Source organism: Triticum aestivum, chromosome 1A, assembly GCF_018294505.1.
Source record: "Triticum aestivum cultivar Chinese Spring chromosome 1A, IWGSC CS RefSeq v2.1, whole genome shotgun sequence".
Lineage (NCBI taxonomy): Eukaryota > Viridiplantae > Streptophyta > Magnoliopsida > Poales > Poaceae > Triticum > Triticum aestivum.
Window position 1 is genome coordinate 475,854,911 of NC_057794.1, and position 71,652 is coordinate 475,926,562.

A 71,652-nucleotide genomic window follows, 5' to 3' on the forward strand; every position below is an offset into this window, starting at 1 on the left:
CTCTCACCTTTCAGGTTGCAAGTGCATCACTTGTCACAATCTGAGAGTTTTTTTCTTTTTCATAAATTCATTTATTTTAAAATACTTTATCTCTTAAACCGTGCTTCCAAATCTTGAACCCTTTTCATCTTTGGATTTATCACGTCTAAATCTTCAAAAACTAGATCTAAAGTTGATAGGTTTTGGAAAACTTATTTTTATGAAAAAAACATGACAAAAAAACCCGAGCTGGAAGCACGTCTTTTTCTCACTTGTTTTTTTTCCTTTTCAGAAGAGGCACAAATGTGCCTCTCGCAAAAGTAAATATGTGCCTTCATGAGAAACAAATTTGTGTCTCACAAGAAAGCAAAAAAATATAGTATTTTTCCTTTTCTAAGAGTCACAATTGTGCTTCCCACGGAAGCAAATCTACGCCTTCACGAGAAGTAAACCTATGCTTCTCGCGGAATAAAAAAATGCCATTTTTTATTTCCAAGAGGCATAGTCGTGCCTCTCGCGGAAGCACACGTATGTCTCCACGAGAAGTAAATCTGTGACTCTTGCGAAGGCAAAAAAGAAATGATTTTTTTCTAGAGGCACAATTGTTCCTTTCGTGAAAGCAAATCTGTGTCTCCACAAGAAGTAAATGTGTGTCTATCACGAAAAAAAACATGTTCCTTTTCTTTTTCTATCCTTCATGGATGAAAAAAATGCATTTTCTCGCATAATTTTTCCCTGATTTTTTTTGTGAAAAACCTTGGGAAAACCGGGCAAAAAGCCAAAAATAAATCATCTAAAACTAGAAAACATGTGCAGGAAAATTAAAAAATGAATCCCAAGGAAGCACGGCAGTGGCAGTGGCTGTGGCACGCTCTCAGCCTACCAAAAGTGACCCTTGATAGGTTCCTGTAAGAGGTACCCCTCATTCAGTTGCTCTTTATGTTAATGCTACGATCTAAAAAAACCTTTCTAAACTATTTAGTTGCTCTCAGCCTATCAGAAGTTGTTCACGAGGCTAGAGAACACAACTTTTAAGATCATGATTTTGCAAAGGCTCTGGCCTCTCTTGTCGTCGGACGTCATATTTGGTTATCCATCATTCCTATTATTCTTTCTTTTTGTACTAAACAATATTGATTCTTGAATACAACAATGTGGAAACCTATAAACAAACTATGTTATCGCTATGTGTTAAAAAAAGTGGATGTGCTAATTCTTATCTAGGTGAGAATTAACGAAGTCAATGTATTACGGCAAGTCAGGAGTCACATAGCCATCGAGTCATTTTCCTAATAGTAACACAATCATGAAGTTAGCTATACAACTACTTTTTCTAGATTTCACTACAATCGAACGTTCGAGATGGCAAAATATGTTCTCGCGGGAATGTTCATTTTCTTTTGCAAGCATGGTAAATCCTTCTCATGTTTAGGTCTCCTTTGATTCGTAAGATAGAAAAGTCATAGGAAATGAGATGACATTTATATCAAATTCCATGAATATGAATAGGAAAAGAGATGTCCTTTGCTCACATCATATGATTTTTTCCATGGAAAATGCTTGGCGAGCATTCGCCGGCTCATCTGTACGACGCGTGTCCTAACCGAGTGGTCCTTTTTTTTTCTTTCCGTCAACGTGGCCACTACTCGCTGCTCACTGTCCACTACGATGAGTTTCTGCAGCAAGGTCTCTGTTGCAAAAACTGCAACAAGACCTCTATTGCAGAAAAATTAAATTTGCAATGAGATATCTGTTGCAAAAAAAACTAAATTGCAACAAGGCCTCTATTGCAAAAAAAGCTATAACAAGGCCTCTGTTGTGAAAAAATATCTTCCAAAAATTTCTGCAACATGATCCGCATTGCAAAAATTTCCCACAACACGACATGTGTTGCAATGATAAAAGATGACGCTTGGTCGCTCAATTCATCAAATCCGACGGCTGACACGTAGCAGCACCATTTTTCCATTAAGTCTAGACTAATATTTGTTTTCCTACGAAATATCAAGGATATGAAGAATCCTTCATAGGAATATAATTTTATTCCTACAATCCAAAGGACTGTAAAGAAAATTTCCCTATAGAATTCCTACAAAATTTCTCCAAATCGAAGGAGGCCTTCGTTTTTTTACAGAATTTGCTCTGCTCGCTAAAGGAAAGAAGGAATTGCCCTGCTTGCTAAAGAAAATTGTCATCCCTACTACAACATAAGTTTCCATGCTTTAAAAAATAATCTAATGTTAGGTTTTTAGCATTTTTGTTTTTCTTACATCACCAACACAAGCACGTTGGTAATAAGAGAAATCGGACAACCAAAATCACTACATGGTTGCAAGGATGGACTTATGAAAATCTTCTCTTTATGTTTCTCCGTTCAAGTTTTTTTTAGAAACTAGACACTTGTCCGAATTTAACGAACTGGAGCCTTTACGGTTTACAAGGTTTAAGAAAATAAAATGAAGGTCCATGGTACAAACCCACAAGGGGCTGAGGGCTCAACCGCCCAAACACACGCGATACAAACCCAAGCGGCCCCTTGTTGCCCCTTGTCTCATTAGCCAAAAACACACCAAACACACACTATAGACGGAGGGCGGTGGTACTCACTTGCCATGCCCGTCGTTCCATTTTGAGATTCTAAAAAGGAAATATCACCACTAAAACATCCACTCAAAAGAGACGAATATAACCCTTACAAGAGCGGACCAAGTTAGTGAAAATGACCTCTAAAGACACCGATGATTTATCTCAAATGGATAAATGTGTTGTTCGTTGCTTTTCCAGAGCCATCAAATTGCGGTAATGGCGTCCGGCCACTACAAGTGGGTAAAACTCTCATATTCAATAGTATTTGCTTTACATCATTATGTTTCATTGTTGTCTAAAATGAACAAAAACAGACTCTGTGAGGGTTACCCTCTCTGTTTTTGGCATATATTTTTTTCAACCAAACATCTTTGGCTTTTTAGGGCTTAATTTTTGCTTTCTCGCTAGGCAGAGGTTCGGCCATGGCTGCTTGCAGCTCCAGCCGTGGATGGGCGCAGCAGCATGATCGCTGACACGTAGCCTCAGCCGGCAGGCGTTGCATCTCGCCGCCTTATGGTTACAGCAAACACGTGACTCCGCCCGTCATCGCCAATGCACCGCTTCATTGGTTATATATAGCAAAACAATCTACCTTCTTGCTATAAGTAATGTAAACTAAGGGGATCCAAATTTGGAAAATGCTTGACTCCTACTTCCTTCGTCCCATAATATAAGGCCGTTTTTGACACTGCATTCTCACGTGAACTTTTGGAAATCAGCCATCTACATTTTCAGAAGTACAAAGATAAATCCACGGAAATGAACCCAAGCTCTACCAAAAGGATACCATTTTTTTTTCCAAACTTATAGCCTGCAGTGACAAACACGGAGGGCTGTTCTACTATGCTAGCTGCAGTAACACTCTAGAAGGTTTGTAGTGCTATATCGCAAGGCGATCAGTAACTAGCAACAAATTAAAGCCGGAACTCTAGTGCACGGATCGACCGGAGCTTCTTCTGTCCGGCTGTGACATTGCCACGGTCTGCTCGACGGCGTGCCCTAGTGGCCCGCCGGCGCTGACAGGGGCGACCCCGCTGCCGGGAGGTGCGCCCTCGGGGGACACTGGTAGCACTTGGCGAAGAGGCCGAAGGTGTCGATCTGCTTGACGAAGTTGGACACGCTGGCCCAGCCGCCGAGCCCGAACCCGACCACCAGCACCCACGCCACCACGAACGCGTTCACCGCGAACATCCCGCTCCAGCTCGGCAGGAACGCCGGCGGCTTCTCCGCCGCATTCTGTTAAGAAACACCACGTCAAACAAGAGCATGTAATACCGACCGACACGGCGCGCGCTAACGGACGTGGACAAAGACAAGCAAGCTTACCGATCTGGCGTGGGCGGAGCGGTAGGTGAGCATGTGGGCGACGGCGGGGATGACGTAGACGGTGAAGCTGACGAGGAGCGCGCCGACGGCGGAGTTAATGGGCCCGAAGAAGGGGAAGATGATGGCGAGGAACCAGATGGGGAGGACGAGGGGGAGCCGCGCGAGCGCGCGCCGGAGGACGCTGCCGGTGTGGTGCATGCCGATGGCCTTCTCCCAGACGAAGTAGAGCGGGGTGCACGCGAAGCCGAAGGTGATGAACTGGTGGATGAGCATGAGGATCACCGCCGCGTCGCGCCACCCGGACTTGGGGAGCAGCGAGAAGGCGTTGGAGTGCGTGAGCAGCGCGTCGCCGAACGCCCAGTACATGGTCGACGCCGACGGCAGCGTCAGCGTGAACACGTACAGCGTCGCCACCAGGTAGATGTACTTGAACTTGCGCGGCTTCCACATCGCGTGCATGATCTCCCTGCATGCATGCGCACAGCCAAGTCAGTTTCTATCTATGTACAAAAATATTGGGCTGTTCCAACTTCCAAGTACTATAAGCAACTTCTCTAAAAAAAAAGTAGTATAAGCAACTAGAGTGCATGAACAATTTCGTGGAAGCAACATATTGCCTGATCGATCAGTTAATTATTACCAAAAAATGATCATCTTATCATAACGGCAGGCAGTTACATAGAGAATAGAATCTTTTCAAGAGAAAAAAACAGATGCATAATGCGAATATAAACCCTTTGGAATTAGCGTACTACGTACACCTATATGCTTTAGGGTTGATGGAATGAAAAGCAGTGCTTCTCCTAGTCAGGAGGACATTTAGGAGGATGGGGACGTGAGGACTCTCGCCCAACTTTCAACTCTCACCCACTTTTCAAGGCTATTAAATCAAGGCCAAATGAATCCTTGAATAGCTTCTATAGCAAGGAATGGCAAATGAGAAGGGCCATTGTCATTTGTCAGGCACTCAAACTGAAGGATTTTGGATGGAATACCCAAAGTAGGCCATTATCTCCAGTTCTCCACTAACCAAAGGTTGCTAGTTGCTACTAATAGACTGGGAATTATAGAGAAGCGATGGCCCGCACGAGCACGGATTTCGTTTACTTGATCTTGATGTGAACTCCGCACTAGCAAAATGGAAGCCGGTCAACATCATCTAATCGCTAGACTGGAAAGAGCATTTCTATCACCGAAAAAGAAAACGCAGCCGAATTTCTTAAGACAAAGGCCTCTCCAGTTAACAACCGGGGGTTTGAACACCGCACATACCGGAGCCGATTATTCCTCGATCGCGTTGGCTATAATCATTAGTCACGGCACGAGGATCATCATGGGTCGAGCAATCATATATTAAGTGTGGGGATCAGCTAGGGAATGAAGGATGGGGGAATAAAGGCTTGCTCATGAGGAGTATTGAAATTCATAGTTAGTGCCTAGCAGAGGGCACTGAGTAGGACTGTAAATGAAGTGTTTGATCACCTAGCTAGGAGCTGGCTTTAGTGCCTACCGACGGTAAGAAGCTACGACAGCTGGTTTTCCACGAACCATGAACCATTTTAAACTCATCAAGATTTGTACCAATTGTGAAGCAAGTTGGCCTTGGAGGTGGGGGACCAATGAAGGATGCAATGGAGACAATCAGCACTAGAGATTTTCAGTTTTCAACTCTATCCACGACCTCCCTAGCGCAGCACTATGCAAAAGCTGCACCAGGTGAAAGTGCAGACGATAGATATTGGTGTCTGTGGTGCACTAATTCAGTAACCGTAGCCCGCTAGATTGTTTGTACTTCCTCCGTAAAGAAATATAAGAGTGTTTAGATCACTACTTCTTTACAGAGGAGTGGTACTTAGTACTTACACGGTGACGGCGTGGCCGCCGAAGGTGTAGAGGATGTTGGTGGCGCCGGTGAAGTAGAGCATGAGGCTGTTGGGGCCCGAGTGCTTGGCGCCGGGGACCTGCGACCGACAGAAAGACATCGATCGTCGGTGTCGTCGTTGGTTAGCGTAGTGTCAACCCGTGTGCCGATCACCAACAAGGGATGCTGGCTTGTAGTGATGTCGGGACAAATGAGTGAGCGTGCGTGCGTACCTGGCCGTGCACGGCGGCGGCGATGGTGAGGTACCAGGCGGTGTAGGTGGTCATGCCGAGGCCGAGGAAGGACCAGATCCGGTAGTTGTGGAAGGAGGGGATGAAGACGGTGGTGGCGCAGCACGCCCCGAAGATGTACGTCCACGTCCGCTTGTCCAGCCGGTCGTTGATGTAGTAGATATTACTGCCATAGCCCCCATAGGTCGTTTCTTCCACGAGTCAGTTCATCTCCAAGACTCCAACAGATAAACACTTGATATATATATATATATGTGTGTGTGTGTGTGTGTGTGTGTGTGTGTGTGTGTGTGTGTGTGACAAAATGTAAAGGAAAGGGATGAAGAACCTTGCGCAGGCGATGAGCTGGATGACGGAGCCGAAGAGCAGGAAGGTGCAGTTGAAGGCCAGCCCGGCCGCCTTCCAGTACGGGCCCAGCAGCCCGCCCAGAACCTCGAACCACTGTAGTACTCAGAAAGGGAGAAAACCAATCAATTCAATTGAGAATTTACTAGCACTGTGTAGTACAGGAGTACATTCGAGTTTGATGTGAAGATGGATACGGATGGGTGCATGCATGCGTGCATAATGCATTCATGCTTACTCCCAGTGCGGTTTTGCTTCAGCGACAAGGAACTGGTCAAGTCCACACAGCAGCGCATGCAAAGCGCCTTTCCGTCCCCAACTCCGGAGCATCACGATCGCGAGGGGACGGATGGAGGGATCCAGTTCCGGTGCAGATCGACTAGAGACTACTGGAAACGTATGCAGGAAAGCCGGAGAAGAAAATGGAAACTGAAAAACTGACTGGGGCGGAGTGGAGTGGAGTGATGGATGGACGGGCCGACGGACCTGGATGACGTGGTTCTTGAAGCTGACGCCCTCCCTCTCCTTGCGGGCGCGGTACTCGACGTAGAGCACGCTGATGAGGTAGGCGGTCCAGCTGCCCATGAGGCCGTAGAACACCTGCAGCACCAGCCCGGAGGCCATCCCCAGCTGCGAGAAGGAGTAGGGCAGCGTCAGCAGCACCTGCGCCACCTGCACCCACGCGGATCCGATCCGGCGACGATGAGGTCTCGTTTCGTTGCGAAGCGAAGCGACGGGGAAGAAGATGGATGCGACGGACGGACGTACCTGGTTGGAGGCGCAGCTGAACCAGGCGTCCCACACGGACCCGCCGTGCCAGAGCATGTCCTTCACGGTGAACCCGCCGTCGCCGTGCCCGCGCTCCGACTCCTCGCCGCCGTCCATCACGCGCGCCCCCTCCTTGCCGCCGCCGTGGCCGCCGTCCGCCATGGCCACGATGGACTCTTCCGCCTGATCCCCCGGCACCATCCTCCCGCTTGTCTCTCTCTCTCTCTCTCTCTCTCTACGCCCACGACAGGAAGGAAACCAAGAACCCGATGTAACAATGGCTGCAGGGAACAGAGGAACACACGCATCAGTGGCTATATATGCACGCCAGTAAATTAACAGCCAGCACCAACCTGTCGCCGGAGAGGGGGAGTAAAGCTGCAAGGCGCCGGCGGAATTTACTGCGCTGCTATCTGGCAGGCCGCCCGCAGCCGAGACTGCAAAGTTGGCGGCAGAGTGGGTGCGGTTACTTGGCCGCGGCTTTCTCGGGATCCCGCAGCTCCGCCTCTCGACCGGCCGGGTCTTCCTTCCCCCTCGCGGCGTCCTCTTCTCCCGGCCTCCGCGGCTCCGCCTCACTTCTCTCGCTAGGTGTCGAGTGAGGAGGGTGGGGGGGTAACCACACGCCACCCACATTTATAACGACCGCTCTAGCATACGACTAATTTCTAGCAATACAATATTCATGTTAAAAAGATTCTAAAGCAGAATATAAACAACGACTATCATGAGTATACTAACATTAGACAGTACAAGTATATTTACATCGAATAGGGTACAGGTAATGTGTGGAATTTTATAGAACTTGACTATGGTAATAATGCTTTTGGCAGGCTTTCGCATCAAATGTATTCCATCTTGGACGATTTATTCGATTAGCGTGGTACTAAAAGAAATCTACAAAATATAAACAACAACGATCACACGGTGGAAAACTAAAATTGTAGAGGAATCAATAGGTAATAGTAAATAAATACAATAAATAGGATATACACCATATTATGGAACCGAATTAATGGTTTTGCCTTGATTCATGTTTTTTATATGTTGGCACATTTTATTATTCTGCTATGGTGTGTCAATTCCTATCTTTCATACGCTTATATCCATCTATATCTCTGCCATTTTATACATTGGTAACTTCTTGGTAAAATCTTTATATAATATGTTGAAGGTTATACGGGTAGATTGTCCTTATAATAAGCTTTGGTTTATTAAAGTTCCGTTGACATTTAAGGTCTTTCTTTGGATTATGTTTGGGCATAGTATACTCACAAAAGATAGCTTGTTTGCTAGAGGATGGTTTGGTAGTGATAAGTGCAGATTTTGTAATGAGAAAGAAACATTAGATCATGTATTTTTCCATTGCTCTTTGCCTAGTTATGCTTGAGGTATGTGGTCAAGTGTGCTCTCGGGATAGATATGAATGTAGGATATGTACATGACTTTTGTGGTTGGATTTTTGGTGTTCCTAGAAAAGCTAGTGGGGAATATAGCAGTAGGAGTTGTTGCGATGTTGTGAGCTTTGTGGAAATCTAGAAATAAACCATGTTTCGAGAATATTTATCCCTATGATCCTTCAAGCAATTACGGAATCTGACTATTGGTTAGAATTCTGAAAATTATTATAGTAACGAAAATAATGAGGGGTGCAAGTCAGAGGGGCAAGGCTTCTGCTGCAAGTGGCAGCTGAGATCTCCAACAAGCACAGAGGTTGGGCTCCAATGGTCCTTCCCATTGCTGGTTAAGTATGATTGGACTTGTTCTGCAGGATGAAAACTTAGAATCTAATCTTTGGTGTTTTGATTGAGCGTTGCTCCCTTTCTGAAGGTGTTGTTGTGGAAGACCTTCTTTGTCCTTGTGATGTCTAGAGATGGTTGGTGTACATATGGTCGCTTCTGTAGTTTGTTGATCACTATTTTGATCACTTTGGGTTTTTTTTTGCTTAGGCATACTTTTGGTCTTCTCTGACTTTGCTATTTGACAGTGTGTTTATTTGTGTGTGCGTTTTGGTGTTGGTTGTATGTATCCTAGCTATGTAGAGGTTGGATGTGTGCTCATGGTATTTTTATCCATTTGATGCTTTATTTAGAATCAATAAATACACCCTTTGTCAGAAGAAAACTTCGAACGATTTGCTTTATAACATGGCACTAAAAGAAATCTAGAGAAAAATATAAACAAAAATGATCACACGGAAAAATTATAGAGAAATCAATAGATAATAGTAGTAAATACCACAATGAATAGAATATACACCATATAATGGAACCAAATTAATGGTTGTCGTGTTTCATGATTTTCATATATTGCCACATTAAGTTACCCTCTTTGATGTGTCAATCTCTATCTCTTTCAAGCGCTTATCGATTGATATGCCATTGGTCTTTTTTATTAATATTTGTTCGAATTTAAGGTGTATGATTTTTTTAATGATTTTGACAAATCGTATGTACACAATTTCATCCCAATGCAAAACAAGATTGGTATTGATCGTACTTGTTGTCGGGATAACTAATAATACCATGGTATCATACTTAGCCTGGCAAAGCACACTTTACGTTGATTATCGATGCTAGATCTAGTAAACATAAGTCAAAGCTCTTAATCATGGTAAACAAAGGTAAAATAACAAATCAAAGAGGTGGAGGAAGGCAAAGAGGCTGCAGTGGAGAATCAAGCCCAAGAAAGGAAGCATACCAAGGTGGATGAATGAGAAGTGTGTGTAGGGATTGTGTTGGCATGGCGGCTGTTGTTGTTACAATTTTAGCCAAGTTCTCACAAATTAACGGGACACTTTTTGCTCTCTTCTTAATTAATTAATGAAAATGGCAATCTTTTTTACTTTTAAAAAACAAATACACTGCCCCTAATTAACATGATCATTTTTCTTGAATATGGCTGAGGTTCTGCCTAAATTCCACTCAGGCTCCGCGCAGCTTTTGGCCGGAATCGGTTCCTATGGACGTAGCAGCGGTAGATAGGAAGTAGGAACACTTTCTGTGGCCTCCTGAGGGAAAGCGACCTGCATCATCATCATGTAATGGCTATGTGTTCTCCATGCCCGTAGCTTGCACGATGGCAGGCATAGGCATCTATCCTATCCCTGGACCGCGAATAATATCCCATATAAAAAGCTAGTAAAAGGTAATGGGCCGGTTAAAGGCTGATCTAAACCTCAAATTGTGTCTAAGAAAACACAGTAATCACTTGTAGTATGAACCAACGTTGTACACAAAAGTAAGATTAAGTGCATATATATGTGTAGCCCACAGAATCGCTCACGAGATTATTCAGTGGAAACTGTCTGCAAGGAAACTCAAAGTGTTTGCAGGAGGGGCATGGCGCCCACGGTTAATCAAGTTTGGTCCCGTCGCTGCACATCGGCAGGGCCTCCGGAAGAGATTGGATTAACCAGGACTTGGGTGCTCGATCGGCAGTGCCGTCAGGTCAAATCGAAGGATCTGTAATGATTAGGCGCCAGATTTGGCTGCCAAACCTGAAGAAAGTGACGAGCGGCCTTCGCTCTTTCGGGAGGCGAGTCTCATCAAAACCACTTGCTTAAGACGATCGATTTGTAGTAGTTTGTGTTGCTGCCAGGGGATGCTTTAATCTGTGGTGGATGGGCCATTTGGGTTTGCACATTGATCTTCACTGTGCTAGTACTCCCACCGGTCCTTTTTACTCTGCACATTGGATTTGCCGAAAGCCAAACTTTGCTAAGTTTGACCAAATTTATATCAGAAATTATTAGCATTTATAATATCTAATAAATATAATATGAAAATATATTCCAAGATGAATCTAAAGATATTGGTGTTGTTATATGAATGTCTATATTTTTTTATTATAAGTTTTAGAGTGGTTGGGCTTTTTTAGAACCATTCGTTGATGTCGATCTAACGGCAGACAAATACGAAGTACTGGGTAGTACTCCGATGAAAGTACGCGAAAGTACTAAAACGAGTGGGGCCGGTACTCGTGACAAGGTGGGGACGCGTTTTAATCTAGGGGCAGTTTAGTCCTAGAAAAATTTGCACGCGCCGCCCCTCTCGTCGAATGCATAACCGCCGCCATGGTGCTACACATTCCACAATTACTCATCGGCGGCCATCTCCTTCCTCTCCTCCAAGTCCACCGCAGTCATCTCCTCCTTCTTGCCGCTGCAACTTCGCTCCACTCAGGCAACCCCCCCCCCACCCACCCCACCCCCTCTTCCACGACAGATCGAGCTGATGGCCGGCGGCGAGAACACCGACTTCGTGCAGATCGCCGGCGGCGACCAGGTCAAGTTGGCCAGGTTGAGGGAGATCCGTTCTTGGTTTGACAACACAAGGCAGATGAGCTGGACGGCAATGGCCACTCTCCAGAATTTGACGAAGAAGGAGAGGGCAAAACTTTGGCCCCCGCCCGCACAACCGATTCACAAGATCGAGATCCTCCTTTGGGAGATGGAGCAAGCCAATTCGTCCAGCGAGTGGACTTTTTACTCTGTACATTGAATTTGCCGAAAGTCAAACTTTGCTAAATTTGACCAAATTTATATCAGAAATTATTAGCATCTATAATATCAAATAAATATAATATGAAAATATATTCCAAGATGAATTTAAAGATATTGGTGTTGTTTTATGTGAATGTCTATATTTTTCTTTTTTATATAATCTTAGTTAAAGTTGGATGAAATTGACTTCGGACAAACCTAATATATAGATTAAAAAGGACCGGAGAGAGTACTAGCTATATCTGCATCCGACTAGCTAGGCTGCTAGGTCAGGTAGCTTCTCCACTAGACCTGAATAGCACTGCACACACGCATAATTTGTCTCGAGCATCCCGGTGTCATCGTCAGTTAAAATGGCTGCTGATAAGCGTGTGACGGCATGATTATGCCACATTTTGCAGTTTATCGCAAATCGTTGGTTTGTAGGCTCCTGGATGATACTCTCTCTGTTCCAAAATATAATGCTTTCTCTATTTTCGTGCTTCAACTTTGATTATAAATTTAACCAACAAAATCGACTATGACTGGGACAAAAGTTATATCAGAGAATTCGTTTCAAAAGAAGTTTTCAATTATATAATTTTTTCTTCCGTCATAGTTGGTCTCGTTGAAATGGAGGGTAGACTGAAAAGATTGTGATGGTTGTGCCACTACAGATTCTAAGCATAGCTCACTGAAGATGCATAAAACTTGGCTATACAAGACCATGTTTAGTTTATTCAGTTTTCAAATTTGTTTTATGCTATAAGAAGTCCCGCGATTAAGCTCTTTCTATTGCCGCTCGCTCACTTATCACATTATTCAGGGAGGTCAGATCTTCTGTTGCAGATTCTATCTAAAATCTAAAAAGTGCATACGCACCGTTTGGGCGAACTGAGCGGCCGGCTCCTGGCCACTCGATTCCGTTCGGACATAGACCAGGTGCCATCTGTGTTGAATCATTTGAACTGGTTTTGGACTGTTGCTCTTTAAAATAGTGAGCCAATGAATATAATTAGAAGAAAAAGTAGTACGTGATGTCCATTCTCTCTCTACGCATGTGACTAATTTAACTACCTTTCACAAAAATTAAAAAAGTCATATCTTTCAAACCTTGCATCGGAATTCAGATCCGTTTTCACCTTTGGACTCCTCACATCGACATCTTTAAAACTAGATACTGCATGGGTATGTTTCGATAAATTTTTTTTGATGCCAACTTTAGAGCTATATGGTGTAACTTTAGTACTGTGTTGTGCAACTTTAGTAGTACATGGTGCAACTTTTTTCAAAACAAAATTTTAGAGCTGCATAATCCAACTTCCTATGAGGTTGCAACGTAGCAACCATGACAACCTGATTTGCAACTACTTTACTGCCGTGGCCAACTACCTACTCGTAGATGTGCAACCATCCTCCCTACTTGTAATATAGTCTAGTTGCTCACATATTGATGTTTAGTTGGTAGGAAGACTAATTGCACACATATATACTTAGTTGGCTTTTAATGTAGTCTAGTTGTATACACATTGATGTTTAGTTCACTTGTAATGTAGTCTAGTTGCACACACATTGATGTTTAGTTGGTTTGTAATGTAGTCTAGTTGCACACACATTGATGTTTAGTTGGTTTGTAATGTAGTCTAGTTGCACACACATTGATGTTTAGTTGGTTTGTAATGGAGTCTAGTTGCACACACATTGATGTTTAGTTGGTTTGTAATGTAGTCTAGTTGCACACACATTGATGTTTAGTTGACATGAAGACTAGTTGCACACACATATGCTCAGTTGGCTTGTAATGTAGTCTAGTTGCATACGCATTGATGTTTAGTTGGCAGGAAGATTAGTTCGTCGAAACATCCCCATGTGGGATCTACTTTTGAAGAGCACGTCACGAGGATTTCAACGGTGAAAACTGATCTGAATTTTGACACGCGGAATGAAAGTTATGCCTTTTTAAAATTTCAAAATCATAAAATAAATACGAACAAACACATGCACATGCATATGCATGCACAAGAGGAGATGCATATGCTGACATTTAATACGTAGCAGGAAAAATGACCAAAACCAAATCTGTAGCATAGACAGGAATAGTACGTGCACACAATTTAGAATTTAGGCCGGCGGCTCGCTAGACTTGCCCCAGATTCTATGTCCGTTTTAGCATCTACTGCTTCGTTTCACTTGGCTAAAGTGCTAAACCTACTTTTGTTCTGAATTCAGACCTGTCCTTCATTGTCAGTCAAGAAAGATCGCGGTCGTCCCTATTGATCCAAAGGCTTGGGCCAAAAGCATTTGGGGCTGAGTTGCTAGATGAATAGGTGTCACCACAAGGGGAAGATTCAGATGGCGAGTTTGATGCTTTTGACTCCGATGATGAGGAAGTGTGAAGGGGAAGAGGAAGTATCTGAGGAACAGGATGATGCAGAGGAAGTAGACAAGGATGATAGTCATGAAGGTATGGATGAACTAGATGTTGACTCTGGCATGGATGGTGATATTGATGTATGTGATGAGGATAAGAGCTCAAGGTATGTGAGTTTCGAACAACTTCTCAATTCAGCGTGTTTCCCGATAATTTCAAATGGTATCAAAGAGCTTAGAGTACTTACTTTTGTTCAAAAGTAGACGTTAATTTTACTGGATGTACTCTATGAGTTTCAGGCAAAGAAAGAAGCAAAGCTGGCTTTGGTTCAACATGGCCTAAGCAAGTATGACACAAAATCAGTGACCTTCAAACTCCCTTCTTCTGACCAGCTTAAGCCTATACAAACTATTTATGCAGGTTCACATCAAGAGAAAGATGACGAAAGAAGAAACATTAGAGTTGTTAGTTTAAGCTGGAAGGGAAGACAGGGGAGAATAGCAAGCAGGAGCAGCTATAAACAGAAAATGGTAAAGCCAGAACCTTCTTGAAAAGAAACTTATTTTACCCTGGGCTACATGTTGGAGGCTTGCCTGATTGCGTTCTTATTCTTCTGGGTGTCCGTTAGACTGATGGCTCGAGCAATCTAACATATAAACCACGCTAGAGTACCCGCCATTCCAGGGGCACTCCTCGCGCGAGACGTTTTTCACCGTAGGATGAATTCACCACAGTACTTTTTTGGCTGCTGGCAGCTGGTCAACCGTTGGCTTTTTCTCACATTAATGTAAGCTTATAGAGAGGATGACGAGTGGGGCTCGTTGGCTGTGGGGTCATGCGACCCATGTGAGTTTTCTCCAGTTTTTGGTACGCGAGGTGTGCAGCGCGTCCTCGCCAATCGTGGCCTGGGTAAAAGAAACCCTAGAGACCCCCGCGGCCGCCTCCCTCTTCTCGCGCTTCCTCCCCAAGCCCCACCTCGCCCCACGCCGCCCATCTCCGCCTCCTCTCTCACGTCCTCCCTGCCGCCATGGCCTAGCCCACCCTCGTCATCGACCTCCCCAAGCCCCCCTCTCTCTCTCTCTCGGGGGTGCTGCTGGTCGCAATCTGGACGAAGAAAAGGAGACCCCGGAAGAAGTTAGAGCGTCCTGGTGGTGGCTAGATCGATGCGGCCGACGGCGAGTGCCGGTGAGCGACGGGGAGGCCCCTACCTCTCCGCATCTTCTCCCAGGTTCCCGATCTGGAGCGGGTGGGACGGACGCCGGCGAGGCCAGCCCCCGCCCCCTCACACGCAGGTACTCCCCCTCTCCCCTTGTGCCCTCTCTCTCTTCTCCGACCCCTCTTTCTTGTTACACACAGGCAGCACACCATATGAATCAAAAGTTAATCACGTGCTTCTTGCCCCTCTCTCTCTCTCCCTCTCTTCACATGTACTCTCGTGGATTTAGTCAGATTTGATTTATTCTTGTTTCCTTTCCAGATTTAATTTCATCCTTGTTTCCAAGATCTTCCTATTCATAATCTATTAAATAATGACTTGTACATACGTATTTTATCATGTCTACTAATAATCTCATCACATTGCAGTTCATACATCAGTTTATTTTATCCTATTTCCTTCAAGTATGTATTTAGGCTGTTCATTTTCCCTTTTTCAGATGTATGCCATGTATGTGTAGCCATGGTTCTGAAACACCCCCATTCCTTCTCTTCCTATCAATTTTCATTGATTCAGTTATTTGACTAAATGATAATATATGCCCCAGGGTTAATTAGTACCTAAAATGCTACCTTTGGTTTGTGAAAAAGATCTAGAGTGGCTTCTGCAGCTCCTGTTATGTTTCATTGATTCAGTCATGTAGTAGGATAGTTCCACTGGATTTTACTAAATGGTTTTGTAGCTTTACTTAGTGAAAATGCCTCAATTGGCGGGTGGGACGGACGCCGGCGAGGCCAGCCCCCCCCCCCCCCCCCCCCCCCCTCACACGCAGGTACTCCCCCTCTCCCCGTTGTGCCCTCTCTCTTCTCCGACCCCTCTTTCTTGTTACATACAGGCAGCACACCATATGAATCAAAAGTTAATCACGTGCTTCTTGCCCCTCTCTCTCTCTCCCTCTCTTCACATGTACTCTCGTGGATTTAGTCAGATTTGATTTATTCTTGTTTCCTTTCCAAATTTAATTTCATCCTTTTTTCCAAGATCTTCCTATTCATAATCTATTAAATAATGACTTGTACATACGTATTTTATCATGTCTACTAATAATCTCATCACATTGCAGTTCATACATCAGTTTATTTTATCCTGTTTCCTTCAAGTATGTATTTAGGCTGTTCATTTTCCCTTTTTCAGATGTATGCCATGTATGTGTAGCCATGGTTCTGAAACACCCCCATTCCTTCTCTTCCTATCAATTTTCATTGATTCAGTTATTTGACTAAATGATAATATATGCCCCAGGGTTAATTAGTACCTAAAATGCTACCTTTGGTTTGTGAAAAAGATCTAGAGTGGCTTCTGCAGCTCCTGTTATGTTTCATTGATTCAGTCATGTAGTAGGATAGTTCCACTGGATTTTACTAAATGGTTTTGTAGCTTTACTTAGTGAAAATGCCTCAATTGGTTTCCGCAACATTGCTTGTCTGTTGGCAGCTGGAGCATACTTGGTACATGAGCCTTGCCGTGAGTGGTGGTGCAACGGTGACCTTGACGAGCAGGGCAATGGCCAGACACGAGTAAGACACCAAAGATGACTGGAAGCACTCAAAAAAGTTTACCACGCTGGAGCTATGTCAGGTACCTACTGTTCTTTTGTGTTGTGTGTTTTCTATTTCCCGTCAGAAACTCATTCCATAATCAATTTGCAGGTTGTACGAGGGCAGTTAATGAATATACTTGCGACCCTTTTACTCTCAGGTAAATCACTAATTATTACATGATCTTTCATAGTTGAAGTACCTACCAAAGGTAGTTATTTTATCCTTCTAACACGAGCAATGAACATTTTTTGCCATTAATTATGGTCACATTATTGCTTCTTGGTTAAAAAAATTCAGTAGAGGGTTGTAGCTATTTGGAGTGCAGAATTATTAAGTACAGAGCAAGGATTCCAATTGGTCATACATGAAGTGATACTCTTGCAAGAGCTATGCAATTAAAGTTCATTTAATTACAGTTTCACCACACTATGAAAAGGGTACAACCTACCAATCTTGAGAGCATTAATGTAACAACTTTTTGTAGCTTAGAAATCCAATGGAAACTAATAAGGTAAATATGCTTCTTTCTTGCAGACTTGCAGTTCTGTTTTATTCATTACCCTGCTGCAAGCTCTTGGTCGTATACTGTATATAAGTAAATTGTCTTTGCTTCTTGGTCCAAGGGACAAAATTGCTGAATGATTTTGGCATCTCCTGATTTTCCTTCTCCATGGTTTGCCATGTTCTGTGGTCTGAATTTAGTTTCTTTTTCTTTGTCTAAATTCTGTGCAAATTCATGGAACCCACACTGTTTGCAAGTTCGGTTTGCCTTTTTCCTTTAAAGATTTGTACTGCTCTATTTTTTTTAATTGTTGAGGCAACAAAATACCCCTTATGTCATGTATGCTTCTTTGATAGCAGTTTATTAAGTGCTTATACCATAATATCTCTGATATAAGTACTCTAATTATAATAGTAGCAATCTAAATTTATTATTGGCTTGAAAATAAAATATTTGTGAGGATAGAAAGGAAATATCAGCTTCACTCTGCATTTCTTATAGATGTACCTAGGAGAAATGCAGAATTAAGAAGAGCTATTTTCAGAACACCACTATCTATATCTCTATATATATGCGGAACTCAAAACTCTTTTTGAAGATGGATGGATGAACTTGATCCCTGTCCATCTCTGCTTTTTGTCGGTACATGATTGTGCACCTCCTATGCCTACTTAATTGTGTGTTCATTTTGTTAATCAAGAAGCATATGATTTTATGGCTGGGTACGTTGAAAATATATAAAACCTTTCTTCTTTTGGATAATCTGTTTCCCTTTCGCTAATCTTTGTTACTTGCCTACACATCTATGCATACTATTCACTACTGCTACCAATCCCATGCTTGTTTGTTCAGATACTTGAATGGTGGAACATGGCTTTTGTTCGATGGCGATTTTCCATTCTTTGTATGTGTTGCATTCTTTTGTCCAAAAGTAGAGATGTACTTTCTTCAAGAAGAAAATGCTAAGTCTTTTACTAGCAAAGATGTCGATCTTGCACATTTAGCTCTCTACGCACAGTCTCACTATCATCTTGTGTAGTTTATTTATAGGGGTTGAATACAGAATTTTAGCCCTCCTATTTTAGAGTATGAATCGGAATCTAAATCAGCAATTGTAAAAATGATCAGTAATTGTGCTTACTTTTCAGACTCTCCTCCTTTTCTCGCTGCTGAACCCCTGCCATCATCATGTCCAGACTGGCTGTCTCCATGGTTGTGGCGCCAAGGTCACCGCATCTTACATCCTGATGCATGTAAGACAATATGATTAAGCTCCCTGTATTTTGTTAATTTTTGGTCTTACTAGCGTATATATTCATTTCTATTTTGTGCTCATGGGGCCTTGATGTATTATGTACAAGGTGTGTTAGGTTGAAGCATGAGGCTGGAAGGGGTCTTGTGCGAGGACTAGCGTTTGCTTTAGTCAAACCAAAATACTTCTAAAATTGCAGCTGCACTTGTTGGTCCGATGTACATGAGAAGCCCCAATTTTGTTGGCAATAGATGCATGGTTTCTCAGTAATTAAAATAACTTAATTTTTTATATGATGTATGGCAGTCATGTGTCTGATGTTCTTCGTGTATCGGATTCCAAGAGTTTTAGGATGGGCGGTACGGTTCCCATGTTTGATGTTTTTTACTTTCGCAAAATTGGTCGATGCTGATGAGAATGGCACCGGTGGTCTTCGACACTTATATTTTTTATGTATATAATGTTCCCAAGTTTATTCTTTTACTCTCTTTGGTTCAATAAGATTAAGATACATACTTTGCCTTGTGCTGAATCTGATGTCATTCAGATTCTAGGATTTTTAGGATGGGTTGCAAGTTTCTCTTGTTGGACGTTTTCTTTGTTTCTTAATTTTTTTGTGATAACATGGGTGATCCTGTTTCTACCTCAAACTTGCCTTTCTATGTTTCAGTTTCAAGAAGACATTATTTGATGTTAGATGGCCATTATGTTCGCTTCATATGGACAGAGGACTAATGGTACTCTTCCATGAAGAGAAGCAAGTGGATCAGTATGTAGTAGCAGGTATCAATGTTTTCTCATACTGATGATTCTGAAGTAATTAGATTGAGAAAATTGCTTTATTCCCCAATTTCTCTCTGAAACCTTTGCCTTGTCCATAGTCATACCTAAATGAGTTACTTTATTTCCTATAGCTCTATTACTTTTTTCCCTAGAACCTGTCTCTTTAGTCTCCTTTACAATACCATGATCAGGAGGCAAGAAATATGTGTGAATGGAATAAGAACTGTATATAGTTATTGATAAGCATCTTCCAGTATCTAACATATAAAGCCTCCTAGAGCACCCGCCATTCAGGAGGCCTTCCCGTGCGCATCATTCCTGTCCGTTCGATCTCCTTTGACTTTGGCTCCTGGTTGTTCGATCATTTGACTGGTGGTAATTTTTGGTCACTGTGTAATTAATTTCTTGGCCTATGACTGGTGGGCTCAGCACTCACATGGATTGGCTGGGTCAGTTGTTCCCTTGTCTGCGAGGGATTAGGCAGCCACTCCGCGCCCGCCCCGTGCTCGACGTGCACATCCTGAGCCCCGCGCCCCCTTGGCTCTCTCCTCTCCCTCCTTGTCGCCAACCCTAAACATTTTCCCTCTCCACCCTACAGCCGCCTCCCCTAGCTCCTCGTCCCCTTCACTCAGTCCATCCCTCATCATCTCGGATCCAGTGGATCTGAGGCGTGCGGGTGCGGAGGCGAGTTTCTCCGGCGGCGGCGGCGGTGGTCACCTGCAGGCAAAGGGCGGTGGCCGCACTCGATTTGATCTGCAGGAAAGATAGAACATGAGGAGAGAGAAGGAAGGAAAGGAGGAACGCCACCATGGGCGAGGAGGGGCAACATGGTCTTCGTGGTGGGAATGGAGGAGCAGAGGAGGATGGAGGTGGGTGGTGGGAGCAGAGTAGCAGGAGTTCCAGGTCCAGGCGACGCTCGTGGAGTGGAGAAGCTCGTCGTCCAGCATCACCATCCCCAATCTAGGTTGCTCCCCACCCCCCTCCTCCCCCGAGTTATTACATCCCAGTTCTCTGATTCTGTGATTTTGATTTCTCAATTTGTGTTTTTTCAGATCTGAGATAGAAAAGAAGAGAAATAATCTTGTGGAATTTCTTATCTGAGATAGAAAAGAAGAGAAAGATCTTGTGGAAGAGCTTGACGAAAAAGAAAGGGGTGAATCATCTCTTTCTCCCAATCATGTTTGTTTCTGCATTTTCATTTTTATGTTATATATGGTTTGCTCAATCCCTATTTGTTGCTCCCCTCCCCCCTCTTCCTCCCCCAGTTATTATATCCCAGTTCTCTGATTCTGTGATTTTGATTTCTCAATTTGTGTTTTTTCAGATCTGAGATAGAAAAGAAGAGAAATAATCTTGTGGAATTTCATATCTGAGAAAAGAAGAGAAAGATTCTTGTGGAAGAGCAGCTTGACAAAAAAGAAAGGGGTGAATCATCTCTTTCTCCCATTCATGTTTGTTTCTGCATTTTCATTTTTATGTTATATATGGTTTGCTCAAATCCTATTTATATTCAACTTCTTCGAACCATCTATTTTTCTTGCACTAGAATATTGCAAAGGGAAAATTTATTTACAAAGCTTGTCATTTTGATCTTGTGTAGGCGGCACAACTGTACACCACCATGAACAGGTTGTTTCATCGCTACAACTCATATAGCAAGCTATGCCAGTATGGCAATATCTGATAGTACGGCTGCTCACGTTTCCAGGGGCAACACTCACATTTACCCTCCAAAATTCAACATTTTCATATTTTGAGGAGCTTCAGTACGTTTGCTCACCGATGAACTAGAAGTTGTTTTGTGTACTGCATGATTGAGGAAGTGCTATTGCAGATCAAAGGTGAGCCTATTCTATTTTCTTTCTTCAAGCTCAGGTGAAGGTTTATCTCCTCTTCACTAATGTTAAATCTTTATCACCGCATTGATTAGTTGGTAGAAGCATCTGCTGGGAATCAAGTGTTACATGGCTGTGGGTGACAAGGTATGCTAAGGCCATCTGCTTTATTGTGACTTAAGAGACTACAATACTCTAGGGTATCCTAAGGTTTTATTTCAATTATACGATGAGCATGGGTCCCATAACATACTCAAATAGTTAGAAAATCTGAAACACCTCTTAATTTGTTCGCTAGCAGTATGAATCAGAGTTGGGTACTTTTAGCTGTTGTGGGATGAGAATATACATATAATTGTTGGTGCTTTTGTGTTCATTTATACTAAGAAGACTAGGCCCGTCAGGGTATGATTTACCTGGGTTTTTTGGATTTTTTACTGCCTCTAATGATTTACGCGTGTTACCAGGGACGCACGAGAACTACTTACGTGTGAACGTAATGATCTTCTCTGTTCTCTCTAGAGCGTTCGTGACCTCCACCTCTTTGACCGCCCACCGCTTTGACTGGGCTATCTCTGTCTCTCCCAAAAATTCTGGTTCAATCCCGTGTCGTGGCTCTACCGATCTATGTGCGTATAAAAAGCCCCCCGTGGCGTGGGTCTCTCCAGTCACGGCTGTGCCCAAACCGCTCCTCACCAATAGACCCATCTCTCCTGATACTGCCCTCTAGCCTCCACCCGAGATACCACGGCGCGCTACGTCGCCGCTCCGGCTGGCCGGCCGAGAGGTGCGTGCAGGCAACAACATGAATCAGGAGAGCTGCGTACCATCGCCTCCTCATGGATCTTCCTCGGTTCCGGCTCCCTGGCCTGAAGGCACAGATAAACAGCGGTGGCCTTTGTGTGGTCCAAGGGGGCAAACCTGCAGCTGGTGGCGAATAGCTCGCTGCCCTGCTGCTCTCCATCCTAATCGGCTCCCCTCATCCTTCCCCAGGTTCGCTCCGGCTGCCGGTCCCCTCCATCTACCCCATGGCCGATGTTAAAGAAATAAACACATGATGTGCTGAATAGCTGACATACAGAGGAAATGCTACAGCTTGACGATTGTTGCAGAACTACATCATTTTTAGGTATTTAGTGTTCCTTTTGTGATAGTTTTCTCTCCTATAAAAGTAAAATGAATCATTTTTAATTCTTTGAACAAGGTTGCCAAAAGTAGGGCGCTCAGCCGTTGAGGCATTATCACATTTTTAAGAAGCTTCGCAAAATCTGCTCTTATACTAAAGAAATCTAATGTAGGTTTGTTGGCCTTATTGGGTACTGATATGCTGAACACATGATATTAAATATACAGTGAAGTGGGTATGTTTATACTATCTACACAGGATTGCCATTTTCTTGAACTGTTGTTGGGATTATCATGGATTGGGATGCATTATGATAATAAGATATTAGGTATTGATATATGATCTGTATGTCACACTTGACTTCATCATCCTTTGTTTTCAGATCTATTCTTTAGGCATACACTAATGTGGTAGCTTGGGTCATATTCTGTAGCTAATTTAGTCACCACAATACTCGGGTCCCCCCCCCCCCCCCGACTTTCAATATAAAGAACTTCCACTTGCCATTTCACATGATAAACACTACATTCTATTTATTTATGGCCCAAAACTTATTATTTGTGGATAGCCACAACTGAGGTCTTGAGTTTTTGAGTATCATAGAAGAACCACGTTCCTTTCGCAGCGATAGATCAACATTTGACCCTTTTTTAGCTATTATAGGAAGACTAAGATGCACAAAATCAACCTGTGTTAGGCCAATGGTCCTTTCCAAATGTGAAATCTTGCATGCGTTATTTATCAATTCCAAAAGGTGATGGTTGTGTTATTACGTTGGAAAAGAGGTACTTGTACAGTTTTGCTACTGATTTTGACCAAGGTTTTTCGGCTCTCATCTCTATATGAATATGCTTTTTTCAGGTTAGTGGTTTAGGAGTTCCTGCCAACACTGGCTTTTGGAATTTATCCTCGCTTCATCAGTTGGGATTTCTGTACAAAACTAAGATAATTTATTTTGGTGCTTGCGATGAGTATTAGATAGAGGGGTGATGCACACATACTTCACCCAGTGTATCTGTTCATGTATGTTGTTAATTGACTAATTAGACAAAAAACCTCTATCTGTATGGTGTTTGTGATGATGCTATCAATTCACCAAACACTAAAATACCGGGTTGTGCTTTTCAAATCTAGCAAATTAATTCTCTATTGCTTCTTGTCCAAACAGAGGTATTAGATCTATTCTGTGCCATGAGTCTTACTGTCAAAAAATTATATAAGCCGCGCTAGATGATTATAGGTAGCTCATATCAAGAACTTTGTTTTAGCAGCACAATTCGGATAAATTTGCACTTTTTCACCAACGAACAAGGTGTTACATACCAGATCAAAGATTGAAGCCAGGCTGAACATTGCGATCCTACAGATCTGCCAAGTGGTTCCTCATGAAATAGATAGTAGTGCCGTGAAAGAACACTACCTAATGCCATCTTCTGAGAAAGCTGGACATGCAAAAATTGACAGTGTTGGACATTTCTCTTTGTAGCAACGAATAAATTCATTGTATTACTGTATAGCCATGGTGGCAATCTTTTTTGGATAACAAGAAACAATTTGCTTCTCATCAGAGATAATATTGCAGTCTATCAGAAAAAATGTTAGCTATTTAATTAAACAGAAAACTCTGTCACTCATAGCAACAGATGATAAACTATCAGACTACCTGATAGAAAAGCAAAATTGCCACATTATTTAGAACATTTCTCTAATTTTGAGATGGCCAACTACTAACATTTTTTAGAAATTTGCCATGTGTTAGATAATATGGCGAACTTGTATAAGAAATCAGGGATACACATGGCAACCTTTAACCAATTTGTCCTATAAAAATTTGCCATGCATCGGTCAAGCTCCACATCGGGCATGTATAAATGGAAACAAACAAAGTTTACTAGGATTCGCGATTGGGGATGAGTAAACACTGGAGCACATACACAATAAAAGGATTGCTAAAAAAAATTGCAATCTGCGGGACACTGGATGGCAGATGAAAATAAAAGGAAGCAACATAAGATGGGACGAGGAGGCAAACCTTGTAGTGTAGGGGCATCTGGCTGTTCCCAAGGCCCTTGCGCTTGGTGTGGTCGCCGTGATGGCGCCCGTGACGCTCCGGCCCAGCGCGCACACGAACGAGTCGCTACCGCCGCCTGAGGATATGGTGGTTGTTCCCAGCGAGGAGCAACAGCAGCTCCCGCCAAGGCGCCAGCTAACCAACCGGATGTGCTCGCTCGGCCCGAAATTTCCAATTACAGAGCCCAGGATAGCGACTTGGCTCGTCGTGCACCCCGGCCTCGCTCGCCCCGGAGCGTGGTCACCGATTCGTCACCTCGCCAGTACAAGGACCCAGAGGGCGACCACATGCTCCTCTGTGAGTTCAAGAACAAGGCGGCTCTGATATTCTTCGACGAGGACCTCCTTGCACAGGTGCGCGCTGTCGGCCGCTGATGCCGAGCAGCCTACACGCGCCTAGCCCTGCCGCGGCACGTCGAATCGAGACCAGCCATGGCTGCCACTGGTCCTCCGCGGCCGCCGTTGTCGCTTTGAGTGGAAGGTGGACGAGCTGCGCGTAGCTTGAGCAGGTCGGGCTTTGGGGGATGCGTGCTGCCGTCGGACGCCGGAAGCAGCTGTCCCACGCCGCAAGACCCGCCATGGCCGCCGCGAGCAGATCGGTGTCGCTGCCACATCTCCTCTGACTCTCAGTCACTGGAATGGATAAGAGACGGGTAGGGGTTGGGCGAGTGGGTGAGGGGAGCTGCATAGAAAACGGTTGTCCGTGTGGTTTGTTGTAACTTGTAAAGTCGCGAACGTTTTCACACTTTCACGGGCTAATGTGTCAACAAGCAAGCATCAAACTTTGTGAGTGATCAGACGACCGTAGACTACCTATGCATGTACGGAGTACCAACTTTTTTTAGTGCTCCAACTAGATATACATTTTTCTTGTATAAACTACTTCCTCCATTTTCAAATATTTGTCTTTCTAGACATTTTAACAAGTGACTACATACAAAGCAAAATGAGTGAATCTACACTCTAAAATATTTCTACGTATATTCGTATGTTGCCACCCATTTGAAATCGAACATATAAACCTGCCTACACTACCCGCCATTCCAGAGCAACCGTGTGCGCTGAGCTTGTTGGACCGAACGATTCTTTTCCTTTAGCGAGGTTTTTGGCTGCTGGCAGCCGGTAAACCATTGGTTGTTCTCCACGTTCATGGCTGTATGTAGACATATTGGCCGCTACATCCCCTCAGCCCATGGCTTCCAGCGCATCCCCTCCCTGCCCCCACCTCTCCTCCTCTCCTCGCTTCCTCCCAGATTCATCTTTGATGGTGGCGGCGGCACTCGATTCGATCTGCAGGAAGGAAAAGGAGGTGCGACGGTGGATGAGAGAGGGTCACCGGCCGACGTTGATCTGCGTCGGCGGCGCGACCTAGAGGTTTGTGGCGGGTCGATCCGCTGGATCGGGGCTGTCATCCCCGTGGATGAGGATGCACATGGTGCTACGTGGCGGGTGTGTTCGATGACGTGGAGGCGCTGTGGTGTGGCGTACAACGTCAAGGGGGAGGTGTGCAGAGGAGTTCCGCGGCGGTGACACCATGGATACGGCGTCAATGGAGAGGTGTGCAGGGGGGTTCCGCGGCGCCGCCGCCATGGATCCGCATCCTGGTCGTGACCTTTGCCCCCACGCATGCTGGCCGGCCCACATCGCCCCTGGATGGCATGGAGGCCGTCCATGACACCGCCGATGTGCCGCTCTTGGATGCCGAGGCCGGCACTGCTCCAAAGACATCGACGACGCCACCGAGGCGCAGCAGATCATATCAAGGCTGATGTAATGTGCTTCCAAGATCAATATTTTGTCTTGCTTTCCTTGAATGTAATACCACTGTCTTCATACTGTTTTTAAGAATCTTTTACGTGGGGTTTTATACATTTTCCTATTGCTTTTTATGGAGATGTTGTTTGGAATTTAGGCTTTTATTGGGTTGTGAGTTGATATGAAGTCCTATGACATGTTTCAAAGAATTAGTTCTACATACAGTATAGTGAAAGTTCATGTGTAATGTAGAGTCTGAGCATGAACTGATGTTTGCAGTAGGGAAGTTTGTTGGCCGCATCTCATGGTTCTTTTCAAGGTGCCTTTCGTTTCAAGGTCACCACAAAGCAGTGCCTGGTTCTCATCGTGCATTGCCTTTAGATGAACCATCGACAACAACTAAGGTTGTATCTAAATATCATCTAGCATTCTAAGGACTACTAATCAAGCTCTGTAATAGGATGAAACCTTCCTCTGTTTTTCGGCCATGCTATATCTGCTGCTTTTGAACAGCTACCACCTATACTTTACTTATATAACCTTTGCTGTTGTTCCTCATGAAACTATTAATATGCATAATGCCACCCTTATCTATAATTATCTATTTTTACTACTTTCTGTGTTCCAAACATCGAGTACTCACTAGCAACAAAAAATATGCTAAGCAAGGAAGAGGCATGCCCTAACTGGCAGCGTCCACCTTCCAACCAAGGGATATAGCACTATCATTTAGCATAGACTGTTCCAGGAGAAACAGTAATCATGAACAGAGACAGTAACCAGCAGTAAGTACTCATTATTTCGATCTATGACTGAGTTTTCCTATCACCACTCTTGCAATACTTGGCTTGTTGCCGGCCTTTGCGCCATTTGGCGCAACGGGTCATCTAGTAAGCAGAAACAACAGCAGAAGAGGATGTCTCTTGTAGAAAAGTGAGCAAAGGCAGCGCGTTCTCGCCAAGAGAAGTAGGACAAAGGAAGAAATTCAGGGGAAATGAGGCTTCCTTGCAGTTGGTGTGGCCTAGTTCCCGGAATTTTTGACTGCTCTGATGACGTTGTGTGATGTGTTACAGCAAGCTCATTCTTTGGCTCCATAATTATTTGTCTTGGAAAGAACGGAGCCTATCGTCACTCGATGTCCTGCTAAAATCAAACATGCCCCAAAAATAGTGCAGCAAGCTCATTCTTTGACTCCAGGAGTATACTTGGGATCCCTTGACTCGGCAAAGAGAAGGGCCATGACTAGGGGCGCACGTCGCGGCGACGGCCCCTGGCCGCCGGAACATCAGATCTCCGCACTCTCCATACCGGAGATCCATGCTGATCCCCCGGCGCACTGCTCCTCGTCTGCGCCGTCGATGCAGGGGGTGGAGGGCGCTCACGCAGATCCGGCAGACGCTGGTCTCTCGATCCCTCACACTGCGCAGACGGAGTGCTGGAGGATTCATTTCGCCGACGAGTGCTCGTCTGATGGCTGGATCGAGGGTCGTCTTCAACATAATCCATCGTCTAGGTGGACGGGGATTATCAATTTGGACAACGATGTCCTTGCCGACGATTACCTGGCGGCCGACGTCCGGATTACGGTAGGTTCTCGTTTACATTTTGATATATATGATGTGCTTGTCGATTGTAGTATGCAGGAGGATCAGACGGAGGATACGGATCTGATCGATTTGATAGATACGCCCAAAGCCGAAAGACGATCGGATCATCGTTTTGGAGGACGATTCTGGGTTCTTGCAGACAGCGACGATGAGGAGGAACAAGGGCCTGATCAGGGGGGGTGGAGATTGATGATGGGACCGGCATGCCTCGGAGCAACCTGGAGATTACGATGACGCCGCCGCCGCCGGCAAGCTGTGGCTTCTCGGCCGACAAAACTTACCAGAAGAGAGGGGTTCAAAGGAAGCCGGATTTTCACATGAAACCGTGGCGTGGTCCGATCCCGAAGGTAAACCGCGCACACGTTACCCTTTCTGATTTCATACCGGATTCGTGGACACTAGTTACGAGGAAGAAGAACGGCAAGAAGGGACAGGCGGCGAGGCCGCCGCCGATTCAGCAGCCGTCGACAGCTAGGGCGACCAAGGAAATTCAAGCGGTCAGACGGACACGCTTGAATGATCTGTTGGGCCAGGAGCTGGGGTGCGCGAACGCGCTGGTCGTGGGCTCTATTTGCACTGGGTATGAGGCCCAGGCAAATTCCCAAGCCACGCATACGTACACGTACAGGCCCACAATCACACTTGCGATCAACCCCGGCCCAGCATCGTTGCATGAGGCGTCGGGAAACGAACAGCCGTTCGATCGATCTGCGCCTATTACTAGGGTTTGTCGAAGACCTGGCTTCCCATCGCTTGGAATTCGTCGGGCGGCGAGGATTTGCTGCGCGGCCGGCTCTAACGCTAACTCCATGGCGGGGCGAGGAGGTCCGCCGCCGACAAAAACGGGGGCGCAGCCACCTGCGCGACCACCGGCGAGGGCTCCTGACACCCAGGAGTCTTCACGCACTGCTACACGACATCAGGAGCAACCTCCACATAGGCCACCTGCTGCTGGCCATGGCACCGGTCGGGGTCGAGATGATGGCTACGGCAACGGAGGATACGGTGGTGCTGGACGAGATTATGGTGGTGGTCGAGACTTTGGCGGAGATGGACATCATTATAATCGCTATGGCCAGTGGGGCGATGATGGTTATGATGCCTACGGTGAGGGCCTGCACCGTGGTTCATCGTCTGGCGGTGGCCGAGGTTCTAGATGGAATAATGGCAACGGACCAGGGCGTGGATTCCAAGGACCGCCGGGAAACTTTGTTGAAGGAGTAGCTGGACCCTTTCGCAATCAGGGAGGGCATCGTTTTCATGGAGGGAGAGGTGGGGGGCGACGCCCGCCACCGCCACGACCCCATACTCCACCGCAGGCCGACCCTGCTCGCGACACCACTGTAGAGGCAGCGGCTGCTACGCCCACGGTGTTACCAGCAGCCGTCAAGGACGTGGTTCGGGCCTTCGCGGCGGTGAAGGTGCCAGAGGCCAGATCGCGGCATGTCAATGCAAAAAATGGTGGTTCGGACAAGGGTACTGACAAGGGAGAGGGTGAAAAGATATCCAAATGGGCAATCAAGAAGAAGAAATTGACGTGTTACAGATGTGGTGAGCCAGGACACTTCGTGGCGGATTGCACTACTGAGTTATGCGATTATTGTCAGAAGGCTAAACATGCAATCGGTGAATGTCCTTTGGTGTCTGGACCCAAACCGGTAGTCACCATATATGGAGTTTGTTGCAAAGAGCTAATGTTTTTCGAGTCTCCGGAAGTAACATCGTCGTTTCAGGCTGTTGACGGCTCTTATCCAGGAGTAGTTAAGGTGACTAATGGGGTGATGACAGGGGCCCAGATTATTCAGCTCCTACGTGAGTTGGCACCGGGAAATTTCCAGTGGAACCTTGTTAGGCTGGAGAACCAGATATACAAGGTAGAATTTCCAACTAAGGAGGATCAACTTCGTATTCTTAAGTTTGGCATGTGCAGGGTTCCTAGCACTAATATTATTCTCGAGTTTGACGAGTGGAAACAAAACGAACCACAGGGAGTACCTTTGGAAAAGGCTTGGGTCCGCTTCTCGGGTGCGCCATCTAAGTCGTTAAATCATTTTCTCGTCACTTGGAGTTTGGTGTCTCTGATTGGTAAGACGGAGAAGGTTGATATGCCCTTCACGCGTGCTAATGGTGTGGCAAGGTTGATGGTCGGTGTCATCAGTATTGACTTGTTACCCGACACGGTTCCATGGACGCATGACGGAATTACATATAGTCTAGAACTTGAGATTGAGGACACACCAGTAGATGATGGGACTGACGAGCATCAAGACATGGATACATCTGATGGAGATCGAGCACCGGATAACCAGAACAAGGAATCTGAGGACACATCTAGGGGCTCAGCCAAGAAACACACTCCGCAGCCTCATAAATCTGATAAGGCAGCTAAGGGGCCGTCGATAGCTGGAACACCGACGAACACTTTACGTTTTGGCTCTTTTGATGCTCATTCGGCTCCTAGTCGCTTGTGGAGCATGAGGGTAGAGGCGGATGATCCGATGGAGTCACAATTACCGTCGTTGTTGGAGGCTGCCTGGTGACATTGCAACCGATTGAATCCGATGGGAGGGGCCGGCCGGAGGGATATCACATCTCCCATAACATCTCCTCGTCGTGATGCCACCACGTTGGCGAAGTCGGGAGAGGTGCCGCCAGCTCCATCGGTTCCCAGTTACTCTAGCGGGCGAGTTCGGGATCTGGGAGGCTGGGGCGCCCTTTTGGGCAATACACAAAGCACCTCGCCGAAAAACCATGGGCAAGGAACCAGGTTGGGAGACGCCCCAAACTCGCCGAAGAAATATGAGCAGGATACTGGGATGGTTCAGGGACATGGGCAGGAGGCCTTCACCCCAACCATGGTGTCTCCAGTTTGCGTCAACGGCCACAAGACACTACTAGAATCTGCAAATAGCCCTAGGGCCATATACCCTAAGCAAAAGGGCGAAAACACTAGGGAAAGTGGTTTCCCTAGTGTATACCCTAGGGAAATTGCCCTAGGGATCAATTGGTGGGGGAATCTTGGTTTCCCTTGGGTGTTCAAAGAATACCCTAGGCATTGTTTAATTTCCCTTGGGTTTTGTACCCTAGGGAAACAACTGACATGTGGCATGACTGCTGACTTGTAAAGTAGATATCCTTTGGGTTAGTTCCACTCCCTAGGAAAAAACTCAAGAACCATTAGTCCATCCAGCTGTTGGGTTTATCAACCTTATAAAATCAGTGTTTATAAGTATTGCAATGAATTACACAACTTAATATTTGATTTGCACAAATGTAACTACTAATGATAAATGTAGATAATACCTCCAAAAAGCTGAAGACACAAAGCACGTAAATTATATATTTCAACCATCATTACACATGACAACATCCACTAGCATACACAATATTACCACACTTTACAAAAGATGGCATCTAGCTCCACTCATTACCTACACCCCACAACATGTACATAGGATTTTCCAATTAGTAACCTGGATTGTCCAATTAGTAACCTCGAATATTGACCGTGCATGATATATAAGTCACTAGTACAACAAATCATAACAATAGCCAAGTGCACGGCCAAAAAGCGATCTGTCATGGTTGCGCCTGGTAACTACCAATTAATCAACACAAAAAGTCCTCCTGTAAACTGAAATAAAATGCATTAGTAAGGTTCAGAAAAATAAATAAATAAAATTGCACATTTCTGAGTTGGCATAAGTATATATAGCAGTAGAAAAATGTGCATCGGGTCATAAAACAACTAGAGAAAAATATAACTATCCGAGTTACAATTTGAAGTTCAACATAGGGAAACAGCCAGAAACATGGTCAGCTCACACCAAACCGCTCTTCAGAATATTTCCGTTGTTCGTTTCACCCACTGTACATCCAACTATACTATTCTTCTAGAGACATGGTAGAATAGTTGGCAGCACAGTGCAGACGTCAAAGGACCAACAAACTTCATTTTGTTATATTAAACAAGGTTAAAGCAATGGTTTCTTACCCAAAAAAAAGATGTTAAGAAAATTACCAATCCGGAGTACTGTGCACATGCTAGCAAATTAGCCTATTTTTATATGTACTAATAGGTTCACTTCTCCTTATAATTAACTAATGCAAAGGTCAAATCTTCATCTTTGTTTAATCACGAGATAGATAGACAATTTATAATTGATCCAAAACTGCATGGATCAGACGCATATAGAAAGACGAGGGAAGAAGGCCATGCGAGCTCACCTAATCGAGCATTGGTTCTGAAGTTGAAGCCCCTATGCGGATGCGGAGGTTGCAGGACGTCTTGGTCGAGGGCGGCAGGGTCGGTCGAGGACCGCAGCGGCGGAGGCCCCCGCCTGCGTCTGAAGATGTTGAGGGTGGCAGATCTGTAAGGTACAAGACAGCGGCGGCTGCCGCAGGAGCAAGGCCTGCAGCAGTGGCAGCGGAACCCTGCTTCTGCAGCGGCCGCGGCGTCCACCAGCGACGGCGACGGCTCCTTCTGCAGCGGCCGCGGCGTCCGCCAGCAACGACGACGGCTTCTTCTGCAGCAGCTGCCGTGGGAGCAAGGTCTGCCTGCAGCGGCGGCGGCGTCTGCCAGCAACGGCGACAGCTGCTTCTGAAGCAGCTGCCGCGGGAACAAGGTTTGCAGCAGTGGCGGCGGCACCCTGCGTCTGCAGCAGTGGCGGCGGCCGCCAGCAACGATGATGGCTTGAGGATGGCACGGGCGGCCTAGCAATGGATGAGTGGCGCCGCTGCCGGTTTGGTGGTATTTTAGTGGCGCTCCCGGCACGGGTTTGCGATTTGGGGAAAAGTTCGCGCCTGTAGGGGAGGAATGCGCGCGTACAACCAATTTGCGCGGGCTCGCGTGAAAAGGGAAAAAAATTGGCGGGCAGAATACGGCACGCCCAATGAACTCCGCGCGCGTACGACTCAATTTTAGCACTACTGAAGTAGCATCTACACAAAAAATATTACTAGTACGACATTTTGTATACCTAATCATCAAAAAAAAGTATGCACTTATTTTCACCTATTTCACTACCATATTTATCTTTTATTCCATCAAGCGTGTGAACAAAAAGAAATTGATCAGCTTATATTTCGAAAAAATGATCAATCAACTTATATTTTCACCCAATTCCATGTTATTTCCACTTGTGTTTTTCCCTTTTATATATATTTCAAATTATATAATTTTGGTTGGAATATTTAGAAAACAACTTTTAGCTAAAATATATATGTATATTGGAAAATCAATTGTGTGCAAATCTCCCTAGAGTTAAGACTAGAAGCCCTAGGGATACATTATTATAGTGTTAGTGGCAGTGGAAGACTGCCGGTAGACTCTTTTATTTGTCCCTAGGGTTGCACTTATTTACCCTAGGTATAGCCATTTCCTAAGGGTTTAATCTGTAGGCCCTAGGGAAAGTTGCCAACATGGCTTTGGTATGGTCCCACTCAATGAATACCCATTGGGTCTGCTAGCAAACCCTAAGGAAACAATACGCTCCCTTGGGTTGTCAAGTCGGGCCCTAGGTAAACTTTATGTCCCTAGGGTGCCATTTTTGGCTCTAAGGAACCATTTCAGCCTTAGGGCTATTTGCAGATTCTAGTAGTGAGAGGGCAGCTGAGCATGAGGCTCCGCAACCTCTTCCTTCGCCGGTGCTGAACGATGCTGTTCCACCCGCGCGCATCTCTACACCAACCTCGATGGGTGTGCGTGCCACTACGGGAGTTCCTGCTCGGGAGAGGACTATGGACGAGATTATTGCTTTTGGTGGGATCGAAGATCCGGTGACGGCTGGCAGGCGTGTCAGTGATCGGATCCAAGATCAACCAGACGCGGATGACCTGCAGTTGGGGCGTGCCATGAGGGCGGCCAAACTTCGAGATGTCGAGGCAACTACAGGTATGTCGGTACATAAGAGTTCTTCTATCTTACTTTTTTCAAAGCATGATATTTTAGATAAAGCCAACAACATAGGAGTTTCTTTGGGATCGAACGCAAAGGAAGTTGCGAAATCGATTAATGACCTTTTAGACTTAGGAGCAGAGTGGGCCTCTGATATTATTCAAAATTTGGAGGCCGTTAAACTAATGAATAATGATGAAGTGAATCAATTAGGAATTTCGGCTATACAAAATTTATGTGATAATCTAATGCCACCCTCGGAGATCGATGGGGACCCACTAGGATCGGACATTGAGGACAGTATAGACCTTATGCCGGCGGCAGATTATATCCCCAGTCACCCTATTGATGTAGGTACGTTAAATATAGAGGGTAAGCCCAAACAGTCCTGGAGAAGGAAGATATATCCGACTTCAGCTGTTCGGAGGAGTACTAGGATTAAACTTAAAAAGAAATTCCATGACGACCTATGAGAGGAATCTTTTGAAATAGCAGAGGTCTAGCTGACTTGGCTAAAAGAAGGTTCCTTGCAGATACATCGGTAGAACACAAGCTCGATTTTATTGCACTACTCGAAACCAGTAGAGATAATTTTACCTCACAATTCCTCGGAACTCTGTCGGGTGGAATTGATTTTGACTGGCACTGTCTACCCCCTAGAGGAAGATCTGGTGGGATATTACTAGGGGTTAGATGTGAAACACTTGAGGTGCTAAATGTGGCCACCATTGCACGTGAATGGTCAAAGCCTGTTGCTAGACACACAAGCATGGAGAGATGGCAGAACAAGATCCGTCATCTAAGAGAATTTCTTAGGGGTTGGGCAAGGAACGAGAGTGGCATTTACAAAAAGGAGAAAGAAAGGCTCCTTCAACTAATTGATTCCCTGGACATTAAAGCAGAGGGGACACTGCTAGACGTAAATGAACACGCCATGAAATCTGAAGCGGAACAAAGCCTACGAGTCCTTATGAGAGAAGAGGAACTCAAATGGGCATTACGGGCTAAGACTCTCAAGGTTGTTCATGGAGACGATAATGCACAATTCTTTCATATGATTGCAAATGGCAAACATAGAAAGAAGAGAATAATTCAGCTCGAGCAGGATGAAGGAACCATTGTAGGTCATGAAAACCTTAAACTATATATCTCCAATTACTATAAACAATTATTCGGGCCACCGGCAGAGAGCACGGTGTCCATGAATGAGTCTGACACTGGAGATATTCCTCAGCTCATGACAGAACAGAATGAGTTCCTAACTGCGCCTTTCACTGAAAAGGAAGTTCTGGATGCCATAACACAAATGAAACCAAATAAAGCACCGGTACCAAACGGGTTTCCAGTGGAGTTTTATAAGAAATGTTGGCATATCATTAAAGATGACCTGATGCCCATGTTCCACGATTTGTTTAATGGGCATCTAGAACTGTTCCATATAAACTTTGGTACGATTACTCTATCACCAAAGAAAGAAGGGGTGATTCGTATTGAGCAGTTTAGGCCGATCTGTCTCTTAAACGTGAGTTTCAAGATATTCACGAAGGTGGGGACAAATCGGCTGACGCAGATCGCCCATTCTGTGGTTCAAGAGAGTCAGACGGCCTTCATGCCTGGTAGACACATCCTAGAAGGGGTAGTGGTTCTACATGAAACGATCCACGAACTCCATTCGAAGAAACTAGATGGGGTTATCTTTAAAGTGGATTTCGAAAAGGCTTATGATAAAGTGAAATGGACGTTTCTTCAGCAAGCTATGCGCATGAAAGGTTTTTCTGAAGCTTGGAGGAGCCAAGTGGATTCTCTTGTCCAAAAAGGTAGTGTCGGGATTAAGGTTAAAAATGATAAAGGCCACTATTTTCAGACACACAAGGGGTTGAGGCAAGGGGATTCAATGTCTCCGCTCTTGTTTAATATAGTGGCAGATATGTTAACCGTGCTTATTCGCAGGGCTAAGGAGAATGGCCTAGTAGATGGTTTAGTTCCCCATCTGGTGGATGGTGGAGTATCGATTCTCCAATACGCAGACGACACTATTATATTCATGGAGCATGATGTTGCAAAAGCTCGGAATATGAAATTGGTTTTATGTCTATTCGAGCAATTATCGGGACTAAAAATAAACTTTAACAAAAGTGAGTTATTTTGCTTTGGTAGGGCCAAAGATGAGCAAGATACTTACAAATTTTTGTTCGGTTGTGAACTAGGGTCAATGCCTTTTAGCTATTTGGGTATACCTATTCATCATCGGAAATTATTCATTAAGGAGTGGAAGTGCATCGAGGATCGAATTGAAAAGAAGTTAAGTTGTTGGAAAGGCAAGTTAATGTCCTACGGTGGTCGACTAGTACTCATTAACTCTGTCTTGACAAGTATGCCGATGTTTCTCCTCTCCTTTTTTGAGGTACCTAAAGGGGTACGAAGGAGACTAGACTTCTTCCGATCTCGATTCTTCTGGCAGTCTGATGAGGCCAAGAAGAAATACCGCTTAGCTCGTTGGGATATATTATGTCGACCTAAGGATCAGGGGGGTCTCGGCATTGAGAATCTAGAGATTAAGAATAAATGTCTTTTAAGCAAATGGCTTTTCAGGCTTTCGGTAGAGAACGACGGGATGTGGGCACAAATTCTACGCAACAAATATTTACAGTCCAAAACTCTAGCACAAGTTAACGCGAGGTCATCCGATTTGCCTTTCTGGAAGGGCCTAATGAGAACTAAAGACTTATTCTTTCGTAGAACCAAATTCACTATTGGCAATGGGATGTCAACACGATTTTGGGAGGATACATGGCTAGGGGAGACGCCCTTAGCTGTTCAATATCCAAGTCTATATAATATTGTCCAACGTAAGGAAGATTACGTTGGTACGATATTACAATCGGTACCTCTAAATATTCAGTTTAGGCGATCTTTGGTTGGGGAGAGATGGAAGTCATGGATACATCTGGTACGGAGAGTAATGGATGTACAATTAACCGACCAATCGGATTCCTTACATTGGACACTGACCAAGAATGGCTCATTCACGGTCAAATCATTTTATTTGGACCTAATTAACTCTGGCTTCCTCCCGAGATCCATTCATATCTGGAAAATTAAGGTCCCCTTGCGTATCAAAATTTTCATGTGGTTCGTGTATAAACAAGTGATCCTCACCAAAGACAATCTGTTAAAACGACATTGGGTAGGCAGCTCACGATATTGTTTTTGTGATAATAATGAAACAATACAACACCTCTTCATCGATTGTCCTTTGGCTAAACTTTTATGGCGCACTATTCATATAGCTTTCAACATTGCCCCTCCAATTAACATTGAATCGTTGTTTGGGACGTGGTTAGATGGGGTGGATCGCAATACTGCGAGTCATCTTCGAGTTGGAATATGTGCTTTTTTGTGGGCTATATGAAACTGCAGGAACGATATGATCTTTAACGGGCAACAATTTTTAAACTTCTTGCAGGTTATCTTCAGAGCTACTGCATGGATCCGTACGTGGTCCTTACTCACTCCTACGGAATCCAGGGAGCCGCTGGTTACTGGGTGCAACCAATGGAAGATGGTAGCACGGGTTATATTCAAGCAATTTGGATGAAGGTCGCTTAACAGGATAGGAGTTTAGGTCTCTAGTCCTGTTATCATCATCGGTTGTAATCTTGAGGTCTTTTATGGCTTTGCCATCCTGCTCCTTTTGCGAGGGATACTATTTGTTTTTTAAGACTTTTAATAATATTGCTGCATGCATCATTCAGATGCAGAGCCCGGGACCCGGGGGCACGCCTCCTTTTAAAAAAAAAAGGAGTATACTTGAACCGAACATGCACAATCATTCCTGGAGGCTGGAGTCGGTAAAATGATGCATCTGGTTTTACCTCTTACGCTAGCACGGATGGTTGAGTGTTTTGCTCATTTAAATGGTGTCTGGCATCTACCGATTTTCATTTCAGAAAGCATCTACCGAGTGTTTTGCTCCAGAACAAGACCGACCACACACAAAAGACAACACACGAGAATGGCAAGTTTGGAGGTGAAATCATAGCACATCGTGCTTGCACAACAAATCAGGGAAAGAACCAATGCTAGCACAAGCACATACAATCATCACATGCCACTTGAAGGTTCCAATTCAACCGCATCACTCAACAACAGGACGACCATCATCACTAGGAAAAGAAGAAGAAAGAAACGAAAAATCTCAAATTTTGTCCTAGCAAAAATTTGGCAACATATTGGCCACCAATCGCCGAATTAACCGTGTAGCAGCTAGCCTCTTGTCGCGAATCGCATGAAGAGGGCGGTAGGAAAGAATCCCCTGATGAACAGTGCCGGCTGGGAGCCGCCCGGCCGACGGGTCGATCTTCCGGCGATTTCAGCGGTGCGCCGTGACGAGCGTCTCGACGAACCGCAGCCCGTCGAACCTCGGCGCGAACCTGTCGTCCCGGCCGCTCGACGACGAGGATTCCTGCGAAAGCAGCAGGAAGTAGTACAAAACAGTTCAAGACGCCGTCGTGATCCCGAATCGAAACCGGGGATTGCTATCCAAGGAAGGAGGAGATTCTTTGGGAGGGGAAGACTGGGGGAGAAGGCAGGGGAGGAAACGGAACAGCGACCCGCGCGGACGCAGCACGTACCCGCTGTCGGAAGAGGAACCCGTCGCATCTGCCGACGACGACCGCGGCGGCGGTCGGCGGCGTCGGGGCGCGGTCGCACGCGAGGAGCTCCGCGCCGGAGGCCACGGCGACGGCGGCCGCGGACGCCACGGCGGCTGCTATTCCCCACATCATCGTCGATCCACTTTCCCCTCCTCCTCCTCTGGCGGCTGGCTGGCTGGCGGGGAGGGGAGAGAGGCGTGAACGCTGGCGGCACGCTGGAATCTCTTTGGCGGGCTGGAACCGTGCCGACGGCAAGATTCGTCTTTGCTTCTGGGCTTTTGTAGTTCCGGACTGCACAGGGCTCATGTAACGAGGACTTGTTCCTCAAACGAAAAATGTAACGAGGACTTTTTACTTTCTCAAAAGAAAATCTTGCTCCCTGTTTTTTTTATAAAAGAAGGACGTCCCCTTCCGATTTTCATTAAAGAAAACCCAAGCATCCAAACTAAACAACCTACGACAGGAAGCAAACGCGAAAAATCTACCATGCTTCTCCCTCTCAACTCCACCCCAACCTCCACATGAAGACTATCACAGCTAAGAGCATGGTTAATAATACAGCCAACAGTCGGCTATAAAAAGTTGACATGTCATCTACAACCAACCTCTTAGACTAGCCACAATGAAGAGTAACATACATTACTACCTCTGTTTCAGTTTATAAGTCCTACGCGTATACCTAGGTTGCCAATTTTATCACCTTAATATAAACTATATAACACAAAAATTATACGGTTTGAAAATAGAGCATCTGAAGTTTATATTGGTATATTTTTTATAATATATAACTTGTATTAAGTTGGTCAAATTAACGACCTAGGGGCACGCGCACGCCCTGTAAACTGAGAGAGAGGTTATAGACTATGTTACTACCTTCGTAGTGGGTGTCATGCAAAGCTCCATTTATTAGGTTATAGACTCATACTCCATTGGGACATGTGATGTTACAGTAACTAGATAAGTTACTAGAACTATCTCTCTCTTCATTAACTCATTGCCACATAGACAAATTTGTTGAGTTGAACTTGAAGTTACTGCTGAAGTTACTCCCACTGTGGCTAGTCTTAGCCGGCATGTACAATATTCAGTTTTAAATATGTACTAGTTTATCAATAGTTGACCCATCTTACTGTTGGGGAACGTTGCAGAAAATTAAAATTTTTCCTACAGTTTCACCAAGATCCATCTATGAGTTCATCTAAGCAACGAGTCTAGGGAGAGAGTTTGCATCTACATACCACTTGTAGATCGCGTGCGGAAGCTTGCAAGGTGATGATGTAGTCGTACTCGACGTGATCCAAATCACCGATGACCTGCGCCGAACGGACGGCACCTCCGCGTTCAACACACGTACGGAACAGCCACGTCTCCTCCTTCTTGATCCAGCAAGGAAGGGAGGAGAGGTTGAGGGAGATGGCACCAGCAGCAGCACGACGGCGTGGTGTTGATGGAGCTGCAGTACTCCGGCAGAGCTTCGCTAAGCACTATGGAGGTGGAGGAGGTGTTGGGGAGGGAGAAGGAGGCAACCAAAGGCCAGGGCGTTCAGGTATGAAGTCCCTCCTCTCCCCCACTATATATAGGGGTGCCAAGGGGGGTGGCCGGCCCTAGGAGATCAAATCTCCTAGGGGGTGCGGCGGCCAAGGGGGGTTTTCCCTCCCCCCAAGGCACCTAGGAGGTGCCTTATCCTCCTAGGACTCTTGCCCCCCTTGAACCCTAGGCGCATGGGCCTATGTGGGGCTGGTGCCCTTGGCCCATTAGGCCAAGGCGCACCCCCACACAGCCCATGTGGCCCCCCGGTACAGGTGGACCCACCCGGTGGACCCCCGGGACCCTTCCGGTGGTCCCGGTACAATACCGATAACCCCGAAACTTGTCCCGATGCCCGAAACAGGACTTCCCATATATAAATCTTTACCTCCGGACCATTCTGGAACTCCTCGTGACGTCCGGGATCTCATCCGGGACTCCGAACAACATTCGGGTTACTGCATATACATATCCCTATAACCCTAGCGCAACTGAACCTTAAGTGTGTAGACCCTACGGGTTCGGGAGACATGCAGACATGACCGAGACTCTCTCAGTCAATAACCATCAGCGGGATCTGGATACCCATGATGGCTCCCACATGCTCCTCGATGTTGTCATCGGATGAACCACTATGTCGAGGATTCGATCAAACCCTGTATGCAATTCCCTTTGTCAATCGGTACGTTACTTGCCCGAGACTCGATCGTCGGTATCCCAATACCTTGTTCAGTCTCGTTTCCGGCAAGTCACTTTACTCGTACCGTAATGCATGATCCCGTGTCCAACACCTTGGTCACATAGAGCTCAATATGATGATGCATTACCGAGTGGGCCCAGAGATACCTCTCCGTCATACGGAGTGACAAAACCCAGTCTCGATCCGTGTCAACCCAACAGCTACTTTCGGAGATACCTGTAATGCACCTTTATAGTCACCCAGTTACGTTGTGACGTTTGATACACCCAAGGCACTCTTACGGTATCCGAGAGTTACACGATCTCATGGTTGAAGGAAGAGATACTTGACACTTGCAAAGCTCTAGCAAAACGAACTACACGATCTTTTATGCTATGCTCAGGATTGGGTCTTGTCCATCACATCATTCTCCTAATGATGTGATCCCGTTATCAACGACATCCAATGTCCATAGTCGGGAAACCATGACTATCTGTTGATCACAACGAGCTGGTCAACTAGAGGCTTACCAGGGACATAGTGTGGTCTAAGTATTCACACGTGTATTACGATTTCCGGATAATACAGTTATAGCATGAATACAAGACAATTATCATGAACAATGAAATATAATAATACTTTTATTATTGCCTCTAGGGCATATTTCCAACAGTCTCCCACTTGCACTAGAGTCACTAATCTAGTTACATTGTGATGAATCGAACACCCATAGAGTTCTGGTGTTGATCATGTTTTGCACGCGAGAGAGGTTTAGTCAGCGGATCTGCGACATTCAGATCCGTGTGCACTTTGCAAATTTCTATGTCTCCATCTTGAACATTTTCACGGATGGAGTTGAAACGACGCTTGATGTGCCTGGTCTTCTTGTGAAACCTGGGCTCCTTTGCGAGGGCAATAGCTCCAGTGTTGTCACAGAAGAGTTTGATCGGCCCCGACGCATTGGGTATGACTCCTAGGTCGGTGATGAACTCCTTCACCCAAATCGCTTCATGTGCTGCCTCCGAGGCTGCCATGTACTCCGCTTCACACGTAGATCCCGCCACGACGCTCTGCTTGCAGCTGCACCAGCTTACTGCTCCACCATTCAACATATACACGTATCCGGTTTGTGACTTAGAGTCATCCAGATCTGAGTCGAAGCTAGCGTCGACGTAACCCTTTACGACGAGCTCTTCATCTCCTCCATAAACGAGAAACATGTCCTTTGTCCTTTTCAGGTACTTCAGGATATTCTTGACCGCTGTCCAGTGTTCCTTGCCGGGATTACTTTGGTATCTTGCTACCAAACTTACGGCAAGGTTTACATCGGGTCTGGTACACAGCATGGCATACATAATAGATCCTATGGCTGAAGCATAGGGGATGACACTCATCTCTTCTTTATCTTTTGCCGTGGTCGGTGACTGAGCTGAGCTCAGTCTCATACCTTGTAACATAGGCAAGAACCCCTTCTTGGACTGATCCATTCTGAATCTCTTCAAAATCTTATCAAGGTATGTGCTTTGTGAAAGACCTATGAGGCGTCTCGATCTATCTCTATAGATCTTGATGCCTAATATATAAGCAGCTTCTGCAAGGTCCTTCATTGAAAAACACTTATTCAAGTAGGCCTTAATGCTGTCCAGAAATTCTATATTATTTCCCATCAGGAGTATGTCATCTACATATAATATGAGAAATGCTACAGAGCTCCCACTCACTTTCTTGTAAACGCAGGCTTCTCCATAAGTCTGCATAAACCCAAACGCTTTGATCATCTCATCAAAGCGAATGTTCCAACTCCGAGATGCTTGCACCAGTCCATAAATGGATCGCTGGAGCTTGCATACTTTGTTAGCGTTCTGAGGATCGACAAAACCTTCCGGCTGCATCATATACAGTTCTTCCTTAAGATGCCCGTTAAGGAATGCTGTTTTGACGTCCATCTGCCATATCTCATAATCATAGTATGCGGCAATTGCTAACATGATTCGGACGGACTTTAGCTTCGCTACGGGAGAGAATGTCTCGTCGTAGTCAATCCCTTGAACCTGTCGATAACCCTTAGCGACAAGTCGAGCTTTATAGATGGTACCATCCGCGTCCGTCTTCTTCTTAAAGATCCATTTGTTTTCTATCGCTCGCCGATCATCGGGCAAGTCTGTCAAAGTCCATACTTTGTTTTCATACATGGATTCTATCTCGGATTTCATGGCTTCAAGCCATTTGTTGGAATCCGGGCCCGCCATTGCTTCTTCATAGTTCGAAGGTTCATTGTTGTCTAACAACATGATTTCCAGGACAGGGTTGCCGTACCACTCTGGTGCGGAACGTGTCCTTGTGGACCTACGAAGTTCAGCAGTAACTTGATCCGAAGTACTTTGATCATTATCATGGTTTTCCTCTTCAGTTGGTGTGGGCATCACAGGAACGGTTTCCTGTGCTGCGTCACTATCCCGCTCAAGAGGTAGTACTTCATCGAGTTCTACTTTCCTCCCACTTACTTCTTTCGAGAGAAACTCTTTTTCCAGAAAGCATCCGTTCTTGGCAACAAAGATCTTGCCTTCGGATCTTAAGTAGAAGGTATACCCTATAGTTTCCTTAGGGTATCCTATGAATACGCATTTTTCCGACTTGGGTTCGAGCTTTTCAGGTTGAAGTTTCTTGACATAAGCTTCGCATCCCCAAACTTTTAGAAATGACAGCTTAGGTTTCTTTCCAAACCATAATTCATACGGTGTCGTCTCAACGGATTTAGACGGTGCCCTATTTAAAGTGAATGTAGCTGTCTCTAGAGCGTATCCCCAAAATGATAGCGTTAAATCGGTAAGAGACATCATAGACCGCACCATATCCAATAGAGTGCGATTACGATGTTCGGACACACCGTTTCGCTGAGGTGTTCCAGGCGGCATGAGCTGTGAAACGATTCCACATTTCTTTAAGTGTGTACCAAATTCGTGACTTAAGTATTCTCCTCCACGATCTGATCGTAAGAATTTTATCTTTCGGTCACGTTGATTCTCCACCTCTTTCTGAAATTCCTTGAACTTTTCAAAGGTCTCAGACTTGTGTTTCATTAAGTAGACATACCCATATCTACTCAAGTCATCTGTGAGGGTGAGAACATAACGATATCCTCCGCGAGCCTCAACGCTCATTGGACCGCACACATCGGTATGTATGATTTCCAACAAGTTGGTTGCTCGCTCCATTGTTCCGGAGAACGGAGTCTTGGTCATTTTGCCTAAGAGGCATGGTTCGCACGTGTCAAACGATTCATAATCAAGAGACTCTAAAAGTCCATCGGCATGGAGCTTCTTCATGCGCTTGACACCAATGTGACCAAGGCGGCAGTGCCACAAATATGTGGGACTATCATTATCAACTTTACATCTTTTGGCATCTACACTATGAACATGTGTGATATTACGCTCGAGATTCATTAAGAATAAACCATTGACCATCGGAGCATGACCATAAAACATATCTCTCATATAAATCGAACAACCATTATTCTCAGACTTAAATGAGTAGCCATCTCGTATTAAACGAGATCCAGATACAATGTTCATGCTCAAACTTGGCACTAAATAACAATTATTAAGGTTCAAAACTAATCCCGTAGGTAAATGTAGAGGCAGCGTGCCGACGGCGATCACATCGACTCTGGAACCATTCCCGACGCGCATCGTCACCTCGTCCTTCGCCAGTCTCCGTTTATTCCGCAGCTCCTGCTGTGAGTTACAAATATGAGCAACGGCACCGGTATCAAATACCCAGGAGTTACTACGAGTACTGGTAAGGTACACATCAATCACATGTATATCAAATATACCTTTGGTGTTGCCGGCCTTCTTATCCGCTAAGTATTTGGGGCAGTTCCGCTTCCAGTGACCCTTCCCCTTGCAATAAAAGCACTCAGTCTCAGGCTTGGGTCCATTCTTTGACTTCTTCCCGGTAACTGGCTTACCAGGTGCGGCAACATCTTTGCCGCCCTTCTTGAAGTTCTTCTTACCCTTGCCCTTCTTGAACTTAGTGGTCTTATTGACCATCAACACTTGATGTTCTTTCTTGATTTCAGCCTCTGCTGACTTCAGCATCGAGAACACTTCAGGAATGGTCTTTTCCATTCCCTGCATGTTGTAGTTCATCACAAAGCTCTTGTAGCTTGGTGGGAGCGACTAGAGGATTCTGTCAATGACCGCCTCATCTGGGAGGTTAATGTTCAGCTGGGTCATACGGTTGTGCAACCCAGACATCTTCAGGATGTGCTCACTGACAGAACTGTTCTCCTCCATCTTACAACTGTAGAACTTGTCGGAGACATCATATCTCTCGACCCGGGCATGAGCTTGAAAAACTAGTTTCAGCTCTTCGAACATCTCATATGCTCCGTGATGCTCAAAACGCTTTTGGAGCCCCGGTTCTAAGCTGTAAAGCATGCCGCACTGAACGAGGGAGTAATCATCAGCGCGAGACTGCCAAGCATTCATAATGTCTTGGTTCTGTGGGACGGGAGCGTCACCTAGCGGTCCTTCTAGGACATATTGTTTCCTGGCAGCTATGAGGATGATCCTCAGGTTCCGGACCCAGTCCGTATAGTTGCTGCCATCATCTTTCAGCTTGGTTTTCTCTAGGAACGCGTTGAAGTTCATGTTGACATTAGCGTTGGCCATTGATCTACAAGACATATTTGCAAAGGTTTTAGACTAAGTTCATGGTAATAAAGTTCTAATCAAATTATGAACTCCCACTTAGATTAGACATCCCTTTAGTCATCTAAGTGTTACACGATCCAAGTCGACTAGCCCGTGTCCGATCATCACGTGAGACGGACTAGTCATCGTCGGTGAACTTTTCATGTTGATCGTATCTTCTATACGATTCGTGTTCGACCTTTCGGTCTCCGTGTTCCGAGGCCATGTCTGCACATGCTAGGCTCGTCAAGTTAACCCTAAGTGTTTTCGCTGTGTAAAACTGTCTTACACCCGTTGTATGTGAACGTAAGAATCCATCACACCCGATCATCACGTGGTGCTTAGAAACGACGAACTGTAGCAACGGTGCACAGTTAGGGGAGAACACTTCTTGAAATTTTATAAGGGATCATCTTATTTACTACCGTCGTCCTAAGTAAACAAGATGCATAATACATAATAAACATCACATGCAATTATATAGTTGTGACATGATATGGCCAATATCATATAGCTCCATTGATCTTCATCTTCGGGGCTCCATGATCATCTTGTCACCGGCTTGACACCATGATCTCCATCATCGTGTCTTCATGAAGTTGTCACGCCAACGACTACTTCTACTTCTATGACTAACGTTTAGCAATAAAGTAAAATAGTTTACATGGCGTTATTCAATGACACGCAGGTCATACAAAAAATAATGACAACTCCTATGGCTCCTGCCGGTTGTCATACTCATCGACATGCAAGTCGTGAATCCTATTACAAAGAACATGATCTCATACATCACAATTCATCATTCATCACAACCTCTGGCCATATCACATCACATGATCAATCGCTGCAAAAACAAGTTAGACGTCCTCTAATTGTTGTTGCATCTTTTACGTGGCTGCAATTGGGTTCTAGCAAGAACGTTTTCTTACCTACGAATCACCACAACGTGATTTTGTCAACTTCTATTTACCCTTCATAAGGGCCCTGTTCATCAATTCCGCTCCAACTAAGGTGGGAGAGACAGACACCCGCCAGCCACCTTATGCAACTAGTGCATGTCAATCGGTGGAACCGGTCTCACGTAAGCGTACGTGTAAGGTTGGTCCGGGCCGCTTCATCCCACAATACCGTTGAGCAAGAAAAGACTAGTAGAGGCAAGTAAGATGACAAAATCCACGCCCACAACAAAGTTGTGTTCTACTCGTGCAAAGAGAACTACGCATAGACCTAGCTCATGATGCCACTGTTGGGGAACGTTGCAGAAAATTAAAATTTTTCCTACGGTTTCACCAAGATCCATCTATGAGTTCATCTAAGCAACGAGTCTAGGGAGAGAGTTTGCATCTACATACCACTTGTAGATCGCGTGCGGAAGCTTGCAAGGTGATGATGTAGTCGTACTCGACGTGATCCAAATCACCGATGACCTGCGCCGAATGGACGGCACCTCCGCGTTCAACACACGTACGGAACAGCCACGTCTCCTCCTTCTTGATCCAGCAAGGAAGGGAGGAGAGGTTGAGGGAGATGGCACCAGCAGCAGCACGACGGCGTGGTGTTGATGGAGCTGCAGTACTCCGGCAGAGCTTCGCTAAGCACTATGGAGGTGGAGGAGGTGTTGGGGAGGGAGAAGGAGGCAACCAAAGGCCAGGGCGTTCAGGTATGAAGTCCCTCCTCTCCCCCACTATATATAGGGGTGCCAAGGGGGGGTGGCCGGCCCTAGGAGATCAAATCTCCTAGGGGGGTGCGGCGGCCAAGGGGGGTTTTCCCTCCCCCCAAGGCACCTAGGAGGTGCCTTATCCTCCTAGGACTCTTGCCCCCCTTGAACCCTAGGCGCATGGGCCTATGTGGGGCTGGTGCCCTTGGCCCATTAGGCCAAGGCGCACCCGCACACAGCCCATGTGGCCCCCCGGGACAGGTGGACCCACCCGGTGGACCCCCGGGACCCTTCCGGTGGTCCCGGTACAATACCGATAACCCCGAAACTTGTCCCGATGCCCGAAACAGGACTTCCCATATATAAATCTTTACCTCCGGACCATTCCGGAACTCCTCGTGACGTCCGGGATCTCATCCGGGACTCCGAACAACATTCGGGTTACTGCATATACATATCCCTATAACCCTAGCGCAACTGAACCTTAAGTGTGTAGACCCTACGGGTTCGGGAGACATGCAGACATGACCGAGACTCTCTCAGTCAATAACCATCAGCGGGATCTGGATACCCATGATGGCTCCCACATGCTCCTCGATGTTGTCATCGGATGAACCACTATGTCGAGGATTCGATCAAACCCTGTATGCAGTTCCCTTTGTCAATTGGTACGTTACTTGCCCGAGACTCGATCGTCGGTATCCCAATACCTTGTTCAGTCTCGTTTCCGGCAAGTCACTTTACTCGTACCGTAATGCATGATCCCGTGTCCAACACCTTGGTCACATAGAGCTCAATATGATGATGCATTACCGAGTGGGCCCAGAGATACCTCTCCGTCATACGGAGTGACAAAACCCAGTCTCGATCCGTGTCAACCCAACAGCTACTTTCGGAGATACCTGTAATGCACCTTTATAGTCACCCAGTTACGTTGTGACGTTTGATACACCCAAGGCACTCTTACGGTATCCGGGAGTTACACGATCTCATGGTTGAAGGAAGAGATACTTGACACTTGCAAAGCTCTAGCAAAACGAACTACACGATCTTTTATGCTATGCTTAGGATTGGGTCTTGTCCATCACATCATTCTCCTAATGATGTGATCCCGTTATCAACGACATCCAATGTCCATAGTCGGGAAACCATGACTATCTGTTGATCACAACGAGCTGGTCAACTAGAGGCTTACCAGGGACATAGTGTGGTCTAAGTATTCACACGTGTATTACGATTTCCGGATAATACAGTTATAGCATGAATACAACACAATTATCATGAACAATGAAATATAATAATACTTTTATTATTGCCTCTAGGGCATATTTCCAACACTTACATCCTCACAAAGGGTCTTGGGTCTCGTGTTGCAGCTGACTACTGTTAGACTAAGTATATATTAGATATACGTGTTGTAACATAACCTGTATTTGTACGGTTCCCTCTTATAAATATATAACAGTCATACCCACCAAGGATATCAAGCATTGTTCCAAACCCTAGTATGTTTAACATGGTATCAGACGACGCGTTCGATCCGCGTCGCGCTTCCGCCTCCTTTGCTGCCGCCGCGTCGGCCACTACCGTCACGCCGCCTCTGTCAACCCTAGCGATGGAGTCTCCGTTCCTGGCGTCGCCTCCGCTCGCTTAGGCCCGATCGACCGAGTCGGGGTCGCATCCTCCTGCACTGCGTCGATCACCCGCGATGCAATCGCTCGCGGCCGGCGCCCCGATTCTGCCGCGTGATGCGCCTTGCTACCTCTTGAGCACTGCGTTGGATTTTCTTGAAGAGAAAAGGAGATGCAGCAAAGTAGCGTAAGTATTTCCCTCGGTTTTTGAGAACCAAGCCCTGTTCAAGAATTCATCCGATTAACCAGTTAACTTGTCGATTAATCCCTACTCATAGGGTGCCCGAGTAGTCGATTACCCGATAAATCGTCCGATTAATTGATTAAATGGCCGATTAGCTTGCCGATTAGCCTATTAATCCCCTACTCACCAGCCGACCGAGCAGTTACCAGTTAATGATTTCCTCAACAATGGAACCAAGGTATCAATTCAGTAAGAGGCTACGCGCGAGTCCCTCGTACCTGCGCAAAACAAATAACTCATCGCAACCAACGCGATAAGGGGTTGCCAATCCCTTCAAGGTCACTTACGAGAGTGAGATCTGATAGATATGATAAGATAATATTTTTGGTATTTTTGTGATAAAGATGCAAAGTAAAATAAAAACAAAGTAAAAAGCAAAGGAAATAACTAAGTATTGCAAGATTAATATGATGAAGATAGACCCGGGGGCCATAGGTTTCACTAGTGGCTTCTCTCGAGAGCATAAGTATTTTACGGTGGGTGAACGAATTACTGTTGAGCAATTGACAGAATTGAGCATAGTTATGAGAATATCTAGGTATAATCATGTATATAGGCATCACGTCCGAGACAAGTAGACCGACTCCTGCCTGCATCTACTACTATTACTCCAATCATCGACTGCTATCCAGCATGTATCTAGAGTATTAAGTTCATGAAAACAGAGTAACGCCTTAAGCAAGATGACATGATGTAGAGGGATAGATTCATGCAATATGATAAAAAAACCATCTTGTTATCCTCGATGGCAACAATACAATACGTGCCCTGCTGCCCCTACTGTCACTGGGAAAGGACACCGCAAGATTGAACCCAAAACTAAGCACTTCTCCCATTGCAAGAAAGATCAATCTAGTAGGCCAAACCAAACTGATAATTCGAAGAGACTTGCAAAGATAACCAATCATACATAAAAGAATTCAGAGAAGATTCAAATATTGTTCATAGATAATCTTGATCATAAACCCACAATTTATCGGTCTCAACAAACACACCGCAAAAAGAAGATTATATCGAATAGATCTCCACAAGAAAGGGGGAGAACATTGTATTGAGATCCAAAAAGAGAGAAGAAGCCATCTAGCTAATAACTATGGACCCGAAGGTCTGACGTAAACTGCTCACACTTCATCGGAGAGGCTATGGTGTTGATGTAGAAGTCCTCCATGATGGATGCCCCCTCCGGCGGAGCTCCGGAACAGGCCCCAAGATGGGATCTCGTGGATACAGAAAATTATGGCGGTGGAATTAGGGTTTTGGCTCCGTATCTGATCGTTTGAGGGTACATAGGTATATATAGGAGGAAGAAGTACGTCGGTGGAGCAACAAGGGGGGCACGAGGATGGAGGGCGCGCCTGGGGGGGGGGGAGGCGCGCCCCCTACCTCGTGGCCTCCCTGTTGGTTGCTTGACGTAGGCTCCAAGTCTCCTGGGTCTTGTTCGTTGAGAAAATCACGTCCCCGAAGGTTTCATTCTGTTTGGACTCCGTTTGATATTCCTTTTCTTCGAAACCCTAAAATAGGGCAAAAAATAGCAATTCTGGGTTGGGCCTCCGGTTAATAGGTTAGTCCCAAAAATAATATAAAAGTGGATAATAAAGCCCAATAATGTCCAAAACAGTAGATAATATAGCATGGAGCAATCAAAAATTATATATACGTTGGAGACGTATCAAGCATTCCCAAGCTTAATTCCTGCTCGTCCTCAAGTAGGTAAATGATAAAAAAGATAATTTTTGATGTGGAGTGCTACTTGGCATAATTTTAATGTAACTCTTTTTAATTGTGGTATGAATATTCAGATCTGAAAGATTCAAGATAAAAGTTTAATATTGACATAAAAATAATAATACTTCAAGCATACTAACAAAGCAATCATGTCTTCTTAAAATAACATGGCCAAAGAAAGTTATCCCTACAAAATCATATAGTCTGGTTATGCTCTATCTTCACCACACAAAATATTTAAATCATGCACAGCCCCGATCACAAGCCAAGCAATTGTTTCATACTTTTGACATTCTCAAACTTTGTCAATCTTCACGCAATACATGAGCGTGAGCCATGGATATAGCACTATATGTGAAATAGAATGATGGTTGTGGAGAAGACAAAAAGGGGAAGATAGTCTCACATCAACTAGGCGTATCAACGGGTTATGGAAATGCCCAACAATAGATATCAATGTGAGTGAGTAGGAATTGCCATGCAACGGATGCACTAGAGCTATAAGTATATGAAAGCTCAACAAAAGAAACTAAGTGGGTGTGCATCCAACTTGCTTGCTCATGAAGACCTAGGGCATTTTGAGGAAGCCCATCATTGGAATATACAAGCCAAGTTCTATAATGAAAAATTCCCACTAGTATATGAAAGTGACAAAATGAGAGACTCTCTATCATGAATATCATGGTGCTACTTTGAAGCACAAGTGTGGTAAAGGATAGTAACATTGTCCTTTCTCTCTTTTTCTCTCATTTTTTTATTTGGGCCTTTTCTCCTTTTTATGGCTTTTTTTCGTCCGGAGTCTCATCCCGACTTTTGGGGGAATCATAGTCTCCATCTTCCTTTCCTCACTGGGACAATGCTCTAATGATGATGATCATCACACTTTTATTTTCTTACAACTGAACAATTACAACTCGATACTTAAAACAAAATATGACTCTATATGAATGCCTCCGGCAGTGTACCGGGATATGCAATGAATCAAGAGTGACATATATGAAAGAATTATGAATAGTGGCTTTGCCACAAATACGATGCCAACTACATGATCATGCTAAGCAATATGACAATGATGGAGTGTGTCATAATAAACGGAACGGTGGAAAGTTGCATGGCAATATATCTCGGAATGGCCATGGAAATGCCATAGTAGGTAGGTATGGTGACTGTTTTGAGGAAGGTATATGGTGGGTGTATAATACCGGCGAAAGGTGCACGGTATTAGAGATGCTAGCAATGGTGGAAGGAAGAAAAGTGCATATAATCCATGGACTCAACATTAGTCATAAAGAACTCATATACTTATTGCAAAAATCTACAAGTTATCGAAGCAAAGTATTACGCGCATGCTCCTATGGGATAGATTGGTAGGAAAATACTATCGCTCGTCCCCGACCGCCACTCATAAGGAAGACAATCAAAAAAATAAATCATGCTCCGACTTCATCACATAACGGTTCACCATACGTGCATGCTACGGGAATCACAAACTTTAACACAAGTATTTATCAAATTCACAACAACTCAACTAGCACAACTTTAATATCACCATCTTCATATCTCAAATCAATTATCAAGTATCAAAGTTCTCATAGTATTCAACACACTCATAAGAAAGTTTTTAATAATCTTTGAATACCAAGCATATTAGGATTATTTAAGCAAATTACCATGCTATTTAAGACTCTCAAAATAATCTAAGTGAAGCATGAGAGATCAATTGTTTCTATAAAACAATTCCATCACCGTGCTCTAAAAAATATAAGTGAAGTACTAGAGCAAAACTATATAACTCAAATGATATAAGTGAAGCACATAGAGTATTCTAACAAATTCCAAATCATATATGGTTCTCTCAAAAGGTGTGTACAGCAAGGATGATTGTGGTAAACTAAAAATTAAAGACTCAGATCATACAAGATGCTCCAAGCAAAACACATATCATGTGGTGAATAAAAATATAGCTCCAAGTAAAGTTACCGATAGAAGTAGACGAAAGAGGGGATGCCTTCCGGGGCATCCCCAAGCTTTGGCTTTTATGTGGCCTTAGATTATCTTGGGGTGACATGGGAATCCCCAAGCTTAGGCTCTTTCCACTCCTTGTTCCATAATCCATCAAATCTTTACCCAAAACTTGAAAACTTCACAACACAAACTTAAAGTAGAAAATCTCGTGAGCTCCGTTAGCGAAAGAAAACAAAAGACCACTTCAAGGTACTGTAATGAACTCATTCTTTATTTGGTGTTAAACCTACTGTATTTAAAATTCTCCATGGTTTATAAACTATTTTACTAGCCATAGATTCATCAAAATAAGCAAAGAACACACAAAAACAGAATCTGTCAAAAACAGAACAGTCTATAGTAATAAGTAGATAGCGCAAGATATGGATCCCCAAAAATTCTAAAATAAATTGCTGGACGTGAGAAATTTATCTATTAATCATATGAAAAAAGAATTAACTAAATAACACTTTCCAAATAAAAATGGCAGCAGTTCTCGTGAGCGCTAAAGTTTCTGTTTTTTCACAGCAAGATATCAAGATTTTCCCCAAGTCTTCCCAACGGTTCTACTTGGCACAAACACTAATTAAGCACAAAAAACACAACCAAAACAGAGGCTAGATAAATTATTTATTACCAAACAGGAGCAAAAAGCAAGGAATAAAAATAAAATTGGGTTGCCTTCCAACAAGCGCTATCATTTAACGCCCCTAGCTAGGCATAAAAAGCAAGGATAGATCTAGGTATTGCCATCTTTGGTAGGCAATCCATAAGTTGCTCTCATAATAGATTCATAAGGTAATTTAATTTTCTTTCTAGGAAATTTTTCCATGCCTTTCCTTAACGGAAATTGGAATCTAATATTTACTTCCTTCATATCAATAATTGCACCAATCATTTTAAGGAAAGGTCTACCGAGAATAATAGGACATGAAGGATTGCAATCTATGTCAAGAACAATAAAATCTACGGGCACATAATTCCTATTTGCAACAATAAGAACATCATTAATTCTTCCCGTAGGTTTCTTAATAGTGGAATCCGCAAGGTGCAAGTTTAGAGAGCAATCATCAAAATCACGAAAACCAAACAAATCACACAAAGTCTTTGGAATCATGGAAACACTAGCACCCAAATCACACAAAGCATAGCATTAATGATCTTTAATCTTAATTTTAATAGTTGGTTCCCACTCATCATAAAGTTTTCTAGGGATAGAAACTTCTAACTCACGTTTTTCTTCATAAGATTGCATCAAGGCATCAACGATATGTTTAGTAAACGCTTTATTTTGAGTATAAGCATGAGGAGAATTTAGCACGGATTGCAACAAGGAAATACAATCAATCAAAGAGCAATTTTCATAATTAAATTTCTTGAATCCAAAATAGTGGGTTTAGCAACATCTAGGGTTTTAATTTCTTCAATCCACTTTCATCAAATTTAGCATCAAGATCTAAAAACTCCGAATTTTTGGAACGCCTTCTAGGTAAAGGTGGATCATGTTCAGTCCCATCATTATCAAGATTCATATTGCAAAACAAAGATTTAATATGGGACACATCAATAACTTTTAGATCTTCATCTTTATTTTCATAGGAACTGGAAGAACACGCTCTTATAAAGGCATCTTTCTTAGCACGCATCCTAGCGGTTCTTTATTTGCACTCATCAATGGAAATTCTCATGGCTTTGAGAGACTCATTGATATCATGCTTAGGAGGAATAGATCTAAGTTTCAAAGAATCAACATCAAGAGAAATTCTATCAACGTTCCTAGCCAACTCATCAATCTTAAGTAATTTTTCTTCAATCAAAGCATTGAAATTCTTTTGTGAAGTAATATTAATATTAGATTCAAAATCAGAGGGCATATTATTATAATTTCTATAAGAATTGTTGTAGGAATTACCATAATTATTAGAGGGATTACAAGGATAAGGCCTAGGATTAAAATTTCCTCTATACGCGTTGTTACCAAAATTGTTCCTACCAACAAAATTCACATCCATAGATTCATTATTATTCTCAATCAAAGTAGACAAGGGCATATCATTATAATCAGAAGAAACACTCTTACTAGCAAATAATTTCATAAGTTCATCCATCTTTCCACTCAAAACATTAATTTCTTCTATCGCATGCACCTTTTTATTAGTAGATCTTTCAGTATGCCATTGAGAATAATTAACCATAATATTATCTAGGAGTTTAGTAGCTTCTCCTAAAGTGATTTACATAAAAGTGCCTCCCGCGGTCGAATCTAAAAGATTTCTAGAAGCAAAGTTCTATCCGGCATAAAAATTTTGTATAATCATCCACAAATTTAAACCATGAGTAGGACAATTACGTATCATTAATTTCATCCTCTCTCAAGCTTGTGCAACATGTTCTTGATCAAGTTGCTTAAAATTCATAATATCGTTTCTAAGAGAGATGATCTTAGCGGGAGGAAAATACTTAAAGATAAAAGCATCTTTGCACTTATTCCAAGAATCAATACTATTTTTAGGCAAAGACGAAAACCAAGCTTTAACACGATCTCTACGTGAAAAAGGGAATAGCTTCAATTTAAAAATATCATTATCCACATCTTTCTTCTTTTGCAAATCACACAAATCAACGAAGCTATTTAGATGGGTAGCGGCATCTTCACTAGGAAGGCCGGAAAACAAATCTTTCATAACAAGATTCAATAAGGCGTCATTAATTTCACAAGATTCGGCATCGGTAAGAGGAGCAATCGGAGTGCTAATAAAATCATTGTTGTTGGTATTGGTAAAGTCACACAATTCAGTGTTATCTTGAGTCATCGTGACAAGCAAGCAAACTAACACACAAGCAAACAAAAAGCAAGCAGGCAAAAAGAGGCAAATAGAGAAAGAGAGGGAGGATGGAGAGAGAGAGTGCGAATAAAACGGCAAGGGTGAAGTGGGGGAGAGGAAAACAAGAGGCAAATGGCAATTAATGTAATGCGGGGGATAAGGGTATGTGATGGGTACTTGGTATGTTGACTTTTGCGTAGACTCCCCGGCAACGGCGCCAGAAATTCTTTTTGCTACCTCTTGAGCACTGCGTTGGATTTCCTTGAAGAGGAAAAGAGAGGAAGCAAAGTAGCGTAAGTATTTCCCTCAGTTTTTGAGAACCAAGGTATCAATCCAGTAGGAGGCTACGCGTGAGTCCCTCGTACCTGCACAAAACAAATAACTCCTCGCAACCAACGCGATAAGGGGTTGTCAATCCCTTCAGGGTCACTTACGAGAGTGAGATCTGATAGATATGATAAGATAATATTTTTTGTATTTTTGTGATAAAGATGCAAAGTAAAATAAAGGGCCAATTCCATTTTCCCCCTAACTTTGTCCCGACCTCATCTTTACCCCTAAATAAAAACAGTGCTCAACTTTGCCCCTCTTCCGTTAGGTGCGCTTATAGAAATGCCCTTCCGTACATTTTCCGTCCAGTCAAAGGCCTTTGACCGTTAGATTTTTCTATAGGCGCACTTAACGGTCAAAGGCCTTTGACTGGACGGAAAATGTACGGAAGGGCATTTCTATAAGCACACTTAACGGAAGAGGGGCAAAGTTGAGCACTGTTTTTATTTAGGGGTAAAGATGAGGTCGGGACAAAGTTAGGGGTAAAAATGTAAATCTCCCTAAAATAAAAGCAAAGTAAAAGGCAAAGGAAATAACTAAGTATTGGAAGATTAATATGATGAAGATAGACCCGGGGGCCATAGGTTTCACTATGGCTTCTCTCAAGAGCATAAGTATTTTATGGTGGGTGAACGAATTACTGTTGAGCAATTGACAGAATTGAGCATAGTTATGGGAATATCTAGGTATGATCATGTATATAGGCATCACGTCCGAGACAAGTAGACCGACTCCTACCTGCATCTACTACTATTACTCCACTCATCGACCGCTATCCAGCATGCATCTAGAGTATTAAGTTCATGAAAACAGAGTAACGCCTTAAGCAAGATGACATGGTGTAGAGGGATAGATTCATGCAATATGATAAAAAAACCATCTTGTTATCCTCGATGGCAACAATACAATACGTGCCTTGCTGCCCCTACTGTCACTGGGAAAGGACACCGCAAGATTGAACCCAAAGCTAAGCACTTCTCCCATTGCAAGAAAGATCAATCTAGTAGGCCAAACCAAACTGATAATTCGAAGAGACTTGCAAAGATAACCAATCATACATAAAAGAATTCAGAGAAGATTCAAATATTGTTCATAGATAATCTTGATCATAAACCCACAATTCATCGGTCTCAACAAACACATCGCAAAAAGAAGATTACATCGAATAGATCTCCACAAGAGAGGGGGAGAACATTGTATTGAGATCCAAAAAGAGAGAAGAAGCCATCTAGCTAATAACTATGGACCCGAAGGTCTGAGGTAAACTGCTCACACTTCATCGGAGAGGCTATGGTGTTGATGTAGAAGCCCTCCGTGATGGATGCCCCCTTCGACGGAGCTCTGGAACAGGCCCCAAGATGGGATCTCGTGGATACAGAAAATTACGCCGGTGGAATTAGGGTTTTGGCTCCGTATCTGATCGTTTGGGGGTACGTAGGTATATATAGGAGGAAGAAGTACATCGGTGGAGCAATAGGGGGCCCACGAGGGTGGAGGGCACGCCTGGGGGGGGGGGTAGGCGCCTCCCTACCTCATGGCCTCCCTGTTGGTTGCTTGACATAGGGTCCAAGTCTCGTGGGTCTTGTTCGTTGAGAAAATCATGTTCCCGAAGGTTTCATTCCATTTGGACTCCGTTTGATATTCCTTTTCTCCGAAACCCTAAAATAGGCAAAAAAAATAGCAATTCTGGGCTGGGCCTCCGGTTAATAGGTTAGTCCCAAAAATAATATGAAAGTGGATAATAAAGCCCAATAATGTCCAAAACAGTAGATAATATAGCATGGAGCAATCAAAAATTATAGATACATTGGAGACGTATCACGCCTCCACTGCCGGCCTCCTACGGCGCCTCCGCGCGGGTGCCCTACGGCGGCCACCCTGCTCCGGCTCAATTCCCCGACGCGCCGCTGGCCTCGGGGCCCTATGGTGCTCCCGTACAGGCGCCCTATGGTGGCCCGTACCCTGCGTCGTACGTCGCGTCACCGCCGGTGTCGTACGGTCCGCCTCTTGTAGTGCACTATGAAGCACCGTATGGTGCGCCCTACGCCGCCACTCCTCTGTCATACGTCGCGCCTGCCTCCCTACCCTACGGTGTGCCCCCTTCGGCGCCCTCCGGTCATCACCAACACTACCGTACGCCTCCGTCGACTGATGCGCTGGTTTCGTTCAGTGGAGTCCCGACGCCTGACCCGCCGTTCTCCGCGCCGATGGCCGATCCAGGACCGTTCCACTTTGCTCATCTGGTGACGGTGAAGCTCTCTGCTGATAACTACATCCTGTGGCGTGCTCAAGTGTTGCCGCTGATGCGTAGTCATTACCTTGAGTGGTATGTTGATGGCTCGCTGCCGTGCCCTCCGGCCTTGGTTCCGGTGCCCTCAGCTGCTGGTGGTTCCGTCATGGTGTCCAACCATGCTCATCGTCGGTGGATCGCTCAGGATCAGGCTATTCTAGGTGCTATTCCATCCTCGTTCACTCCCTCTATGGCCGGCATGGTGGTCTTTGCCGCGACATCGAGGGACGCATGGGCCACGCTCGACTCCAGCTTCTCCTCACAGTCGATGGCCCGTTCTTCTGCCATTCGTAATCAGTTGGGCGAGGTCAAGAAAAATGATCGCTCCGTCACGGCCTTCTTCAACAAGGTCAAAACCTTGGCTGATACACTGTCATCCATTGGAAAGCCTCTCCGTGATGAGGAGTTTACTTCATTCATTCTCAATGGGCTTTGATGAGGACTATGATTCTCTTGTTGAAAACATCAATGGACGTGACACGCCGATGCCGCCTCGCGATCTCTACGCACGCCTCCTCAACACCGAACAGCGGCTCGTTGCTCACCGCTCCGTTGGCGTCTACACGAAGGGTCCTTCTGCGATCGCTGCTCTCCACGGGGGTGCCCGCGGTACCAAGCAGAAAGCGCCGCCGTCCTCAGGCAACCAGCCCCGTCTGCCCGCTCCACCTCCTCCGACAGCTGGCCACAAGCGGCTCCACTGCGAGGCATGTGGTGGTGGAGTTGAGTGTCAACTCTGCGGCATTGAGGGGCACTTGGCGTCTCGCTGCCATCGTCGCTTTAAACGAGATTTTCTTGACATTGGGAACAATGGGAAGGGCAATGAGAAACAAGTTGCTCTCGCTACACAGGATCCCTGGTTCACTCCTTCATACTCTATGGATCCTTCCTGGTACATGGACATGGGCGCTACGGACCATTTGATGAGCCAGCTTGACAAGTTGGCCACTCGCCAGCCCTACACCGGTCATGATCAAGTCCGCACGGCCAATGGATCAGGTATGCCCATCTCACATGTTGGTCAGGCATCTCTCCTTTCACGTACCACTAAAACCTTGCGTCTGCTTGATGTCCTTTGTGTTCCTTCTGTCACATGTAGTTTACTCTCGGTTCCTAAATTAACTCGTGACAACAATGTGTTTGTTGAGTTTCACCCTTTCCATTTTTTGTTAAGGACCGGGACACGAGGGACGTTCTTCTTAGTGGTCGAGCTCGGGACGGCTTATACGCGCTTGATGTGCCACGAGTCTCTCAAGTTTTCAGTGGTGTTCGGATGTCATCGTCGCAGTGGCATTCTCGCCTTGGCCACCCTGCTACTCCCATTGTGCGCCATGTGCTTCATCGTCATCGTCTTCCTGTTGAGTCAAGTAATAATGAGTTTTTAGTGTGTGATGCATGTCAACAAGGCAAGAGTCATCAGTTACCTTTTTCTGTATCAAGTCGTGTTGTCACGGCTCCTCTTGAACTTGTGTTTTTAGATGTGTGGGGCTATGCCCAAACTTCTGTTAGTGGTCACAACTATTATGTCAGTTTCATCGATGCTTTTAGTCGCTTTACTTGGATTTATCTTATTAAGTGCAAATCTGATGTGTTTCATGTCTTTATGCAATTTCAAGCACATGTTGAGCGATTGTTTAAGCACAAAATTATCCATGTTCAGTCAGACTGGGGGTGAGTATCGTAACCTTAACACCTTCTTTCAGAAGCTTGGCATCTCACACCATGTGTCTTGTCTTCATACACATCAGCAGAACGGTGCAGCAGAGCGCAAGCACTGTCACGTAGTTGAAACTGGCCTAACACTTCTTGCACATGCCTCTGTCCCGTTTCGGTTCTGGAGCGATGCTTTTGTTACTGCCTGTTTTTTGATAAACAGGATTCCCACACGACTTCTTCACATGAAGTCTCCGCTAGAAGTGTTTCTTAATGAAACTCCAGATTACTCCCTCCTCAAAGTGTTTGGTTGTCTGTGTTGGCCGCATCTTCGTTCGTACAATAAGCATAAACTTGAGTATCGATCCAAACAATGTGTGTTTCTTGGGTACAGTCCTCTCCACAAAGGTTACAAGTGTCTTCACATTCCGACAAATTGTGTTTACATTTCTCGTGATGTTGTGTTTGATGAGACTGTCTTCCCGTTTTCCACGCCCACATCACCCACCGATACTCCCGTCACTGAGTTGCACTCTTTTTCCAGTTTTGCCTGATCAATTTGTGGATGCTGCATATTCTCCTCTATTGTTGCCTAACCATGGTGCAGGGACTGGACGAGGCGCTCGACTTGAGCTTCTTGATGATGATATGGCCACAACCGCGCCAGCTGCTGCTACGCCGGCTGCCCCCGCCGCTACCCCGACTGTCCCTGACGTCAATCACGCATGCATGTCCAATGCACGTGGATCCGACGGGGTGCCCAAGTCGCCTGGGCCGGCTAAACCTGCGGAGCTATCGGCCGGGCCGGCTGGACCCGCGGCGCTATCACCTGGGTCGGCGGCCTCGCCAGTCATCGAGTATTCTCGCCTGGTCCGTCAACGCCGGTCACGCCCGATCTGTCTTCGCCGACCCTGACCGTGCCACCGGGTGCGCTTGTTGACTCGCCCGCAGGCGCGTCCTGCTCGCCGCTGATGGACAGTGGCTCCTCCGGTGTAGCAGCTCCAGCGCCACCTCCGCTTGTCGTCCTGCGTCCCCATACTCGCAGCAAAAGTGGCATCTTCCAACCGAAGAAGCACACTGATGGCACTATCGCATGGCTTGCGGGCTATGTGGCGCATGCTGAGGCTGACCCTACGACTGAACCACAACATTTTCGAGCAGCGCTTGGCATCCCACATTGGCGTGCTGCGATGGAGCAGGAGATTCATGCTCTTCAAAGAAACAACACTTGACGTCTTGTTCCACCTCCCTCTGGTGTCAATATCATTGACTCTAAATGGGTATTCAAGGTGAAGAAACATGCTGATGGCTCCATTGAAAGGTACAAGGCACGCCTGGTTGCCAAGGGATTCAAACAACAGTATGGCATTGATTATGAAGACACATTCAGTCTTGTTATTAAACCAACTACTATTTGTGTTCTTCTCTCCTTGGTTGTTACTCGCGGATGGTCGCTTCGACAGCTTGATGTTCAGAATGCCTTTCTTCGCGGAGTTCTGGAAGAAGAGGTTTATATGCGTCAGCCGCTAGGTTTTGTTGATCCTGCTCAGCCACATCATTTTGTGTCGCCTTGTCAAAGCTCTCTATGGTCTGAAGCAGGCTTCGCGTGCGTGGCATGCCCGTCTTGGCGCTGCTCTTCGTGCACATGGGTTTGTCCCTTCTACGGCGGACACGTCTCTGTTTATTCTTCAGAGAGCTGAGGTGACTATGTACATTCTGGTCAATGTTGATGACATCATCCTTGTCAGTTCGTCTGCTTTTGCTACGGATCGGCTTGTGTCCTCTCTTGGTGCTGAGTTTGTGTTAAGGATCTTGGGAGACTGCATTATTTTCTGGGCCTAGAGGTTCTTCATTCTGATAGTGGCTTGACTCTTACTCAGAAGAAGTACTCTTAGGATCTCCTGCGTCGTGCAAGTATGTTGCAGTGCAAGCCTGCTACGACTCCCATGTCTGCCACAGACAAACTGACAGCTCTTGCTGGTGACTTGCTCTCTCCTGAGGATGCCACTGAGTACCACAACATTGTGGGTGGACTGCAGTACTTGCTCATTACTCGACCAGACATATCATTTGCAGTTAACCGTGTGATTCTTATTGGTCAACTGTTAAGCGCATCTTGTGATATGTTCGTCACACGGGCTCATACGGTCTCCATCTTCAGCCTGCGCGTTCTGGACTGATCTCAGCATTTTCTGATGCCGATTGGGCTGGTTGTCCTGATGATCGGCGATCCACGGGGGGGCATGTTGTGTTCTTTGGGCCTAACTTGATCGCCTGGCAAGCTTGCAAGCAAGCTACGGTGCCCCGGAGTAGTACCGAAGCTGAGTACAAAGCCGTTGCTAATGCCACAACTAAGATCATGTGGGTGCAGTCGTTGCTTCGAGAGTTGAAGGTCTCCCCAACTCAGTCGCCTGTCCTTTGGTGTGATAACATCGGTGCCACATACCTTTCATCCAATCCAGTATTTCATTCTCGAACGAAGCATATCGAAGTTGACTATCATTTTGTGAGGGAACGTGTTGCTCAGAAGCTCCTTCAGATCAAGTTTGTTTCTTCTAAGGATCAGCTTGCTGATATTTTCACTAAACCTTTGCCCTTGCCTTCTTTTGAAGGATGTCGTCGCAATCTTAACCTTCTGTGTGTTTCAGGACATAGTTAAGATTGAGGGAGCGTGTTAGACTAAGTATATATTAGATATACGTGTTGTAACATAACCTGTATTTGTACGGTGCCCTCTTATAAAAATATGATAGTCGTACCCACAAAGGGTATCGAGCATTGTTCCAAACCCTAGTATGTCTAACAGCTACTAACTAAGAGCCTGCTTCTCTTCTCTCTCCTCTTCTCTCTCCTCCAACTAAGCAAAGATATATTATTCTATTCCTTATAACCTGCTTATGTCACCCTATTGTACTTGCTCTAAGTGAAGAGAAACACACCCACGTCGATCACGATATCTCCTTACATGTCCATCGCATTCAAATCCAGGTATCAACATTTATCTTACAGACTTCCAAAATACAAGTACTAGATAGAGAATAGCACAATGAAGAACTTGCAACTACGGCAGGTAGAAAGTTATCTTTTTTCATCCTTCCAGCCACGCCACTTTGATCCTCAACCCCTGCGACTCTGCATATACTTCACTTGCTACTCATTCTAACAGTTTTGCTCCCAGCTCCAGCACCCTTTTTTGTGGCTCCTTTGTCTGCAAAATAGACCAGTCCACAATCCAGTGCTCATTAGTTTGATCAAAACAATAGGGTCAGTCACCCTTTTATTCACAAAAATTATCCCATTTCTGCATTTCCAAATAGCCCATAGTAAAGCAGTGATCCCAACCATAACTAGCTTTTTATCTTTTTTCTTAAACCTATCTAACCACCCCCAAGCATTCCCTAATTGATGAAGGAATTGTCCGTAAACCTACAAAGCAACTTCAGCAAGATCCATATCAAAGACTTGCTCCCTGTTACTCCGTGAAATTAGATCATAAGCCGCACTTTACTTCTCCATTTGATAATTTGCCCTCTAATTGACGCATGAGGCCGAGGCCACTAATCATTAAACAACCTTGGGCAAATCATTCATCCCTTGTAAAATGAGGCAAATCATCTAATCCCTTGTTACTACCTCTGTCTTGATTTATTAGTCCTCTTTGTAATTTGGGTCAAACTTTGACGATTGATTTAACTATTAAAAATAAGTTATATACCCTAAAATTAATATTATTAGAAACCTCTTTCAAATATGAATCCAACAATATAAGTTTTGTGATATACGTACAACTTATAATTTGTTAGTCAAATTTGTGGTCAAAGTTCGGAACTAAATACGAAGGGGACCAATAAACCCAGACGGAGGTTGTTGGGGATATGACTATCATATATGAGCCGCCCAGAAGGGGTCGGGTCAACCACAATGACGGTTCACCTGAGTGAAGCCCAAGAGTATATAAGGTGGCGGTTCACAGTTAGGCTTATGATAGGCCCAGACCCAGAGGCAACTTAAGGCCTGTAAGTATAAACCGCTATAGATGAATAGACTTGTAATGTAAGGCATGTAAGATACGTCACCAAGCCGGACACGTTGTATGAGCCGGCCGGGACTCTGTAGGTCGCGGGGCGTCAACCTGTGTATATAAGGGGACGACCCGGCGGCGGCTTAGGGCAAGAAAAACAACAGATCGAGAGCCAGGTTAAGCATATTCGCTCCTTGGTCATCGAAAGCTAGCAATATCACCTCAACTGGATTAGGTCTTGACCTTCATCGCAAGGGGCCGAACCAGTATAAACCTCTCGTGTCCTTTGTCCGTTTAACCCCTTTAAGCTTCCTAGTTGCGATGGCTCCACGATTAAGTCCTTTCACTAGGACATCTGCCATGACAATTCCATGGTAGTACTCCATTGTCCTGCCTTTTGTCATCTTTCCCTATGCACCCAGTAACTAAATGAGCCACGTTGAAAATTGCATAAGGGCAATTGCTGCTAATTGTCTAGCTCAGAAGAAGATTGCACCAAGCTTCAAAGTGGGCTAGACCAGCCATCAAGTTGTATATTGCTTACATGCCTTAAACTATTTTAACAAAAAAATCTCTTGGTTCGGTAATGCAACACACTAGCAGATCATCCCAGGACAGACATACCCATATCGACCCTAGAACGGGAATTTCCTATTTGGTGCTTAAAGCACAAATAGTGCCTAAAGCACTTTGTTATGGGCGGCCCATTAGGGGCACTGTGCTACCTTAAGCTCCCGATCAGTTTTATGAAACTTCCAGAAGCTCCCGGTTCGGTTTATTCCCCTTTTCTACGTGTTCGGCTGGTTTCTAGACTTGTTTATATTTCATTTTCTTAATTATGCTTTTTCTTCAATTTGTGTTTTCCAAATTTTTGTTAACATTTTCAAATCCATGAATATCTTTTCAATTTCATGAAAGTTTAAATCCGCAAACAACTTTTCAAATCCATGATCTTTTTTCAAATCCACAATTTGATTAAATTCATAGATATTTATTTAAATTTGCAAATAATTTTGAAATTCATGAATATTTTTTAAATTCACTAACATTTTAAAAAATGTAAAGCTTTTCATAATTTTACTACTTCTTCTGATCTGAATTAATTGACACAACCTACATACAATGTCCTCTAAAAATTATAAACAGTGCGGAAATTTAGTGTGTGTTTTAAGAGCATTTTGCCGTCTTAAAAAGAGCTAAAGTGGAGCTCGCCCAAGCAAGCTCGCATAATTTTTTATTTGCCGCTCGGTGCGACGATTTATCATTGATTCACAAAGAGGGACGCACCAAGCGAGTCATGGGCCGGCCATTAGCACCAGGAAGAGGTTCTTCTTTGGCGGGTGTTTTGTACGGTTCCCGCCTTTTTAACCATTTTGTTTCTACTTTTACTTTTTTTACTTTTACTGCTTCTCTACTCCATTTTTTAAATTTTCTTTCTGCTTTTTTATTTTTTTATTTCTTTTAAAAAAATAAATTCCGAAAAAATTAATATCTTCAAAATTGTTCATAATATCAAAAATTATTTTCTAATAAAAAATTGATTGCAATTTAAAAAATGTTTGTGTTTTAAACCTCTGAATTTCAGAAAATGGTCATGTTTTGAAAGTTGTTCGAAGTTTCAAGAAATCTTCCGTTGTTGAAATCATATTCACAAATTTCAAAAAATGTTGATTTTAAAAAAAAACATGTTCCAAGAAACATCTTATTTTCGAAAAATGATCAAATATTCGATAAAATATTCTCATTTTCAAAAAATATTCTGAAATTTTAAAAAACCACGGTTCCAAAAATTGTTTGAAAATGTAAAAAGATATTCATTTTTGTAAAAAAAACTAGGAAAAAGGCTCATGTGTTGCAACGGGATAATAAAATAATGGTTTTCAAATCAAATTCCAAATATGCACACTACATGTATATACATGTATTTGATTATTTGTGCACCAACCGGCACGCATGCGGACATAAGGCATGTGCATTCTAACATGCTCACAATGGATCGATGTTGGATTTGATCATTGATGCATCTTTTTTTAGTACATCATCTATGCGTGTATGAGAAGAAAAAGAAAAGGTCAGACTCATGATAAATGAAAAATTGAAGGGCGCTACGACGTACAAAGAATTCATAGGAACACTCATTATTTAAAACCTTTACGGATGACGAGGCGGGTTATTTGCTTCCACTTTAGGGGACGTTTGGATGACATATGGAAAAAAAATCAGAGGAACAATTAACAAAGAGTTTTTTTTTCATTTACAAGTGACATGGTGCGTAATTTATTTCAACTTTAGGGGCAATTTAAATAACTGGCGAAGAAATCGGAGAAGGAATTAACAGAGAGTTTTTTTGACTTACGGGTGGCAAGGTGGACAATTTACTCCAATTTTAGGGGCATTTTCAATAACTAGTGAAAAAAATTTAAAGAAACAATTAACAAATAGTTTTTTTTCACTTACTAGTAGCATGGTGGGTAATTTATTTCACCTTCATGGGCAGCTTGAGCAGTGGATGGACCAAAATGGGGGAAAAGTACCACCATTTAATATTTATGTAGATTCATGTTTTTAAAAGTGGGTTTTTGAATTTTGTTTAGAAATTTTAGATTCTTTTTCAAAGCTGACCAATAAACCCGCACGCTACTGTGTTTCGCTTACAGTGTTTTTGGGTGTGTTCTTGGCCATTGCAGTATTAGAGCAACTCCAACAACTCTAGTATCTCTAAATTAACCGTCATTTATGGAAAGTGAAGGCCAGAAACCCCTCAACAGTTCCTCACCTTAATTCCAGAGGAATTTCAACAAGTACCACCACGTGCACCACACCCCTACCACCGTTGGCGGTCATTATGCACTCCATCGTTGTCGCCACGCCCCTGCCGTCGCCGCTGTCGCTGCCCTCCCCCCCTATCGTCGGCATCATGCCCCTGTTGTCGTCACCCACTTTCGCACCGCCACGCCCATGCTAACACCCGCGTCCGCCACCATGCCCATGCCGCCGTTGTCTGCGCCCGCACCTTCGCCCGCTACCATCAGTGTGTTACTGACTAGCGGGTCCTAGCCATTACTTTTTGTGTTTATTAAAAATAAAACAAAAACGAATTTAGGGGAACCGGCAAAAGTTGCTTCGAGAAAAATTTCCCTAACTTTTACAAGAAGGCAAAAAAACCAATTTTACGGGAAGATTTTTAAGGGAGTTTTTTTAGGGGTTTTAAGGGAGTTTTTTTTTTGAGACAATTTTAAGGGAGGGTGCTGCAATGTTCATGTAATATTTTTTTTCCTTCAGGGCCCGGCCTGGTTCGCTCACTCTCGTCCGGATCAGAGGCAATTTGACGCTTTTTTTTCGACAAAAAAAAAACCCTCCACGGTCGCCTCATCGGAAAAAAAAAAGCAAAGAAAAAGCTCCACTCAATGGGCCCATCAGCGCCGGGAATGTGTAGGCCTAAAAGCAGGCCCGTACCGACGAACATATATATACGCCGACTGGACGCGGGTCATGTATGCTGCTGTCGAGCTCTCCAAATGGTTTCACTGGCCGGAACAAATCATCTGAGAGCCAGCTACGATTTCACTTGCCGGATTCGGACGCTCGCTCTTGGTGCATTAAGCCAAGATCATTGCGTTTGATTGACAGGATAACCTACCACCATAGAGTGGCACCGCACACATGGCGAGGAGCGCACAAGCTCCATTTCGTCTGTACTCTTCCCCGTCGTCCGAAGCCAGGAAGACAATATGGACCAGCTATCAGTCTGTTAGAAGAGTGAGATAGTGGTTTAGGTTTCGCTCCGTCCATGTGCGCGGTCCCGTGAACACGACTCCCTGCATTCACCCGACGATCCAACACCAATGCAGCCTATCCGGAGAAGTATTTTCGGGGCGGTTTCGGATGCACTAAAGTCTCTTCCTCGCCATTGCAAGAATTGTAGAGAAGCATGATGAATGGTTTAAGCGGAGGAGTATATTTGTGGGGAAAACTGCGAGCCCATTGAAGGCAACGTGAGAACCCACTTTGCAATGCGTCAAGAATCGACGAGGAAGAATGTTGAGAGAGATTTTGGTGTGCTTCATAGCACTGGTTGATTGTTCTACTTCTATCATGCTCTTTACTTCATTTGGACCCTTTTGTGTGTTTCAATTCCAATAATTCGATCCGTGAACTTTAAAATTGTAATATTCATGGATTGTGTGAACTTTGATTATTAAGTTTGGTTTTAATACATGTGCAAATATGTAATTGAAATGTATTACGTAGACAAAAGCTTAGAAAAATTGACGAAGTTTTGTTTCATGGAGTGAAGTTTTAAGGGCACGGCTAGGAACCATTTTTTTAGTGAATCAAATATAAGGAGTTAGGGCATATCTAGTCAATCCCATATAATTTAGCACCTCAAATGACCCCTTAACCCAAACCCCTTATATTTGAGGAGCCGCATAAAATCAGTTTCTAGCCAAACTTTTAAATTTAACTCCCTAAAAAATTTTCACATTAATTCAAACTATTCGATTCAAACACAAATTAAAACAAAAGTAGCACAATTCGAGACATTGCATAACATGAATTTAAACTACTGAACTAAAACTACTTCATTCGAACAAAAAAAATTAACATTAGCATGGAGCTTCTCCATATCCCCCCCCCCTCTGACGCCCCGGCCTCATCAGCAGTCTTTTTGGAGAGCTCATAGACCCGATACTCCTTGGACGCAAGCTCCGGATGTCGCTCGGAGCTCAACCTTGTAAGCCTCGTCGACGCACGTGACCTCGATCTCCTCGGAGGCCTCCCAATTCTCCCGCACCTCGCGGCGGGAGACCACTCAGGGATCGACGGGGACAGATTTCAGGACGATGCCGCTATCGATAGGGGAATTTATGTTCACCTAGTGTCGTTTACACGAACCACCATCATGTTGTAGGCGCGAGCCGCCTGTTCTGGCGATCCAATGCCTCTTCCCCATGTCCCAACCTTAATCTCTGGCACACACGTCCCCACAACGGCCGCCACACGCCATGGTACTTCTTCTTCAGCGTAGCCGGTAGTGGCTTGTCAGACATGAATCTGAAGCTTATTGCGTCGGTGTGTGCTAAGGGGTTCGCGCGGCCCCGTTCTAATCGTAGCGTCGACTCAATAGTGGCCCACCGGGTTGATTCGACGGCGGCGATGCCCGACAGCTGGATCCAACCATTTAGGGTGACCAGGCGCGGCGGCGGTCTATTCAAAGAGGGCTAGGGGGAGTCGAGGTCCGTGGTGTAGGTGGAGGGGAGGCGGGGGCTGCGAGGTGGCTTGGGGCAGCACCAACGTGGTTGCGGTGCGAGCGAGGGGAGGAAGAAGGATGGCCGATGCGGAGGGATGGGGCCAAAATTATCCAGTGACTCAGCTGCTGCTGCTCAAATATAAGCATCAGCCCTCGCGCCTCTTAGAATTTTCCTTAAACCGACTAAGGGTTTGGCTTGATCCGGTGGAGGGGGATTAAATTCCATATAAGTCAAAATTCCTTCAATCCCCTTGAAAAGGGGTGTAATCAAAACGAAAAGCTTAAGATCCGCTTGAGATGCTCTAAACATCGGCGATAATCAGTAACCATATACTGCTAGCAACACTAATCGATCAGCGGGGAACGTGCAACTAGCTACAAATCGATTTTTGCACCTTGGGCACTCCAATCCCCAGAGGCTAGAGTACAAATACGAAAGATCCGAGAAAGATTGCACCGCGATCACCATCACCTTCTTATTATTCACTTGTTCTTTTGCTCATATACTACACACCATAATTAACGGACGCAAGTTGCTACACACAACATATCCAAACATCCATGCCACCACCACTCACCCTTCTTCCTCCCCACTGCGCCACCGCCAGCCTACAGCCACCCATTGCATGCCAGGGAGATGACCGGCAAGCTCATCGGGACTTCGCCCTCACGTCTGCCCGGCCAAAAGCTCCGGTCGCCGTATTCCCGGGACGGGAAACACGGCGCCACGGACTCCCGGATCACCGCCTCACCGCCCCCTGAACGCTCCTACTCAATCTACTAAGTAAACGGATCATCATGTGTTAGCCCAGCTCCAATCCACCGCCCACTAGTCCGGCCATGGTGCCGTGCTCTCGGCGTCTCGCCTCGCGCCGGCATCCACCGCGGGCGGCGCAAGAACACGGGCGTCAGTCGAGGGGGAAGCACGTGTCCTCGCCGCCGGTGTTCCAGAGGAAATGCGCGTAGGCGGCGGCGTAGTGCGCGTTGCCGGGGTCGGCCGCGATGGCCTGCTGGAACGTCTCCTCCGCCGCCTCGGCGTCGTCCCGCGCCCTCCACAGGAACGTCGCGTACCGGCTCAGCGCCTCCGCGTCCGCCGGCTCCGCCCGCACCGCCCGCTCGAAGTAGTGCTCCGCCCTGTGATTAAGAGATACGTCGACAGATCAATAACCACGGTGAAAATGGACGGGCAATTCGTCGAACAACTGGGGGGCGTGACCGAAGGCCTACCGCTTGTGGTCCTTGCGCGTGATGTAGAGGAATTGGGCGAAGTTGGCGAGGATGAGCGAGTTGTTGGGCTCCTCGGACACGGCCAGCTCGTACCGCTGCTCCGTCCGCGCGTACTCGCCGCCGGCGTCCTCCGTCTCGATCTCCGCCTCCACCGGCGCGACCAGGTTCCCCAGCACGCCCGGGTCCGTCAGCTCGTCGGCGCGCGCGTCGGCCTGCATGCTCGAGGCCTCCGCGACCATCTTTTCCCAGATGGCCTGCTCGTCCACGGCGCCGGCGTCGGGCACGACATTCTCCGCGCCCGTCCCCGCCAGCGGCGTTAGTTGCTGTGGCGCGACGCGGCTCAGACTGTAGCGGGATTCGTCCCACCGGTCGTCGCCGGAAGCGCCCGCGACGGGCCGGACATCGCCGCCACTCCCGCTGCCCCCACCGACCGAGGCGGTCCGGCCAGCAGAGAACGTCTTGACCGAAGCCGCGTCGAACCGCGGGTTGGACGGCTCGGTGTGCTGGGCGTCAACCACTGCGGCAGCCGCGGCGGCGGCGGCGACGCTGTTGCTCATGGAGTGGACGGTGAAGTTGGCGAGGAGGAGCATGAGGGAGAGCATGAGCGCCGGGGTGCCGGCGAAGATGTGCTGGAAGAGCCAGACGAACGAGTCCTGCATCTCGCCGTGGGCGCGCGCCAGGACGGCCTGCAGGTCGTCGCAGAGCATCTGCTGCAGCGCGAAGCTCTGCAGCTCCCGCACGATGAGCACCATGGAGGAGAAGGCGCGGCCCACCGACTCGCCGGCGGAGCCCAGGCGGAGCCGCCCGTCCCACCGCGACGGCTGCGGCACCTGCTGCTGCCGCCGCTGCTGCTTCTTCCGCTTCAGCATCCGAAGAGACAGGGGCAGCCCGACGCCGCTCGCGCTCCGCTCCAGGCTCGGCGGCCACCCGCACCCCGCCGTCCGCACCCCCGCCGACGCCGCTAGCTCCTCGATCCGCCTCAAGAACTCCATGTCCCCGCCGCCCACGCCATCTATGCTGGCACTCAGCGCGCACCTCGCGCCCGCGGGCCGCCCCTCGCCACGCCGGCGAGACACAAGACCGCCGGGCGCCCAGGATCTCATGAGCCTGCCGCCAAGGAACGGGGACCGCGAGGAGGTCGAGGGCGCGCACGGCGACGGCACGACGGCCGCAACCTGGAAGCCCATGGCTAGGTTGTCTGGTCCTAGTCCCCTTCCCTGCGCGCGGCGAGAGCCCTCGGCCTCTGGTTGGGCCTCGAGATCAGCACCGCGGGCGCGAGGGAGGTGTGAAAACCGCGCACGGCCGTCGAAGGAGGCGGCTGGCTGGATGCGAGCAGACGAGGGAACGCGTCGGGTGCTTTTAACCAAGGAGATCCAGGAGGGGCGTGCGCGTCTTGCCGCCTTGGCCGGCCTCCCGTGAATGTGAAGCGGCCTAGTTGTAGTGTCACTGTTTGTGCCTTGGAGTGTAGTGTGATCAAGATGAAAATAGTTCTAACCGTATTTTGGCCATAGCAAAAAAGATCTTGGAATTTTTTGGTGGAAAATTCACTTCTTAGCCTTTTTGTGATTTTGTAGGAACATCTCTCAACTTTTTGATGAACGCTCGTAGAGTTCAACTATGGCCCTCAACCCATGAAAAAACAATACTAGTAGAACATCAGTGCGTTGTTACGGGCTACAAAATAAA

At 45.4% G+C, this 71,652-nt stretch overlaps 4 protein-coding genes and 1 long non-coding RNA gene across 5 annotated transcripts; 1 reads left to right on the forward strand and 4 right to left on the reverse strand.

The window, feature by feature from the left end:
* Nucleotides 1–3,218: 3,218 nt before the first annotated feature.
* On the reverse strand, nt 3,219–7,708 carry LOC123058218 (auxin transporter-like protein 2). Its single transcript, XM_044481019.1, has 8 exons — nt 7,470–7,708; nt 7,117–7,397; nt 6,835–7,020; nt 6,332–6,444; nt 5,986–6,169; nt 5,755–5,852; nt 3,892–4,357; nt 3,219–3,801 (listed from the first exon to the last, which is right to left on the reverse strand). The coding sequence occupies exons 2-8, from the start codon at nt 7,315–7,317 to the stop codon at nt 3,565–3,567; spliced, it is 1,485 nt and encodes a 494-aa protein (XP_044336954.1). The 5' UTR covers nt 7,318–7,397; nt 7,470–7,708; the 3' UTR covers nt 3,219–3,564.
* Nucleotides 7,709–19,966: 12,258 nt separating this feature from the next.
* LOC123058266 (uncharacterized) lies at nt 19,967–25,496 on the reverse strand. Its single transcript, XR_006427113.1, has 3 exons — nt 24,255–25,496; nt 23,546–23,664; nt 19,967–20,014 (listed from the first exon to the last, which is right to left on the reverse strand). It is a non-coding gene; the product is annotated as an uncharacterized lncRNA (long non-coding RNA).
* Nucleotides 25,497–27,199: 1,703 nt separating this feature from the next.
* Nucleotides 27,200–37,312, forward strand: LOC123151643 (uncharacterized). The gene is made up of 2 exons (XM_044571347.1): nt 27,200–27,633; nt 37,017–37,312. The coding sequence occupies exons 1-2, from the start codon at nt 27,286–27,288 to the stop codon at nt 37,146–37,148; spliced, it is 480 nt and encodes a 159-aa protein (XP_044427282.1). The 5' UTR covers nt 27,200–27,285; the 3' UTR covers nt 37,149–37,312.
* Nucleotides 37,313–37,581: 269 nt separating this feature from the next.
* LOC123151745 (uncharacterized) lies at nt 37,582–38,533 on the reverse strand. The gene is made up of 2 exons (XM_044571429.1): nt 38,185–38,533; nt 37,582–38,015 (listed from the first exon to the last, which is right to left on the reverse strand). Exons 1-2 carry the CDS (start codon nt 38,509–38,511, stop codon nt 37,923–37,925), a joined length of 420 nt encoding a protein of 139 aa, XP_044427364.1. The 5' UTR covers nt 38,512–38,533; the 3' UTR covers nt 37,582–37,922.
* Nucleotides 38,534–69,190: 30,657 nt separating this feature from the next.
* Nucleotides 69,191–71,324, reverse strand: LOC123058273 (uncharacterized). The gene is made up of 2 exons (XM_044481052.1): nt 69,967–71,324; nt 69,191–69,873 (listed from the first exon to the last, which is right to left on the reverse strand). Exons 1-2 carry the CDS (start codon nt 71,151–71,153, stop codon nt 69,648–69,650), a joined length of 1,413 nt encoding a protein of 470 aa, XP_044336987.1. The 5' UTR covers nt 71,154–71,324; the 3' UTR covers nt 69,191–69,647.
* Between the last annotated feature and the right edge of the window lie 328 nt (nt 71,325–71,652).

Coding starts and splice junctions, on each gene's coding strand:
- LOC123058218 (XM_044481019.1), bottom strand. CDS start 7,317: ATGGTGCCGGGGGATCAGGCGGAAGAGTCCATCGTGGCCATGGCGGAC. Junction 6,445..6,834: donor TCAAGAACCACGTCATCCAG/GTCCGTCGGCCC, acceptor TGAGTACTACAG/TGGTTCGAGGTTCTGGGCGG. Junction 4,358..5,754: donor GGCGGCCACGCCGTCACCGT/GTAAGTACTAAG, acceptor GCATGCATGCAG/GGAGATCATGCACGCGATGT.
- LOC123151643 (XM_044571347.1), top strand. CDS start 27,286: ATGACTAGGGGCGCACGTCGCGGCGACGGCCCCTGGCCGCCGGAACAT. Junction 27,634..37,016: donor CGGCCGACGTCCGGATTACG/GTAGGTTCTCGT, acceptor AACTTCTTGCAG/GTTATCTTCAGAGCTACTGC.
- LOC123058273 (XM_044481052.1), bottom strand. CDS start 71,153: ATGGGCTTCCAGGTTGCGGCCGTCGTGCCGTCGCCGTGCGCGCCCTCG. Junction 69,874..69,966: donor ACGCGCAAGGACCACAAGCG/GTAGGCCTTCGG, acceptor TCTTAATCACAG/GGCGGAGCACTACTTCGAGC.
- LOC123151745 (XM_044571429.1), bottom strand. CDS start 38,511: ATGAGCCCTGTGCAGTCCGGAACTACAAAAGCCCAGAAGCAAAGACGA. Junction 38,016..38,184: donor GGTTCCTCTTCCGACAGCGG/GTACGTGCTGCG, acceptor CTGCTTTCGCAG/GAATCCTCGTCGTCGAGCGG.